The sequence below is a fragment of the Schistocerca gregaria genome, chromosome 7 (genome assembly GCF_023897955.1).
Source record: "Schistocerca gregaria isolate iqSchGreg1 chromosome 7, iqSchGreg1.2, whole genome shotgun sequence".
NCBI lineage: Eukaryota > Metazoa > Arthropoda > Insecta > Orthoptera > Acrididae > Schistocerca > Schistocerca gregaria.
Window position 1 is genome coordinate 373,488,424 of NC_064926.1, and position 72,089 is coordinate 373,560,512.

The following is a 72,089-nucleotide window of genomic DNA, read 5'->3' on the forward strand; positions in this document are numbered from 1 at the left end:
GCTGGAACGGCTGTACGATACGTAAATGCCACCCTCTGAACGATAGTGCAACCATATCGGCAGCATATTGGCGAGGCATTCGTCTTCATGGATCACAACTCGAGCCCCGTTGTGCAGTTCATGTGAATGACTTTCTTCAGGATAGCGATATAGCTCGACTAGAGTGGCCAGCACATTGTCCAGACATGAAACCTACTGAACATGCCTTGGATAGACTGAAACGGGCTTTTTATGGACGACGTAACCCACCAACCACTTTGAGGGAATCGCCGTTGAGGAGTGGGACAATCTGGACCAATAGTGAGCTATGAACTTGTGGATAGTATGCAACGACGAATACAAGCGTTCATCAATTCAAGAGGACGTACTGGCTCTGAGCACTATGGGACTTAACAGCTGTCGTCATCAGTCCCCTAGAACTTAGATCTAGTTAAACCTAACTAACCTAAGGACATCACACGCATCAATGCCCGAGGCAGGATTCGAACCTGCGACGGTAGCGGTCACGCGGTTCCAGACTGAAGCGCCGAGAACCGCACGGCCACACCGTCCGGCAAGAGGGCGTACTACTGGGTATTAGAGGTACCGGTGTATACAGCAGTATGGCCCACCATCTCTGAAGATCTCGCTGTATGGTGGTGGTAGAGCATTCAATGTGTGGTTTTTATGAGCAATAAAAAGTGCTGAAATAATGTTTATGTTGATCTCAAATCCAATTTTCTGTACAGGTTCCGTAGCTCTCGGAACCGAGGTGACGCAAAACGTTTTTTGATATGTGTATATAGATTACTAAAAACACCAAATTTTACAATAAATACAAAAGCTGCAGGAACAAGCGCAAACAATACAAATATAATCAAGAATGCAATCATTTTCTAATATCACAGATAGCTACATGTTGTTAAAATAGCTTAAGTAGTAGTCAAAATTGCATGTAGTAAGATAGAGGAAGCTACCTTCATATTCAAAAAGGTCAATAAGGTAAATGCGAGAATTAAGGAAGAATTATCCTGTTGAATGTTACGTACAAAGCCCTCTCGAATCTTCAACAGCGGAATAAGTTGTAACTGAATATCCTCTTCAATACGTTCGAAGGGGATTTTGAAACGAATGCTCACAATTTTTTGAGAAAAATCCTCACAGTATACGTATGTAATTTAATCATGGTTCTTTGGGTTTAGTGGAACATGAAAAAGATTTCCATGAACGAAATAAGGGGAGCAAAACGGACAAAGATTAGATTACATTTTGGAAATTGTGGTACCAGTGTATTTCTTCTCTTTGCTGGCAAGTAAAATGTAATGTCAACTTAATTTTGAATATAATATTTACCACATTCACGAAGCTACACAGATTCGGCACGTAGTTAACGTATACCTACTGTATTACAGTCGGAGTGGCTGGGGAGGTTATGTAAGAACTACCGTCGGCAGAATATAAATGTATCCCTTATGAAAATGATAGCGAGCAACATAAAACTCTTTGCATTGGAATAACTACATCGTTAGTCACCTTTCATAAAATAACTTGTCGAATTCTGCGACTATCTGTGTGTAGACTTTAGTGACGCACCTAGAGATAAACTCGTGTTGTTATGTGAAACTGATTATCGGTTATGCCTATCCTGTACGTGCCGTCGACTTATCACCGACTTCATCTCCAACATTCTCTTAACCAACAAGTTCTCTGTTTGTCCAGGAGGCTGCTTTCTGACGCTTAATATTTGTTATGTTGTCTTTAGACATTATTACAGAGGAATCTACAATATGACCGCACACACACACACACACACACACACACACACACACACACACTACAGAAAAGTTGACAGGACTCCATCCTCCCTCGGTCATTATGAACTACAGTGATTTAAACTGTTCAGCATCACCAGTAGTATGGATTCCAATTTCACTGGTTTCTTGTTCGTGTTAGCTTCTTAGTCATAATATCTTGCCATATGATAAATTACTTTGGATTTTTATAATGTCCTGATATCCGTAGAACTATCGATCACATCAGTTTGTGGTCAGCGCTCACTCCTAGTTAAAATTGCCAATTTTCCGCTCCAATTGCCCAACACGTCTGCCAACGTAGCCAGAGGAGAGAGACAACCGAACGTGCATTTCGTTTACCACTGTCAGTCCCCTTTGAAATAAATCGTAATAACAAGCAAGAGCCCATTGTAACGAGGAAAGTTGCAAATCAGAGCGACGCTTTATGTAGTGTTGGTTTCTAAACGCAGTGTTTCCTATCACATCGTGTAATTACTGTCGCAGAACAAAAGAACGCAAGCATTCAAAAATGCTATCACTGTTTTTTAATAGAGTCTAGTCTAGAATGGGTATATAATCGAAAGTTCTATTTTTTACAATGCCTCCTCTGTCACTTCTTTTTGAATACCTATCTGTATGTCCGTTTATAGTGTATAATCGAAAGTTGGAAGCCTATTTTTTACAATGCCTCCTCTGTCACTTTTTTTTAAATTCCTATTTGTATTTCCGTTGTAGTGAACAGTTTCGAGACAGTGAATAGTTTTGGTGCCCTTTCCATTAGTAAGAAATTTTATGCGGTTGGAAATTGAGAAACTTATAAGGACACGATCTTTAAATTGGTTTTCATTCAACCGGATACGTACTCAAGCCCGCATGTAGTATTGCAGGTTTATATTCACCCTAAGAAATAACCATGGCTTACAGTAGTAGACAATACGCTGTAATGAAAGGAAAACGAAAAATTAAGTATTAGCGAATACAAAATAAGACTGTACTCCGTTTCTGCAAGAAAAAAAGTGCTAAGTCCATTGTTCAGCGTTTTTTTTTTCTATAAGGACGTAAGACTCAAAATTTCGATAACTGTTCAACAGTGTATCGCATTTCTTCCTCAGCCTACGTAGGAATGGTTAGATGTAGCCCGTCAACTGTCACTCATTGATACAAGCGGTCAAAGTGTTGTAATTCCAGTGTGCAGAAAATATCCGTTAATTCCGTAGAGAAAATGTGATCTAATCGCTAACATCTTTGCGAAGGAGATTTAGAAGTACAACTTCGAAAGGCATTCCACAGGAGATCAAAAAAAAAAAAAAAAAAAAAAAAAGGCTCTGAGCACTATGGGACTTAACATCTGAGGTCATCAGTCCCCTAGAACTTAGAACTACTTAAACCTAACTAACCTAAGGACATCACACACATCCATGATCGAGGCATCATTCGAACCTGCGACCGTAGCGGTCGCGCGGTTCCAGACTGTAACGCCTAGAACCGCTCGACCACTCCTGGATCTACACACCAAGGCAAGAAGAAAAAAAACAAACAAAAGGAAAAAAGGGAAAAAGAGATGCTCTATGAAGGATTTATCCAAGTGGGATGGAAATTGGTATATTTGATGTATGTATAGACAAAAAATGATTATAAATTCACAAAAATTCGATGATTTATTCAAGATGAAGAGCTTCAGAAAGTGAAAAAATCGAAAACACCTTTGTGTCTTTTATGCAAGCAGTTGCTCGGTTTGGCATTGATTGACAGTCTTACTGGATGTCCTCCTGAGGGATACCGTGCCAAATTCTGTCCGATTGGCGCGTTAAATCGTCAAAATCCCCACATGGTTTTAGGCCGGTGCCCATAACGCTCCACAAACCTGGGGAGGCATCTGACGACCTTTCTGGCGAAGGTAGGGCTTTGAAAGTACGAAGACAAGCAGTAGAAACTCTCGCCATGTATGAGCGGGCATCATCTTGCTGAAATGCATGCCCTGGATGGCTTACCGTGAATGGCAACAAAACGGGGTGTGGAATACTGTCGACGAATTGCGGTGCTGTAAGGATACTGCAGATAACAACTACTGACCTCAATCTTAGAAGCTCTTTCTCTTGAATAAATAATCCAAATTGTAATCATTTGTGCCGGCCGGAGAAGCCGAGCGGTTCTAGGCGCTACAGTCCGGAACCGCGCGATTAATACGGTCGCAGGTTCGAATCCTGTCTCGGGCATGGATGTGTGTGCTGTCCTTAGGTTAGTTAGGTTTAAGTAGTTCTAAGTTCTAGGGAACTGATGACCACAGAAGTTCAGTCCAATAGCGCTGAGAGCCATTTGAACCATTTGTAATCATTTGTTTGTCTATAAACGTACATCAAATCTACCGTTATCCGTCCCATTCTGATAATTTCTTCGTGCTGAGTCGTCTTTTTTTTCTGTCTTAGAATGTAACCTATTACCCTGCCCTGTCGATAAAATCGGTATCGATACTTGTGTCGAATAAAGTAAAGTCATAGTGCAGCTTCTCTAGTGTCATAATTTCCTTTTTCAAATACCTGTACTAAATATACGGGAATAAAACAGAGAGAAAACTTTAGCACTGTTTACAAAAGAATTAAATAACCAGTTAGTTGGCTACCTTTTATTTTAGCGAAATGCAGTAATAAATCTTTGCAATTTCAATTGAAAGTTTATAGCAATCCGAGGAATACTCCGCAAATTTTCACATTAAATAGAGGAAATACACATGTTCAAGAATTATTTCCATTTTGATATAATTTGTTGCCAGAACTGAGGAACGAAGTTAGTTACTCCTTCGACAATCCATCCACTTTGGCAAGGAAATAAGGCGTTGCTACCCGTACCCTATTACTATTATTGTAAGCAAATATAAGTAGAAAAAACTTTCTCTTGGGTCCATTTCTAATCTTCTTTCTCTTGCTCCTCTTGTGTCCATTCATCTTTTCTAATCGAGGGATCGAAGTTACTATTCCATATTTTGTACACCAAATAAGTCTGTTGCTGTTTAGTTAACAAGTATCTGGTAGAGTTCAGCTGTGATCTCCTAACCAATCTCTACACCACCTGTTCTAATGAAGTACACTACCGCTGTTCAGTCAGCAAAATACCGCCTTGTCACTTCGGACTCTCCAAGTAGTGCTAGTTCCAGTCACGTGATCTGTTTGAAAGCAGCTGTGTTCGTTTCTGGCCGTGATTTCCGTTTACTGTGACTACCGATTATTTAGTGATGTTTCGTTTATGCTCTCACCGACCATGCGTTAAAAGGGTTCAGGAACAACGACATAACCTATTGTTAATGCACTACACAGAGTCGTTAATACCCGTGTTTGATCAGCTGCTGAGCTGTTCTCTTCTGTCCACATAACATAATGGATTAATGAGACCTCTTTAAAGGCAAAAAAACTTTAAAATTACCTATTTAGAATATTTAATGTCGTCCCTAAATAACGAGAGTGCTTAACCAGGTCCTCTGATGCTCAGGCGATATTTTATGCGTAATGCATGAAAAATTGCCATGTAATGGCGCTATATGTCTCAATTGGCAGACGAAAATTACTCTACCGAGACGCGATGGGCTAATTATGCATTATTATAGGACAATATTAGCTGCGTAAGAATAAATAAAAAATAAAACTGTGTGAATCTGACGGAAGTGTATAAAATGAGAGCCAGGTAAATGGAAAGCATTTAGGATTCTCTGAGTTTACAGTACAGAATCATGTGTACAGTACAACAACGATAACCATATTTGCGCGTTTCAGTTACTGCACCATTCGCCGTTACTGTGAGTATAGTAATCCGACAGAGTGTAGCAGAAACAGACTCATCATATTTCCACTCACGTCAGAATGTAAGGGAAGAAATTTCTGCACTTGGAAGTTCTAGATTTTGTTGTACACTATTTACGTCGGTGATTCTCAGACTGCATTCTCTAGGATTATGCTCCACCTATGAAACATTTGAAACGTCCCCTTTGAACAATTTATACAAGACTGGTCTATGTGAAACGTCCTCTTTGAACAATTATACACGAATGTGCTTAAACTGAAACACAACATTTTTAGCGCAACGCAATCTGACTTTCAAAAATTCCTACGAAAGAATGGCCCTGACTAACAATAACCTATACGTTTCACAAATCACTTACCTCACAAAAATCTTCGTTACTCAAGCTACTGCAATACAGCGAGCGCCACTACTGCCAGCTAAATAAAAGATTCAAACTACTGAAGGCACTAACTACTGATAGGCATAGTTAGCAAATGAAAGATTTTAATAGAGAACAAACAATGTATTTACCTCACTAGTCATAATATATATAGCAGTTCATGACACCAATTCTTACAAATTTCAAAAGTCCGCCATCTCTCTCCCCACGTCCACCACTGCTGGCGGCTCACCTCCAACTGCGCAACGCTACGCGCTGTTAGCATCCAGCTGCTGCTGCCCAACACTACAATGGCAGACAACAATGCAAACCAGCAAAAAAATTTACAAATTGTTTTGGGCAGTGGCCAATACAGGTTTGAAAAATTTTTTCATAATTACAATAACAAAGAAATGAAATGCACACACTTATCGATACAATGTTGGTCATAAGCTAAAATTTTCTCACAGTCCATAAAGACAGTCCTGATCATTCATCAAAGTAAAACTGCAGTGTTTTTCTCAAAGTCTGAGTAGTAAAAGAAAATGCACTTGGAAGTAGTGGATTTCTAAGCAATCTTGAAGAAGTAGTGTTGTCCTTCCAACGGACAGACAGTGCTGACTCTTGACATGCAGACAGTTAATGGGCCACAACAGAGCAAACCCACTGTAGTCCTGGTAGAGATTAGGGTATTGGTGGGCCACCAGAGGTGCAGACCCACTGCAGTCCTTGTAGAAATAATGGTATTGTTGGGTCATCAAAGGTGCAAACCCACTGTAGTCCTTGTAGAGATGGCCAGCAGCCATCTGTTGCAACTGTGCAGGTGCACAATCACCATTGAAGAGGCTTGCAGAGAATACAGCAAGTCCATAAACCACCACTTGTCCACTCACAAAAATTGTTTTTGAAATGTCCTTAGAACCAGCAATGCTGTTATCCAGTCCCTTACTGAATTATTAACACACGTGCAAACACTATCAGTCCCTACTTCTCACATATTGTCCATATACTATGACCAACAGAAAACTGTGCAGTGAAATGTAATTTACAATTTACTTAATTTGATGAACTGGTGTCAAAAACAATTTTATAACATAAGAATACAATAACAAAGGACAAAATATATCATTAAAGAACATAAGAATACAGATAACATTAGCAGTAGTACAGGCTTTACAAAAGAATCGAAATAGCAAATACATCAGTGTTACAAAAATTATGACATAAGTACATACATAAAAGATCAAAATAAGTTTTGAAACATCAACTTCACACATGAGCATTAAAACAAAACACAATAAATAATGTCTGAACATATTTACAAAGAAAATAACATAGTATTTGAAAAATTCTACAACATAAATCTTATTAGCTAAACACATAAAGACAGGAAAAAGACAAATACACAAGGATACATAAACACATAGAGGGATAATACGAAAGGAAAGGGCAGGGTTTGTTTTACTGCAGTATTTTGCATAGAGATCTCCCTTAGTTCATCATTATTCCCAAAAATTCCTATCTAAACCTGCTTTCTGTATTCTGTTCACATCCTCTTTCAAAAATAGTTTTTCTCCACTGTACACTACTTTTTTGGCCAAACCATTTCCTTATAGCTTCTCAATGCTTTTCTTCCAATTCATCATAGTTAGTTTCTTATATAGTCTACCACCTCTTAAGCTAACTTAAATCTACTGAGCTCAGATACTAAACTAAGGGACGAGGCAATGCAGTAACACAAAACAATTAATACAAACAGCAATGATCCAAAAAAATGCAGATTAGCAAAGCAAGCAGCAGTAAATGTAATAACATATATCTAAACATGAAAAAACCCACAAGCAGAAAAAATAGTATACTAAAGACAACAATGCAGATAAGGGAAAGTTATAATCACATCTTAATGTCTATGTAATTAAAGTGGTGCACCACAAAAATTTATTGTAAAAAAATATTACCATGTACTTGAAAAGACAATTCTGTATGCAATTTCTGTGAAGGGAAATGTCTTTTTGTGCTACTTCGTTTTTTTAAGTACATCATAAAGTTATTATTTACTGGATCTGTAGGCATAAAATATTTATATTAGTACATCCATAAAATTTATTTTAACCAATGCTTCAGTGCAGTTAGAAACTAGATATTAAACAAAATGAGTAAATAAATGCATAAAGCAAGCCACATGGCATTTCTCTCAACTAGCAGGACAATAGCCATGAAATGTTTCTCGTCGTTTCATTAGGCATTTTAGTAACTATCATATATTAAGAGCTCCACAGTGTAATCATATGTTTTCAAGTTTGGGCGTGTAGTATTTGCGATGCTTTCAACAAAGGAATCTCAATAGCGAGGATAATGACCTCTTTTTTTTTCTCCACCTGTGCCTCTGACAGGCACACACTAATGGCTTTTTTTTGTCAGGTGGTTGTCCCGCAGCTGGGTGCCCACGACGCATTACATGCAGGTGGTCACTTAACTGTCTTATCGAAATATTTACGACACCAGTTTCCGCTACAGTGGCAGTCTCATATAAAAAAATTCACAGGTCAAGAATTTGCGTTACAAATATGTAGAAACAAAATCCTTTAAATAGAATAGTGTCCAAATAATTTTCGCCAGCATAGTGATACATTCACGCATATACACTCATTTCATAACTCTTAAAGTACAATTCTCGGTTTCCAACATCCTTTTTCACAAATCAGAGTCCCTAACCACTACTCAATATTTCTTACCTTATTACACACATATATATTCGTCGACACTTCTTCAATATTTCATCATAACAGATACGTAGCATAACCAAATAACTCATATAACATCAGCTTAAACATACCTCAGCAGCATAATTCACATCGTCATCGTAATAATAACATCATAACACCACAGTCAAATTCTCAAAATCTCCGTAGCTTCCTCCAATAATTTCAAAACCTAAAAAAAAATTCTCTGCTCATGTCAAAAGTGTCATCTGCCTCAAACGTACTTTAAAAATCATGATCCAATACCAAATACATAATTCAAAGCTCCCATAGCATCACAATGGTTCTGAAAAAATATGAACAGTTCACAAAGTACAGACAAAATACAATTTCATAGGTGTTAAATCATCCAACTGTGTAATTGCGTAAACATATGTCACTGATGATGTAGTAAAAAAAATGTTTATCTCTCAGTTAAATGACCAGATAGCTGTGTAATTAATGTGTTAGAGAAATACGGTACCGATGTGTAAAGTTGTATAAGCAAATACCATATTAGCTAGGGCTCCTTGTGCTTGCCATACACATGGTACACAAAGTAGGAGTGTACCCCCCTGAGGATTAATGTAATTATATCCTCAGGTGTTACAGATTACAGGAATGGAATGAAATGTATCACGAAAAACTTTCTTTTTAATTCAACAATCTTGATTATTTATAAATGGTTTAAGTACCAAATTAATCACTCGAATGCGTGTCCTGTAGTGCTAAATGTGCGTTTTGCTGTAAGATAATTCTGTGGAACTGTCGTAGTTATCGTCCTCTGTAAGCAAAGTTCTGCTGAAGTCAATGTACTTACCTCATCATAAACGAAGGTGAAATGCTTTCCGTATAGATATCGTAGTTATTACGTACCTTACCGTGATCAAGAAAGTACTATAATGTAACGTATTGTTGTGCTACAATAAAGGCTGTCTCATTGTAGCTATACCACAAAAGTTACTACTAAAACATGTTTTACTTTCCAGAATAATACAGAAAAACTGTGCAGATATAAAACAGATACACCGCAAAAGCAACATTGTAAATTGTCAATCATTAGTAGCGTCGTGATAAAATCGTATAGCTGTCACATAAACTAACCACTGTGTCATCTGGTATCTTGCAGAAAGTACTTTAAATCCAGAATGTATTTTCAAGTAAATCAAAATGTTGTATTAAAATCACATTAACAGTATATGTTCTAAGTATGTGAGCCTTATGGTCGTTACGTAATCGTGCAACTAGCAAGCAAGAATGTACACACACAATAACACTGTGTCGTCTGTTCGCTGCAACAATGCATTCGTAATTTCTGTTTAAAAATATTCCCTAGGTTCTAGACTGGATAGTTAACTTCAAAACATTGTTGCATGTTAACAATTTCTTAAGTCTGACAAAGCATACTAGAAATGTGAAGTGAAAAGTTTTGTGGCAAAGACAAAGTTAAAAAGCAGATTATCTTTCAATAAACGGTTTTACACGTGAAATATGGTGCAATCCTTTACTCTTCATAGTACTCAGGGTTTCAACTTGAACACAATTATCATGCGGTAAACGTCGGTAAAGAATACTGAAGTTTTTCTCAAGGTTAGCTTATGTTATTTTTCTCTGAGCCAGCCGGCGCACGCGGCTGCCTGCGTTGCGAGTCATTGTCTGTTTCTTTGTTGGCGCGCGTCGTTATTGGGATTAGGAGACCTAACTTCTACAAATTCCTTTGCCGAGAGGGCCCTGCCCTGTTTGAAGCTCGCCAGTTCTGATGCAATTCAGGTCTGTCGTTACGATCATATCGTCTGTCGTAATTTCTGCAATTTCTTTCTTGTCGGTCACGTAGTGGAGAATTTCTCCCTGAATCGTAACTGCGTGCTGGACCGTTGCGTCTAAAGTTATTCCGTCTCCCTTGATAATAATTATTTTGGTTTCCATATTGTCTGTTTCTCTGATTGTCTCTGTGATAGTCATTACCACGGAGAGGTGATCTTTCCCTGTAATAATTACTACTCTGCCAACGGTTGTCATACGGGTGGTGTCTGTTTTGGTCACGATTTACGTTGTACGAATAGCCTTGTCGTGTATTATTTCTGTCATCGCGGAATTGTGACAGGTGTGACCTGTAATTGTTCTGTTCCTGTTTTCGCGTTCCGCGATTGTCAGTGTCAATTTCCAGTTCTTGTAACAGTCCCTGAAAAGCTTCAATGTCGTCTTTGCATCGTCCTGCTAAAATAATCTGTCGTAAATGTTCAGGTAATTTGATTAAGCAAATGCGGATGAGTTCTGAGGGGCTGTATGGGTTTGAAAGATACTGATTCTTATGTAACGTGTCTTCAAAATATTTGACAAGACTGGAAAATTCAGATTGTTCGAAATGTTTCATCATTATGATGCTATGTTTTACTCGGCCTTGTGTAGCTTGAGACCAGTACGCTGAGAGGAAGGCATGATACAATTCTCCTTCACTATGGCAATCGTGAATGACCGATGGCATTCTTACAGCTGGTTCATTCTCTAAGTAGCCACACATAAATTCTAATCTGTGTTCTAATGACCAGTTGGGAGGAAAACAATGAGAGAATTGATGGAGCCACGCTTGTGGATGAATGTCGTTGCCAGAATTCTTAAACGTTTTGAATTTACGTGCAGTAATGAACAGCTTATAGTCAAAATCATCGTGTCGGCGGGTAGCATATCGGTCATTGTTACGTCGTATCGGCGGTTCCATCTCAAAATTCGGTGCACCTTGCCAATTACTTTCATGATTTCCGAAATGCCCTGTGTTATTATTTTGTGGTTGTTCTGTATTGCTATGTCCCTCTTCCCATACGGGGGCGCGAGTGTCCTCTGAAATATGTAATTCTTGTATTACTTGAGCCAACTGATCTTGTACTTCCCGCATTTCTCTTTTGTACTGTGTGTTGATTTGATTTTGATTCTGTTTGAATTTCCTAATTTGTTCATACTCTTCAGTGTCAGTGAAGGCTACAGGTTTTGTGTCATTCAGATCATCATCTACCTTCGTAGGTAAGTTAGTGAACTGATCTGAAAGTTCGGCTACTTTATCCGACAGTGAAATTATTTCCTCTGTGTGTCTTTCTGAACCAATTTTCAGAGTATCTACAGTGTCCTTTAAGTTCGCTTGAGTTTTTGCAAGTTGCATAACCGAATCGGTAGATGCAACTGAGTCAATTTTAGCTTGCAAGGTCTCATGATTTTCATGAACAATAGTTTGCAGTTCTTTTATGGCTGCTTCGTGATTCTGTAATGCATTTTCATGCCGCGAAAAAATAGGTTGGAAATGCTCACAAATTTGTGTTTTTACGTCATTACAGACTTTTTGACATTTCGATTCGATGTTATGTAACTCATTAGTTAAATCTTCACGTGTTTGTTCAAGTGTGGTGTCTAACTTTTGAAGCTTTTGCTGTGTTTGTCTCTGATTTTGTTCCATTGCTTCTAACTTTTGAAGATTATGTTCCATTGTGTCTAACTTTTGAAGATTCTGTCCCATTTGTTTCTGATTTTGTTCAAACGTTGTGTCTAACTTTTGAAGATTTTGTTCCATTGTGTCTAACTTTTGAAGCTTTTGTCCAATTTGTTGCATTAATTGAAATTACAGTGCACTGGTGTCTGAAACATGATCCTTAGTCCTATTCGGCAATGCATTTGCACCGGCAATATTCGCAGTTTGAAAAACAGAAATTGTGTCTTGACTTATTTAGGAAACGGTGAGGACGCCAAACCTGAGTGTGCAGTATTTCCAATATTGTGTCCTGTCATTTCGGAATCCTGAGGCGAACTGTTGCCGACCGATCGATCGATAACGCTTTCCTGTTCACTAATTGTTTCACTACCTACACCATTATTTGCAACCCGCTCCATTTCCCTATGCACAATTACCAAATTACTACTTTGAACATTAGTTAATTCATTACATGGTGGCGCTAACACACTGCTTTCGTCTTCACTGTCATTTCTCAGTTTACTTTAGAGCCTAGTATTACGTTTTTCACACGCCATTATTGTCACAATATTTCACACGACAACACAAAAAAAGCACAATTTGAAAAGCAAAAATAAGAGAACACATTAACATATCACTGAAAATAATATCTAGTTAATTGCAAGCGCAGCTGCGAAATACTTTGTGCAAAACTACATGCATGCCACAACTGTTTTACTGTACAACAATGAAAGACTGCAACTACAAAGGAAATTCTATGATTACGCGCTAGCAATAAACAAAAGCTACACTAATTACACTAATTACAAGAAAAAAATCAGAAGATTCCAGTGAGGTATCCTCGGCTAAGGGTCGACATATGAAACGTCCCCTTAGAAAAATTATACACGACTGTGCTTAAATTGACACACAATATTTTTAGCGCAACGCAATCTGACTTTCAAAAATTCCTACGAAAGAATGGCCCTGACTAACAATAACCTATACGTTTCACAAATCACTTACCTCACAAAAATCTTCGTTACCCAAGCTACTGCAATACAGCGAGCGCCACTACTGCCAGCTAAATAAAAGATTCAAACTACTGAAGGCACTAACTACTGATAGGCATAGTTAGCAAATGAAAGATTTTAATAGAGAACAAACAATGTATTTACCTCACTAGTCATAATATATATAGCAGTTCATGACACCAATTCTTACAAATTTCAAAAGTCCGCCATCTCTCTCCCCACGTCCACCACTGCTGGCGGCTCACCTCCAACTGCGCAACGCTACGCGCTGTTAGCATCCAGCTGCCGCTGCCCAACACTACAATGGCAGACAACAATGCAAACCAGCCACAGACTGCGCACAGCACAGCCAGTGATTTTTCATACAGAGCGCTACGTGGCGTTACCAATAAGAAAACGTAAACAGCGTAGGATTATGCTCCACCTATGAAACATTATATAGAATTTCAGCTTTGAAATTTTGCCTACGATGGAAGTTCTATCTTTTGCAACTCCAATTTCTTCATACGGCACGGAATTCGTTGATGTCTGTGACTGTGTTCAGATTTTTTTAAAATACGCGCTTTTGTCAAATACGTCTATTTTCCAATCCTTATTGGTACGACGTAATTCAGGAAAATACTACAAATTATCAGGTAACAGACTGCCACTTATACTTATTTATCATACTTATGTGAACTGACGCAAAGTTTTTTTTGTAAATAAACATTTTCACGTTCTTTTACTATGCAACGTATATAATGCTGTCAGCTAAAAGAAATTTATCTTTGTAGACAAATACCCCCATCTCGTGGTCGTGTGGTAGCGTTCTCGCCTCCCGCGCCCGGGTTCCCGGGTTCGATTCCCGGCGGGGTCAGGGATTTTCTCTGCCTCGTGATGGCTGGGTGTTGTGTGATGTCCTTAGGTTAGTTAGGTTTAAGTAGTTCTAAGTTCTAGGGGACTGATGACCACAGCAGTTAAGTCCCATAGTGCTCAGAGCCATTTTTTTGTAGACAACGACAATAAATATCGAAACGTAACTTCACTGTCACAACGTGCAAAAAATGTTTCCGATACTTCACATGAACTCGTTCTTAAGAATTTATGTACAAATAACAGGCACTTGTTGATGGCAGCATGCTGCCCTAAGGCATCATGACGAAGAAAAACATTAAACAATGAATCTGACTGACCCTGATGAAATATAAATCTTCTGCAAGCTTCACGTCCTCTCTATGTAATGCACTGAAGTGCCAAATAAACTGGTACAGGCACGCGTACTCAAATACAGAGATATGTAAACAGGCAGAATACGGTGGAGCGGTCGGCAAATCCTGTATAAGACAACAATTGTGTGGTGCAGTTTTAGATCGGTTACTGCTGCTACACGGGGAGGTTATCAAGAGTTAAGTGAGTTTGAACACGGTCCTATATTCGGTGCACGAGCGATGGGAAATTGCTTCTCCGTGGTAGCGTTGAAGTGTGGATTTTCCGTACGACAATTTCACGAGTGTACGGTGAATATCAGGAATCCGACATCTCTGCGGCCGGAAAAAGGCCCTGCAAGAACGGGACCAACGACGACTGAAGAGAATCGTTCAACGTGAAAGAAGTGTAACCATTCCGCAAATTGCTGCACATTACAATCCTGGGACATCAACGAATATCACCCTGCGAACCTTTGATTTTAACATAATCGAAATGGGCTTTCAGACCCAAGTCCTACTCGTGTACCCTTAATGACTTCACGACACACTGGCCCGTCAACACCGACACTGGACTGTAGATGACTGGAAACATGTTGCCTTGTCGGATGAATCCCTGTTTTCAAAATGTATCGAGTGGATGGATGTACGGGTATGGAGACAATCTCGTGGATACATGGACCCTGCGTGTCAGCAGGGGACTGTTCAAGCTGATGGTCATTCTGTAACCGTGTAGGGCGCGTGCAGTTGGAATGGTATAGGACCCCTGATACGTCTAGATCCGACTCTTGACAGGTACACGTACGTACGCATCCTGTCTAATTAAGTCCGTTTTGCATTCCGACGGACGTGAGTAATTCCAGCAGGCCAATGCAACACCCCAAACTTCCAGAATTGCTACATAGTGGCTTCAGGAACACTCTTCTGAAACACTTGCGTTAGCCACCAAACCCCCCAGACATGAACATTATTGACCTTATCTGGGATGCCTTGCAAAGTACTGTTCAGAGGAGATCTCCATCCCCTCGTACTCTTACGGATTTAGGGACAGCACTGCAGAGTTCATGTTGTCAGTTCCCTCCATCACTACTTCAGAAATTAGTCGAGTCCACGCCACATCGTGTTGCGGCACTTAATTCTGTTTGCGGGGGCACTTACGATGGGACAGGTGTACCACTTTCTTTGGCTATTCATTGAATAATTCCTGTGAGGCTGCGTCGTGACATGTAGTAGAGTAGACATAACCAGTGGCAGGCGACCGTGAGAGCTGAGCACATCTCACAGAAGCCTCGCTCAGCAATACCCCTCTAATATAGGACTGACACTCTTTGTGATGACTTAAGTTCTGACAAAGGTACCCAGTTCGGCACGATGCCTGACCATTGCATGATTTGCCGAAAATAGCAAGAAACCCACTACTGCTCTTACTACCCACCACACTATCGCAGAGGTTTAATTCCCCTTGGCACTACTCATGGCAGTTTTTTCCCTCGCGTTCAAATTGCTACATTTCGTTCGCTTTTCTTCCACTATCTACCTCCTCGATGCGTCCGTATTAGTGGGTAAGCCTACTCAGGCATCACGGCCCCACATCCCGTGAAATTCTCAATTAGTAACTAACAAATACGGAGGTGCCAGTGGACCTTTTGAGATGTTCACCAAGTTGGTGAGCGTGTGGAGAGGCTCCGCCTTTTACACCTTTTAATAAAAAATTACAACTGGAGGTGACAAAAGCGTCAGATAGTAATATACACATTTTATGGCGATAGTATCGGGTACACGAAGTATAAAATGGCATTGCGTTGGTGGAGGTATCGTTTGTTCTCAAGTGACTCATGGGAAAATGTTTCCGACGTGACTGTGGCCGCACGACGGGATATTAACTGACTCTGAACGCGGAATGGTAGTTTCAACAGGACGCATTCAGCATCTCATATCGGAAATCGTTAGGGAATTTAGTATTCCGACCTGCACAGTGTCAAGACTGTGCTGGGAGTACCAAATATCGGACAAGGCAGTGGCCAATGGCCTTCACTTAACGACCGAGAGCATCGGAGTGGGCGTAGTCAGTGCCAACTGACGAGCAACAATGCGTGAAATAACCAAAGAGATCAATGTTGAATGTACGGCGGATGCCTCCGTTTGGCGAAATTTAGCCTTAATGGGCTACGGCAGCAGAAGACCGACGCGAGCGTCTTGCTAACAGCACGACATCGTTTTCCGCACACCTCTCCTGAGCTCATGACCATATCGGTAAGACCCTAGAGTTTGAAGAACCGTGGCCTTGTCAAATGGGTTCCGATTGCAGTTGATGAGAACTGATGGTTCGAATGTGGTGCAGACGCAAACCATCGACCCAAGCTGTAAACGAGGCACTATGAAGCTGGTGTTGGCACTATAATGGTGAAGGCTGCGTTCACATGGAGTGGACTGTTTCCCCAGGTCGAATTGAACGGAAATTTTTACGCTCGGCTACTTGATACCTCTTGTTTCACAAATAACGATCGAATTCTTATGGCTGAAAATGCTCCTTGTCACCGGGTAGGCCGGACGATGTGGCCGAGCGGTTCTAGGTGCTTCAGTCTGGCACCGCGCGACCGCTACGATCGCAGGTTCGAATCCTGCCTCGTGCATGGATGTGTGTGATATCCTTAGGTTAGTTAGGTTCAAGTAGTTCTAAGTTCTATGGGACTGATGACCTCAGATATTAAGTCCCATAGTGCTCAGAGCCATTTGAAACATCACCGGGCCACACTTGTTCGCAGTTGAATTCAACAAAATTCTGGACGATTATAGCGAATGATTTGGCTACACATATCACCCGACATGAAACCTAGTGAATATTTATGGGACATATTCTTGAGGTCACTTCATGCACAAAATTGCGCACCGTAACATTTTCGCAATTGTTGATGGATATACAGGCAGCATTTCTCAGTATTTCTGCATGGGACTTCCAGGGACTTGTTGTGTCCAGGCGATGTTGAATTGCTGCAATTTGCCGAACTACCGCAGCAGGTCCAACACGATACTAGGATATATCCCACGACTTTTTGATCTCCTCGAAGTATAACTAAAACTGCTGCGTCTTTGAGCCGATACCTAATATTGAGTTTCTTGACATATCGACTATGGACATGGACAGAAGCGGAATGGCCAATCGCGCGTTCTTCAAATAAATGTGTCGAGTATTTAGCAAGTGTGTAACATCCTTTTTTTCTGTTTTCTACACTACTTCTCACTTTTTGGAATGGTTAGTTCAAGGGGTGGGTGGAAGACCTCTTTAATGTCACCACTCCGTTATTTCCTGGAGCGATGTACGCCAACTGTCTGCAGGTAATGTTATTCGTTTCAAAGTGAGCGAAAGCTCTCTAAATGTTTGTGACCCGTATAGCTCTAGTCGGATTTGGGTCCCAACCCCGTATACACCTAGCGGGACGTGGCAAACCGCGGAAAAACCACATCCAGGCCGGCCGCAGCGCCAACCGTCCTCCTTTATCTGCCGAACGGATTCGATACGCGGCCATCACAGATCCCCGTCCCGGAAGCTCCGCTTCAATACGCATGACAGGCTACCTGAGTGATTAGTTAACACTGAATAACATCAGTTATTTTAAAGCATATAACTCAGACTGAAAATCCTAGTAGAGGTAGGCAACCATCATGACAAATGTAATAAAAATTGCTTTAAAAAATGATTGCTGATTGGTGAGAAAACTTCGTAGCTTCTTTTGAAGATGTTTTTTCTTTATTTCCACATTGACGGCATGTTTCGGGCTCAGCCCATCGTCTGGTGATATGTCAAAAATAAAATTTGGGATTTCAAACTCTTCCCGTAATACAAACGCAAGTATACATAATTTCTTGGGTCAAAAAAGTACAAAAATAACAAAAAATAGGAGATAGCCAAACAGGAAAACATTTACATGCGATATTCAATTACATAAGCTAATCAGGAAATTGTATACGCCATACGTCAAGAAACGAGTGTGGTATATCAGGTGCAACAACATTGCAGTCGCACAGAGAGAAACCAAATGTAACAGCGCCAGAGCAACAGATAATGCGCCCCGTGGCCGACAGAGGGCACCATGGGCTAGCACAATGCCATGTGGCGGAGCTGCCAGTATCGTAAGAAAATTTAATACAAGTTGCATATCAAGATTAGTACAAATGACAAACCTAAAGCTCAAAGACAGAAACCTGCGTATGATGTGACATCAACTATTACAAATATGAAAATTACATCATGTTAAAAATAAATATAAAATTACGGCGAACGTCTCCGAACATTTGGTGTTATAAACAGTGACCGCAAAGAGCGCACAATGTTTACTTCCAACGGCAATTGAAGGAATTAGACACTCCGTTAGAGCTACTGGTAGCCTTAGGAGAGCCAGCCATGACAAAACACTTCCATCTGGTAAGCAAGATATATGAGACAGGTGAAATACACTCAGTCTTCAAAAAGAATATTACAGTTCTAAATGCAAGGAAAGCAAGTGCTGATTGACAGATGTGAAAACTACCGAACTATCAGTTCAATAAGTCATTACTGAAAAACAGTAACACCTGTCCTTCACAGCAGGATGGAAAAACTGGTATAGGCTGACCTCAGGGAAGATCAGTTTGGATATCGGAGAACAGGCGAGGCAATACTGACCGTACGACTTCTCACAGAAGATAGGTTAAGGATAGGCGAATCTACGTTTATAGCATTTATAGACTTAGAGAAAGCTTTTGACAATGTTGACTGGAATACTTTCTTTGAAATTCTACAGTTGACAGGGGTAAAATACAGGGAGCGAAAGGCTATTAACAGTTTGTATAGAAACCAGATGTCAGTTATAAGAGGCGAAGAGCATTAAAGGGAAGCATTGGCTGAGAAGGGAGTGAGTATAGATTTAAGTGTCAGGAAGTCCTTTCTGAAAGTATTTGTATTTAGTGTAGCTGTGTATGGAAGTGAAACATGGACGATAAACAGTTTAACCAAGAAGACAATAGAAGCTTTTGAAAGTGGACAATAAATAGTTTAACCAAGAAGAGAATAGGAGCTTTTGAAATGTGATGTTACAGAAGAATGCAGGAGATCAGTTGGGTAAATCACGTAACTAATGAGCAGGTACTGAAGAGAATTCGGTAGAAGAGAAATTTGTGGCACAAACTGACTAAAAGGTGGTATTGGTTGGTAGGACGAAGTCTGAGGTATCAACGGATCACGAAGTTAGTAATGGAGGGAAACGTGGGGCCTAAAAATCGTAGAGGGAGACCTAGTGATGACTACATCAAGGAGATTTAGAGGGATGTTGGTTCCAGTAGTTACTCCGAGCAGAAGAGGCTTCCACAGGATAGAGTATCGTGGAGAGCTGCATCAAACCAGTGTCTCGGCTGAAGACCACAACAACCACATTGTTCTATCGTATCAAGTTTTCCTACCCCGTATCTACTGTTGTTTTTCATCTTCCTGATCGTGTATTTTACTGGTTTCGAGCGCTGTTGTTGATATTAGTGAGATCTGTGTCGAATGAAGTGAATGATGGTTTATATTTTCTCTGGTTTCGCACCTTTTAATGAAAATGCCGCGAATGAAGAAATTCTCGCTTAAAACACTAAAACTGAGAGGAAATAAATACGTAAAGGTAAATGAGGTTAGTTCGTCAGAGGAACCTCGAATGTTACACGTAAGGATAATCAGCACCTCAAGAAAGAAACTGCAGTGTCTTCAAGTAGTTTTGCTCCCAGTCAGCTCTTGAAGATGAATAGCCGTTTGTAAATATTGTGGTGAATCTTCGCATGCTATGAGATTTCATTTCCAAAAATACTGTCTGCAGAATATATGGTGGTGACCTCTCCTTGGGAGAGAATGAGTGCCTTCTTAAAGGGATTTTGTCAAACCTGATTTTGAGTAGGACAAATAGTGGTTCAGTTGCTAGAACGACGATGTCATAATAAGCAAATAACAATTTGTTTTACTATAACATAAGGATAGTTTATGTCTCACATCTATCAGTAAAGGGACAGCGGCAGGATACTCCTATGTACATTACTTTTGACATCTCACTTCCCCCTGAAAATGTGACTTACAATAAAATTGTTGTAATTGCATGTCCAGAAGCAGCTGAAGAAGCACTTAGGGAAAGTGATGGCAGTGACACTAGTGATATTTGTACATGTTTTGATGGCAGCTGGCAGAAACATGGCTGTCTAGTACATCTTGCTCACCAGATGGTAGAGTTTTTTCAGGACTGCCCATCCCAAAGCCGTTAGTAGTTCTAATGGAATGTTGTCTACTCCCAGGGCATTGTTTCGCCTCAGATCTTTCAGTGCTCTGACAAACTGTTCATGCAGTATCGTATCTCCCATTTCATCTGCATCTACATCTTCTTCAATTTCCATAATATTGTCTTCAATTACATAGCCCTTGTATAGACCCTATATATACTCCTTCCACCTTTTTGTTTTCCCTTCTTTTCTTAGAACTGGGATTCCATCTGAGCTCTTGACATTCATACAAGTGGCTCTCTTTTCTCCAAAGGTCTCTTTAATTTTCCTGTAGGCAGTATCTATCTTACCCCTCGTGAGATAAGTCTCTACATCCTTACATTTTTCCTCTAGCCATCCCTGCTTAGACATTTTGCACTTCCTTGCGATCTAATTTTTGAGACGGTTGTATTCCTTTTTGCCTGCTTCATACATTGCATTTTTCTATTTTCTCCTTTCATCAATTCAATTCGATATTTATTCTGTTGCCCAAGGATTTCTACTAGCCCTCGTCTTTTTACCTACTTGATCCTCTGCTGCCTTCACTACTTCATTCCTCAGAGCTACTTATTCTTCTTCTACTGTATTTCTTTCACCCATTCCTGTCAACTGTTCGCTTAAGCTCTCTCTGAAACTCTGTACAACCTCTGGTTTAGTCATCTTATGCAGGTCACTTCTCCTTAAATTCCTTTTTTCCAATTTCTTGAGTTTGAATCTACAGTTTAGAACCAATAGATTGTTGTCAGAGTCCACATCTGCCCCTGGAAATGTCTTACAATTTAAAACCTGGTTGCTAAATCTCTGTCTTACCATTATATAATCTATCTGATACCTTCTAGTATCTCCAGGATTCTTCCATGTATACAACCTTCTTGTATTATTCTTGAACCAAATGTTAGCTATGATTAAGTTAGACTTTGTGCACAATTCTACCAGACGGCTTCCTCTTACATTTCTTATCCCCAATCCATATTCTCGTACTTCGTTTCCTTCTCACCGTTTTCCTACTCTCGAATTCTAGACACCCCTGACTGTTAAATTGTCGTCTCCCTTCACTACTTGAATAATTTCTTTTATCTCATCATACAATTCATCAATTTCTTTATCATCTGCAGAGCTAGTTGGCACATAAACTTGTACTACTGTAGTAGGCACGGGCTTCATGTCTGTTTTGGGCTCAATAATGCCTTAACTTTTTTTTGTCATCAGTCTACTGACTGGTTTGATGCGGCCCGCCACGAATTTCTTTCCTGTGTTAACCTCTTCATCTCAGAGTAGCACTTGCAACCTACGTTCTCAATTATTTGCTTGACGTATTCCGATCTCTGTATTCCTCTACAGTTTTTGCCCTCTATAGTTCCCTCTAGTATCATGGAAGCCATTCCCTCATTTCTTAGCAGATGTCCTGTCATCCTGTCCCTTCTCCTTATCAGTGTTTTCACATATTCCTTTCCTCACCGATTCTGCGTAGAACCTCCTCATTCCTTACCTTATCAGTTCACCTAATTTTCAACATTCGTCTATAGCACCAAATCTCAAATTCTTCGATTCTCTTCTGTTCGCGATTTTCCCACAGTCCATGTTTCACTACCATACAATGCTGTACTCAAGACATACATCCTCAGAAATTTCTTCCTCAAATTAAGGCCGGTATTTGATATTAGTAGACTTCTCTTGGCCAGAAATGCCTTTTTTGCCATAGCGAGTCTGCGTTTGATGTCTTCCTTGGACCGTCCGTCATTGGTTATTTTACTGCCTAGGTAGCAGAATCCTTTAACTTCATTGACTTCGTAACGATCAATCCTGATGTTAAGTTTTTCGTTGTTCTCATTTCTACTACTTCTCATTACTTTCGTCTTTCTTCGATTTACTCTCAAACCATACTGTGTACTCATTAGACTGTTCATTCCGTTCAGCAGATCATTTAATTCTTCTTCACTTTCACTCAGGATAGCAATGTTATCAGCGAATCGTATCATTGATATCCTTTCACCTTGTATTTTAATTCCACTCCTGAACCTTTCTTTTATTTCCACCATTCCTTCCTCGATGTACAGATCGAAGAGTAGGGGCGAAAGTCTATAGCCTTTTCTTACACACTTCTTAATACGAGTATTTCCTTCTTGATCGTCCACTCTTATTATTCCCTCTTGGTTATTGTACATATTGTTTATGACCCGTCTCTCCCTATAGCTTACCCCTACTTTTTTCAGAATCTTGAACAGCTTGTACCATTTTATATTGTCGAACGCTTTTTCCAGGTCGACAAATCCTATGAACGTGTATTGATTTTTCTTTAGCCTTGCTTCCATTATTAGCCGTAGCGCCAGAATTGCCTCTCTCGTGCCTTTACTTTTCCTAAAGCCAAACTGATCGTCACCTAGCGCATTATCAATTTTCTTTTCCATTCTTCTGTATATTATTCTTGTAAGCAGCTTCGATGCATGAGGTGTTAAGCTGATTGTGCGATAATTCTCGCACTTGACATTTCTTGCCGTCTTCGGAATTGTGTGGATGATGCTTTTCCGAAAGTCAGATGGTATGTCGCCAGACTCATATATTCTACAAACCAACGTGAAAAGTCGTTTTGTTGCCACTTCCCCTAACGATTTTAGAAATTCTGTTATGATGTTATCTATCTCTTCTGCCTTATTTTACCGTAAGTCCTCCAAAGCTCTTTTAAATTCCGATTCTAATACTGGATCCCCTATCTCTTCTAAATCGACTCCTGTTTCTTCTTCTATCACATCAGACAAATCTTCCCCTCATATAGGGGCTTTCAATGTATTCTTTCCACCTATCCGCTCTCTCCTCTGCATTTAACAGTGGAACTCTTGTTGCACTCTTAATGGTACCACCGTTGCTTTTAATGTCACCAAAGGTTGTTTTCACTTTCTTGTATGCTGAGGCTGTCCTCCCGACAATCATATGTTTTTCGATGTCCTCACATTTTTCCTGCAGCCATTTCGTCTTAGCTTCCCTGCACTTCCTATTTATTTCATTCCTCAGCGACTTGTATTTCTGTATTCCTGATTTTCCCGGAACATGTTTGTACTTCCTCCTTTCATCAATCAACTGAAGTATTTCTTCTGTTACCCATGGTTTCTTCGCAGCTGCCTTGTTTGTACCTATGTTTTCCTTCCCAACTTCTGTGATGGCCCTTTTTAGAGATGTCCATTCCACTTCAACTGTACTGCCTACTGCGCTATTCCTTATTGCTGTATCTATAGAGTTAGAGAACTTAAAACGTATCTCGTCATTCCTTAGAACTTCTGTATCCCACTTCTTTGCGTATTGATTCTTGCTGACTAATGTCTTGAACTTCAGTCTACTCTTCATCACTACTATATTGTGATATGAGTCTATATCTGCTCCTGGGTACGCCTTACAATCCAGTATCTGATTTCGGAATTTCTGTTTGACCATGATGTAATCTAATTGAAATCTTCCCGTATCTCCCGGCCTTTTCCGAGTATACCTCCTCCTCTTGTGATTGTTGAACATGGTTTTTCGTTATTACTAGCTGAAACCTGTTACAGAACTCCATTAGTCTTTCTCCTCTTTTATTCCTTGTCCCAAGCCCATATTCTCCTGTAACCTTTTCTTCTACTTCTTCCCCTACAACTGCATTCCAGTCGCCCATGACTATTAGATTTTCGTCCCCCTTTACATACTGCATTACCCTTTCAATATCCTCATACACTTTCTCTATCATCTTCAGCTTGCGACGTCGGCATATATACCTGAACTATCGTTGTCGGTGTTGGTCTGCTGTCGATTCTGATTAGAACAACCCGGTCACTGAACTGTTCACAGTAACACACCCTCTGCCCTACCTTCTTATTCATAACGAATCCTACATCTGTTATATCATTTTCTACTGCTGTTGCTATTACCCGATACTCATCTGACCAGAAATCCTCGTCTTCCTTCCACTTCACTTCACTGACCCCTACTATATCTAGATTGAGCCTTTGCATTTCCCTTTTCAGATTTTCTAGTTTCCCTACCACGTTCAAGCTTCTGACATTCCCCACCTCGACTCGTAGGACGTTATTCTTTCGTTGATTATTCATTCTTCTTCTCATGGTAACCTCCCCCTTGGCAGTCCCCTCCTGGAGATCCGAATGGGGGACTATTCCGGAATCTTTTGCCAATGGAGAGATGATCATGACACTTCTTCAACTACAGGCCACATGTCCTATGGATACATGTTATGTGTCTTTAATGCAGTGGTTTCCATTGCCTTCTGCAACCTCATGTCGTTGATCATTGCTGATTCTTCCGCCTTTAGGGGCAATTTCCCACCCCTAGGACAAGAGAGTGCCCTGAACCTCTATCCGCTCCTCAACCCTCTTTGACAAGGCCGTTGGCAGAATGAGGCTGACTTCTTATGTCGGAAGTCTTCGGGGGGTGATGCTGATTATTTATCAAAATTCAATCAGTGGCGGGGATCGAACCCGGGACCGAAGACGTTTTGATTATGAATCAAAGACGCTACCCCTAGACCACTATGCTGTTTGTATTAGCTTACCGGCACTCCAATTTTTTTATTCATTATTAAACCTACTCCTGCATTACCCCTATTTGATTTTGTATTTATAATCCTGTATTCACCAGACCAAAAGTCTTGTTCCTCCTGCCACCGAACTTCAGTAATTCCCACTATATCTAACTTTCACTTATCCATTTCCCTTTGTAAATTATCTAACCTACGTGCCCGATTAAGGGATCTGACATTCCACGCTCCGATCAGTAGAACGCCAGATTTCTTTCTCCTTATAACGACGTCCTCTTGAGTAGTCCCCGCCCGGATATTCGAATGGGGGACTATTTTACCTCCGGAATATTTTAAGAAAGAATACGCCATCATCATCTAACCATACCGTATAGCTGCATGCCCTCGGGAAAAATTACGGCTGTAGTTTCCCCTTGCTTTCAGCCATTCGCAGTACCAGCTCAGCAAGGCCATTTTCGTTGGTGTTACAAGGGCATATTAGTCAGTCATCCAGACTGTTGCCCCTGCAAGTACTGAAAAGGCTGCTGCACCTCTTCAGGGACCACTCGTTAGTCTGGCCTCTCAACAGGTACCCCTCCGTGAAATAACGTTGTCAGAATATGGATCAAAATTGCATCCTGTCTCTCCTTGGGTAATCGGCCATGGAAGCGCTGTATATGTACGAAAATTATAGCTCTTCCAAAGTATCTAAATAAAAACCTTTATCCCATAATGAAGCATCTGTATATTGTTTCGAAGTGACGAAGCTGATAATTGCACTGATGTAAATGAGCTCTGTTCCACATATAGGATTCTGAACTCAGATGTAAAACTTGTCGGAATCTCCACACTTAATTTTGTAGATCCCCACCACTGCAAAAATTATCAACAGACAGCTCCTTACTGTGTCGGAGGTGTTTCTCCAACTCATTAATAGCATGAAAACCTACCGTCACATATGTTTTTTAAACTCGTTACTACTCTTCAGAGAGGGTGGGCCAACATAACTTGTACTAGCTTATTCGACTTCTTCATTCTTTACTCTGGTGCCTTATTGAGTCGGTGACAGAACTTTTTCACCAATGTTCCTGATATCATTTTCTTCAAATCTATTTGCAGTCCCTATTCGTATAATAGTGGCTGTTTCCCTGTCGCTCGCCTCTTCGTCAAGTGAAAATTTCTTTAACCTGTGGAACACTGAACCTAAAAATATTTTCTTCTGCGATGGAGGACGATTAGAATTCGCAGCAATAATTACATCTGTTGTTGTCAGCTCACGAAAAACCTCGTATTCTAAACGCTGAATATTCCTGCTTATCTGCAAATCGAAAAAGTTAAGAGAAACATCAAATTCAAATCCATAATAAAATTTCAGTTGTGGTGTAAAGAGATAAAAATTTCTTTTAACCCGAGAGCCTCATTTTTACTCCCGTTAAAGATGACCAATTTATTGTCGACATAAAATTTGTTCAAACTAGCTCATTCTGCTTCGCAAAGAGTTCGCGTTCCCGACTGTTGATAAAAAGACTCACATACAATCCCATAAATGCCTGAGCCCATTTCTAAGCTGCCATTTTGACAAACAATCCGTTCGTTAAAGAAAAAATTACTAAACGAAAGAGATTGGCCAACTAGGTCAATAAGTAGATTCACCAGTGACAAATGTGCCTTGTTATGGAATATAAGATTATTCCGAAACACCTTGATGTTACTGTAACAGTAACATTGGTGTACAAATTAGTCATATCCTAAGAGGTTATCAACCTAGTGAATAAACCTGTAACTGTTTTTTTAAGAAATGCACAGTGTAGAATTTATATAGTTCTTTAATCCTATTTTAGCAGAAGCTCTTGATGAAACTGTTTGTACTTTGACAGGAACTCAACATCAGGTGGGCGGATTTTTCTTTTTTATGTAACTTAATCTGAAACTTTAAAATAGGTATTTAGGATTCTTTATTTGGACACTACTCCCCTCCCCTTTGGTTTCAAACAAAACTTCGGAATTATTGACTACGAATTTCCTCACGGTTGTGAATCGTCATGCCTTAAGGGCAGCAGTGACAGACCGTACACTTACCGCAGCACATGTGACAGGGGTTGTGAGCCCAGGCCTTACGGTCTCGGGTGTGATACGCTACAACTCTCGTTCAACTTTGATATTTATCGAGGAGATGACAGTCACCACTCGGCACGTGCAAAATGTTGTTAGGCCCGTTCTTTTCCCGTTCTTACAACGGAAAGATGATGTGTTGTTTCAACAGGATAATGTTCGCCCACACACTGTCCGTGTAACTCAACGTACTCAGCAAGACAAGCAACAACAGAGTGTTATCCGGATTCGTCTCGAAACGAGCACGTGTGAGACATGTTGGAACGAGAAGTGACTTGTGTGACTCGTCAGCCAACATCTCTTACCTAACTGCGTGAACAGATCGAGTAGGCACGCCATAACGTATCCTAGGATGGTATTCATCCACTGCATGATCCACTGAACGTCGGAGTCAGCGTCGGCATTGCCGTCCGTGCAGGCTGTACCACGTACCAATATGGAAGTTTCGGAATGGATCGATATCTGGTACCTCTGAATGGCATGTGCTATCAGATGTATTCATGTAATCATCTCGTGGACTCCATATGCACTGTTGCAACATAAATTTTGAGTGAACTGGAGACCTCAACAACGGAGTACTAATTTTTTTCCGGCAGTGTAGTTTTTGAAGAACATCTTGGTTGCAATCACTAAACCGGTCGTGTGATGTCAAATAAATAATCTTTTATTGTGACTGGTAGCGGATATTTTTCTACAGCCGATAAAGGAACAGTCATGGAGTTCGACAGTATCCACTATGGGTAAAATTCATTAAAATATCTGTATGTCGATGTTGAGAACTGAGAATTGTGCTGAAGAGTGCCCGCTGAAAACAATAACACGAACCCCTGACAGAATAAAACTGTGGGAAAATCCTCTTGCGAAATGATAAGTAACGCACTTAATGATGATACTGTTTTTACACTGAATATCTGGACTCATCTGGGCAAGAGTATTACTGTGTGTGTAGTACTTAGGGTTTTATTTCGGTTTTTGTAAAATTGAGGACAGTATTGCGAACAGAACTTCAAGTTCTAATTTTGTTGTAATAACTAAAAGCCACTTAATTACATTCAATCTGAACAAATCATACATGTCATCTAAATAAATATAGCGCCTATTATTTGTTGTAGTAGTACCACTTCATTTTTAATTTATGTTTGTGGCAATTGTTGCAATTCCATAATTGATTTTCTTTAATTTGCATCTAAAATCAGTTCCAATAAAGTATCGACGTAGCACACATCGCACCCATTATTCGACTTATCTAGCACCATCTAACTTAAGAATTTGGTAGTGCGCACCTTGTAATGTTATGTTCGCTATATCCTGGAGGTCAAAACTGCATGAAAAACAACAGGCTTTCCATCCTTTGAAACAGTGAAGGAAAAAGTATGGCACGTCAGTAATCTCTCAGAGGAAAAAAATTGACATCGAGTCTTGTAATGGTAGGTGAGAGGAGTATACTGAGGGTGATAATAACTCTACACGTACATCTTTTAAATAAAATATTTTACACCAACAGTCGTTTTAGTCCCACCTCGTACTCTCAAATGCAATGACATAGGAGAATTTATTTGCTTTTTTGTCACTGCCATGAGGGTACTTATTCCCCAATCTGGGACCATATTTGGACCGTGAAAACACAATTGTCGGCATGTAGTGTAGAAAAATATCCACTACCAGTCACAATAAAAGGTTATTTATTAGTCACACGACCGGTTTCAGGCTTGCACCCATCCTCAGGTGTTTATACATACATTTACATCCTTGTGTGCATTGTCGCAATGCAGAACCCATAGTTGCTCTTCCAAAATTCGAGTCTTTCTTTTTTCTTATTTTCTCACAGAGTTAGCAAGAACCTCAAGGTAGCAATGTTGACCAATAGTCAATAATATCCACAATTTCATGAACATCGGAAAAAGCTATCATCATCGCTTTGAATCTTGATTTTTAAATATACTCGTCAGAAACCATGTAACAAACCATGGCTTACTAAGGGTATAAAAATATCTTGTAACCGGAAAAGGGAAATGTATCTGACAGCAAGAAAGAGTAGTGACCCAGAAACTATCAAACATTATAAAAATGACTGTGCTATATTAAGAAAGGTTATTAAAAAATCCAGAAGTATATGTATCATGTCTGAAATCCGCTACTCTCATAATAAAATTTAAACAATTTGGAATATTATTCAAAGAGAAACAGGTCACCCAAGAGTACAGGAAGACAGTTTTACCATCAAAGTGAATGAAAACTTTACAAACAAAAAGTCAGAAGTTGAAAATATTTTTAATAATAATTTTCTAAATGTTGTGGATATAATAGGATCCAAGTGTTCATTAGAAGATGCTAGGCTGCTAATGGAAGAGGCCATACCAATGGAATTTGATACAATTGAAATCTCACCCACTTCTCCCTCTGAAATTACGAAACTAATAAACTTGCTTAAAAGTAAAAACTCACATGGAATTGATGGCATTTCCAGCAAAATACTAAAAGCTTGTCCTCAACAGATAAGTAAGATTCTCAGCCACCTGTGTAATAGCTCTCTGGAACAGGGCATTTTCCCTGATAGACTGAAATATGCTATTGTTATACCTTTGCATAAAAAATGGGATAGATCTGATGTCAACAATTACCATCCTATCTCCCTTGTAACAGCCTTATCCAAAATTTTAGAGAAAGTAATAAGAGTAGCTTCACATTTCTGTAAAAATGAATACTAACCAAATGTCAGTTTGGTTTCCAGAAAGGTTTTTCAACAGAAATTGCTATATATGCTTTTACGAATCAAATTTTGAATGATCTGAATAACCAAACACCATCCATTGCAATTTTTTGTGATCTCTCAAAGGCTTTTGATTGTGTAAATCATTAAGTCCTGCTAGACAAGCTCAAGTACTGTGGAATGAGTGGGACAGTGCACAAATGGTTTAATTCATACCTGACTGAAAGAGTGTAGATAGTTGAAATAAGCAGTTCTCATAATATGCAAAGATCAGCACATTCCTCAAACTGGGGAACTATTAAGAATGGGGTTCCACAAGGGTCAGTCTTGAGTCCTTTGTTGTTCTTAATATATATTAATGACTTGCCATTCTATATTCATGAAGAGGCAAAGTTAGTTCTCTTTGCTGATGATACAAGTATAGAAACCACACCTGACAAATAAGAATTAACTGATGAAATTATCAAAAATGTCTTTTAGAAAATTACTATGTGGTTCCTTGTAAACAGACTCTCACTGAATTTAGGTAAGACACAGTACATTCAGTTCCGTACAGTAAATGGTATGACGCCATTAGTAATATAGACCTTAATCAGAAGCATATAGCTAAGGTAGAATATTCAGAATTTTTAGGTTTGTCCATTGATGAGAGATGAAATTGGAAGAAACACATTGATGATCTGCTGAAATGTTTGAGTTCAGCTACTTATGCAATAATTGTCATTGCAAATTTAAGTGATAAACATCTTAGCGAATTAGCTTACTAGGCCTAATTTCACTCATTGCTTGCATATGGCATCATATTTTGGGGTAATTCATCACTGGGGAATAAAGTATTTATTTCACAAAAGCATGTAATCAGAATAATAGCTGCAGTCCACCCAAGATCATCCTGCAGACATTTATTTAAGGATCTAGGGATATTCACAGTAGCTTCTCAATACACATACTCTTATGAAATTTGTTATTAACTATCAAACCCAATTCAAAAGTAATAGCAGTGTGCATAACTACAATACTAGGAGGAAGGATGATCTTCACTATTCAAGATTAAATCTAACTTTGGCACAGAAAGGGCTTAATTATAGTGGCACTAAAGTCTTTGGTCACTTACCAAATAGTGTCAAAAGTCTGACAGCTAACCAACAAGTATTTAAGAAGAAATTAAAAGAATTTCTGAATGACAACTTGTTCAACTCTACAGAGGAATTTTTAGGTATTAATTAAGGAAATAAAGAAAAAACGAAACAAAAATATAAAAAAGGTGTTATATTAACGTAATTATGTTGTTCAATTAACTTAATTATGTCATGTATTGGAAAATTTGACTCGTTCCACATCATTACGAAATATCGTATTCATGATCCATGGAACTAGTATTAATCTAGTCTAATATAATCTAATCATTCGAATTTTTTTCTCTCTCGCTGAAGTTGGGCTTTTCCACTACATAGATTGGGGCTTACTTTCTGGATATTAAGTGGAAAAACAAGATTTGTCACATTCTAATACTTTTTGCAAGAAATTAGGATGATTTTGAATAGTATTCAAAGTATCGGGTAAATGTATTCACATGCTTCTTTTTGTTCGATCGTGAAATTTTTCCCCATCAGTTTCGCACACACTTCTCTGATTTTAAATTCGTTGTGTGAAGTTCGTCTTAAGCAGTCTTTGTCACTTCCAGCAATCCCTGCAATCGATCCAATATTCTACCGATGGTCATCTCGAATCAGACTACTTTCTTTCTCGATATTTTCATCCGTTTCTGATGAAGGGTGTCCCGAGAATGCGTCATCTTCAGCGTCTTCTAGGCCACCTTGGAAGCGTTTCAACTAGTCAAAATCTCACATACGTGATAGACAGTCCTCGCCATACACTTGTTTTGGTAACAGATAGGATTATGAACCAATTTTTCCAACTTCCGTATCAAACTTCATGAGTAATCGTTGCTCTATTGTTACTCTTATTTTTCCAGCAAAACTAATAGTACCTGTAATAGCAACGAACGCCACGACAATACTGATTTGTCCACAAACACCAGAAATACCGCAATTAACTGAGAAGGATTCACTCTCCGCAGTTATTGGTCGTTCATCTTTGGCACTTACATATTTAGCCTGTGACAGCATCAGTCGTGTTATTGTGTAGCCACATCTCGCATTTGTGCAAATCCCTAATGATTGACTCTAGCGTTCAGCTAGGCTCAAGACAGCAGCATCAAAAGCGAAGACATTATGAGAACGTCTGCAACGTAGCTTGTCATTGCTGATAAAATTAGGAAGTTGCAACTGATTTCCTATAGTCAAGTTAGATCAAAAGTACTCTCTAGGCAGACGAATAAGGAATGGAGAAACTTCAACGGAAGAGCAAAGGTAATTACAGCTGTAAAGAGTGAGACATAGTAAGCAGGAGAAAACTTGGAGCCATACGATTGGGGAGTAGACATTTGTGGTGTTCTAAATTAGGAAAGCGAACTATCCACGAGAATCCAGCCAGTATTCAAGACAAGCACATACAGTTCTCGTTACCACTCGACGACGTTTAACGTTACTTCGACTGCTGGAAATTGTTCACGCTATACGAGGTTCCATAATTAACTCAGTGGTCGATTTCTTGCCGGAGTTGAGTGGTCGTCTCCCGTTATCTTGTTACTGACTGTACTGCATTAAGCGCTAATGGTCTGTTGCCGTGACCCAAAAGCTGTAAAGATAATATCAGGTGCAATAAGAGCGAAGAGGTATTTTACGATCTTCCCGAGTTCCCCGAGACTACCCTATGTATAAAAGTACTGAATAGGTTATCACACTGCTTTTGTCCTCTATCATCTACTGGAAACCTTCTGGACTCATTACTCAACTGGAGAGTCCTTATGTTATACTAATAAAGTAGCAACTAAAAATAATTCATTAAAACTAAAGATAAGTGATTAAAACTTGTATATTACAAAAGAGTCTCTGATCATAATTCTCTTCTTTGGTTTTATGTCTGGCTTCCATGAAAACGATTATGATGAGATAGGTCTACAAGAGACAAAAATCATTTTCAGATTTATTACAAGGGCTATGTCATAAATTCAAAAGGCAATGCAAACTGCATAGAAGCTTTTGAATAAAAGCTTTGTTTCATTCATCTTAATATTATTTTCAGTACAAAAATCAAGAACTTAATTATATAATCTTTCTGGATCGGACGATTACGACAACTTAATATATTATTGCGCTGCTGAAACAAGTTCAGCTTCTTTTGCTCTTCGTATAACTGATAGTGTAGGAAACAAACAAATAAGCCTCCTGAAATATTTTGCAATTTTCCACTCATTAATATCTTATGGAACAATTTTCTGGACCAACTCGCCACCTAGAAAGAAAGTAATGACTGCAAAATAACGAGAAGTAAGAATAATGAAAGTCGTTCGCAGGCGGTCGTCATGTAAGTACCTCTTCAAGAAGTTAGTGTTCTAACTGCCCCATCATTCGCTAACAAAAAAACAATAATCAGGGTTTGAGAGAAACAGTGGTGTCCATTCGTACAACAGTAGAGGAAGCAAGCCTTTTATTACTCAATGCATGATTTGTAAAAAGAGAGGTTCCGGTACTATTACCTTTCGGGGAGGATTTTCAAAATTTAGATTTCTTAAAACGTTACTTTCACCGTGTTCTGGGGATTTAAAAAGTGTTAATACAGCATTTGTACTGTAAAAAATCTCTAATGTGCACTAGCAATATCTCATAACATCATGTATTAATGAAGCTAAACATTATTTCTCAGTTTACAGCTTCTACAAAAATATAACTGCACTGAAGTGGACAACGTAATTTGAATTGTAAGATACTGAAGAAGAAAAAAACTTCAAGTGTTTTAAATTACAGTTTATGCGGCAAGACTACACTGGTCTTGCGGTATGATTCGAAAGGCTACAGGCGACTGTAAGTTTACACACTGACACCAATCCCTTTAACATCTAAGTCTTCCACTTGCCTACCTGGCCATGCATCTGCTGAATTGACTCTGCCCTCTAACAATGGTTGTTGTTGCTAGCCCGCACTGGAGGTTGTCGCTTTTATCAGAATCTTAGATAAAATAGAATACCGAGAAAAATTAATGAAATTGTGGCCCTGGTTACTACAGTAGACAATTATTGATGGGTCAATAATATATCAACATAGGACTAATCTTTATATATGAAGTGATAAAAGTTTATCGATCATAAAATAGGACCAACAACAAAAGTTAAGCGAGATGACAATTAAATCGTAAACTGTTGACAACACAAATAAAAGCAACAGATAATTAGCATTCCACCCGGTGGCGAAGACTAAGGTTTATATGTATAATCTATTTACACTATCAAAACATAGATAACGCTATCTGAATTTATGTAACGCTGAATAGACCTTGACAGATCTATTCTACACAGAAGTTATGCTACGATGGTCCACTTGAGAACAACTGGCGAGACTGTGACTCTGTTTGGCCTGACAAACCGGAATAGCAGTGCTATAGCCCTTTCTCGATGCGTAGTGCTGTCTCAGGTCTCAGAGTCTGCACAGTAGCAAAGTGCAGCACCTGTAATTCGTAATCGCGGGCACAAAACATGTAAAGTCACAGGTTGGCGATCTGTTAGATGGATCGCAGTTACTCTGGGATGGAGTCCTGAGATCTACATAGATTACAGTGTGTGACACCCTCATTCGCCAGTCATAATATGGTCCAATTTGACTCACTTATACGGTAGTGGGCACAAGCGTATCTAACGGCAACAAGGTGGGAAATATGATACGGATAAGATCATTCTCAGGATAGAGAGATGTCCAAGATGAGTGAGGTCTAAACGGTTGGCACAGCTAAGAATTCCCCACTTGCTTCACACTCATGACCAGTCCCTTTCCATCAAAATCAGCAAACTCAAAAACAGCACCCATGCAACTGCCCCCACGGGGGCTTTGTGCCGAATCACAGGGCAGCATGGTTTAGTTTCTGGGTCGACTAAAGTAAATAACACATTTATCACAGAAATCATTATGTGGATGGGCATGTCTGACCAAGGGCCTCGGCTAAACTAAGAGTGTCCCAACATAGATCATTTCGGAGTAGCCATAAACCTTACCTTCCATCCTAATATTCTTCTAAAGGCCTGATGCTTCGCAAAAAACGCGTCAGGTATAGGGATGACACCACATGACAGCTCCAGTGAAGGTGTCTGGCCCAAGGTGACCATGGAAACTTGCAGATTTCTATGTACACCATATCCTTACAGGACGTCGAAATACCCTGGGTGGGTGATTCGCTTCTCTCTTGCGCCCTTTTCCCTGTGATGGCCAGAAACGCATAATAGGTGGATCAAGTTAGGAAGTTTTTTCGCCTCTTTGGCCGAAAGCATTGTCTGCACACTAGTACGAGAAATTCTTGTGACCAGCATTTTGTCCTCAGTAAGTGATTCGAGATACTCCTCTCCCCAATAGCTTCACGGGGCGCCCAAGCCCCAAACGTCCACTGCAAGCTACACTCTTAAATAAAGAAACTACTTGCTTCTTCTAAACTTCAGAAAATACTATGAGAAGAAGAGCTACCACAAAGCTTCCGCATGCCTCAACAAGCCTGTTCATGTTGATAACTTCCTTGCGTCTCACATAAATGATGTCTAGTTTGTAATAATAACATTACAGGAAAACCTTGAATATGAAGGTAAGTGAGAGGGTGACTTGTACGATTTATTATAACTGGGCTAGGTTTGAAATTATTTCAGTATACACCCTGTTGGTGTCTATAGCGGATTGCTATCCAGGATGCAGCCAAAAGTACACGTACCTTGAAGAGTCAAAACGAGTCAGTCATGGGCCATTCCACTTCATAAAAAGTAGTGAAGAAACAGTTTTTGTTAAAAAAAGAGGCTCTGCCGTCTTTCATGATAAGATTTATTTCCACTAGATAACTCTGGAACTGTGTTGGTAGTAGCACTGAAAGTGTACTGCAAGTGTCGCAAGATTTTTTTTTCCAAAATTTATGTTGCACATATCCACCACCGTGCAGTTCGGATATCTTTTAGTCAGAGGCACCGGTATGGAGTGCCAGTGCATACCATCAAACATCGAGCAATTTTATTACTCATTATTAAAACTCTCCGTGGTTCAGAAACAAGTTCAATGTGCTGCAACGAAAATTAATGATAATTGGCCCACGAACATAGAATATTGGACAGGTAGCAGAGCAAGTTTTAAGTGTAACGTAAAGTAATTTCTCCTCTTATAGTCCATTTACGAATTTGTATTTAAAAACTGGAAACCTGAAAATAGACCTCGTTTCTAAGTGTAGTTGCATGAACAGGACAACAAAATGCGAAACTTTATATCTGTTACATTTCCTAGCAATTCTAGCAGTGACTGTCTGCACATCAACAAAGTTGGAGATTTAGCATTAGTGAGAGCGAGGAAAATTCTGCATTTTTTAAATGTTTATTTCCACTGGTCTTATTTGAGCGCCATTTCTTTGTATTTATGATTTTCAATTTTTGATGAAAATCTAATATAACGGGTACATGAATTTTTTGTGAAGAAGCCAGTAAGTCTTATTTAACAATAAGACTGATGTAGTGAAAGCATTCATATCCATGTGGGTAATACGACTTGTTCTTGCCATGTAGCCACTAATGGAAAGATGTTTACGATTTAGATTAAAAACTATCTACCTCTAAACATTGATTGGATGCCTCTCACTCGTCTGAGATATAGAAATAGTTTTGATAATTCTTGTCAAATTTCGTTTCTGGAAAAGTATATATTATCCGCATCGTGAAATCCGTTACATACAAAATTACAATTTTGGAATCTCGGTACCTCCTGGTTAAATTTATGCGAACGCTCATGAACATCATGTAATAAACTATTTATCAAACAATACTCATGTATTCGGCAATTGTTGGACTCCTACGTGTACCTTATTCTCCTTTCGTTTTGGCCATTTCCGAACCATTCTATTTCATCTGCACTTGGTTTTTTCTGTTTCACATTGGCTTTAACAAGTATTTCCGCATTGTTTCCAGTTTCGTCCTCGCTTCAGTCCATGTTTTCCCAGTATTAAGTTTTGACTTTCTTGGAAAGAAAGATACTCTTGGACTTCATTTATGAGAGGAATGCTTTTTTGGATATCCTCCTATAAAGTTTCCGTAAAGAGGATAATAATGGAAAACTATTTTCTTTGATTAAAGTTTGGATTTGTATTTAAGACGGGGAGGATGAAAACGTTATAATTTGCAATCCTGTTACGTAAGTTCAGAGTGCACAATTTGGCTTCAGTTAGACATAAAACTATTCAAATTTAAATCGATTCCTCAACTTTTGGTTTTCATTGAAATTAAAATGAGAACTCTATATAATTTTTATCCAACTATTCCTACCCAGCCTAAAATATACACATCAAAAAAATGTTTCGCATCACCCCGGTTCCCGGAACTCTTGAAGAGGGACGTTGACTGTGGATATTGTATCACAGATACAGTCCGTTTGACTGTTCTAGAAAGTCATTAAACCTGCCCAAAACTGTAAACAACCATGCACGAGCAACACCTTTAGAGGGAGGGAGTCCGACAGCCGATTAGTTACAGTCATTCCACCAGGAAGGAGGTACATGGCTCATGTTGTCTGTAGTTCAACCATGCCTAGACGGTCAATACCGCGGTTCTATCGATTTCGCTTTGTCACTTTGTGCCAAGAAGGGCTCTCAACAATCCAGGCGTCACTGGGTGAACCAAACTGATGTTGTTCGGACATGGAGTTAATACAGAGAGATAGGAACTGTCGATAACATGCCTCGCTCAGGCCGCTCAAGGTCTACTACTGCAGTGGAAGACCGGTACCTACTAATTATAGCTAGAAGGAACCCTGACGGAAGCTCCACCTTGATGAATAATGCTTTTCGCGCAGCCACTGGACGTCGTGTTACGGCTCAAACTGTGCGCAATAGGCTGCATTATGCGCAACTTTACTCCCGACGTCCATGGCAAGGTCCATTTTCGCAAACACGACACCATGCAGCGAGGTGAAGATGGTCCCAACAACATGCCGAATGGACCGCCCAGGATTGGGATCACGATCTCTTCACCGATGAGTGTCGGAAATACCTTCAATCAAACAATCGTAGGAGACGTATTTGAAGACAACCCAGTCAGGCTAAACGCCTTATACACACTGTCCAGCGAGTGCAGCAAGGTGGATTTTCCCTGCCGTTTTAGGGTGGCATTATGTGGGGCAGTCATACGCCGGTGGTGGTCATGGATGGCGCCATAGCAGTTGCACTATATGTGAATGCCATCCTCCGACCGATATTGGAACCTTTTCCGCAGCATAATTGGCGAGGCATTCATCTTCATAGACGACAATTCGCGCCCCCATCGTGCACTTGTTGTGAATGGCTTCTTTCAGGATAACGCCATTACTCGACTAGAGTGGCCAGCGTGTTCTCCAGACATGAACTATATCTAACATGTCTGGGATGGATTGAAAAGGGCTGTTTGAGGACGATGTAACCAAACAACCACTCTGAGGGATCTACACCGAATCGCCTTTGAGGAATGGGACAATCTGGACTCACAGCGCCTTGATGAAGTTGCGGATAATATGCCACGACGATAAAGGTATGCATCAATGAAAGAAGACGTGCTAATGGATATTAGAGGTACCGGTGTGTACAGCTATGTGGACCACCACCTATGAAGGTTTCGCTGCACGGTGGTAAAACATGCAATGTGTGGTTTTCATGAGCAATAAAAAGGGCGGAAATGATGTTTATGTTGATTTCTATCCCAGTTATTATTACAGATTCCAGAACTCTCGGAATGGAGATGCTGCAAAACTTTTTTTGAAGTGTGTATATCGTTAGCAGTACATCAATAATTGATAATGTGCGGGAAACTTAAACTGACACGCTTAGAAAAGATCTGCTCATTCTGCGTTGCATGAAAAGTAAATTTACTTTTAGAATAAGATTTATATGTTAAGTAGACTCGATCTGCAGCTGTTGGCTTCTGAACCACGATTGTTCAACCCTGTAGGACCCATACATCCAATGTGAGTATAAAAAACCGACTTTATCCTATGAGTGGTGTCTGTGATCTTTTCTGCACTTGTATCGAGTTCATGGTTATATCAACTCCTGGATTCACTATTTTCTTTGATCGGGCCTAGGATTTTCCTGAAGCTCTGTGTTTCATTTCTCTATCAGATCTCTTGTATTCTTAACAAAGCGTTTTGCGGCGTAATGTGCCTCAGATAGTACTACTGAGCAGTAGTAAGGTTTTTCGCAGTAACTGATGTTTATTTCTGCTTGTAGGCACTTTTGTGAAGTTAATGTTCTGGTCCCATTGTTTCCACCCGTAAATTAAAGGTCTCGCTTACAGAGAAATTAGGCTGTATCCACCCTTCTAGGTTTTTACACAACTCCATTTGTTATATTTCCCCATCTTCTACCTCTGAAATCCTGGGTGGTGACTACATGTTTCTCGAAGGACAAATCAGTAAAAGTAGCATGGTCATCTACAAAGATTTGGCAGTTGACAGTCAAATTAGTGTTTGTGCGGCCAAGCCTGACTTCTTTCTTTAGTCCTTCTTATTCGTTGCTTTCATGTTCTCAAGTACACATTTGAAATTCAGAGGCGAAAGTTCATCTACTTTAAGGTCTACCGAAAACAACTAAAATCTTTCTCGTAAGCACCACTTTAGAGGTGATGTCAGGAACCGTTTGCGGGATAATACCTGTTACATTCTTACGTAAGCCACATCTGCTAATGATTTCCAGATTTGTTAGTCGGTATATTGAATCAAAATACTTTTTAAAGTCTTCAAATGTCATTATGAGTTCCTTGGTTTTTTATTACCTGTTCGACCCATGATATACTTTTCTTCAACCCATCTCAGCAGTCGAGGGTGGACTTGTTTTTCTGCCAAATCAGAAGCGCTTTCGAAAGAAACTTAAGTTTTATTACGTGATGAGTAATGCGATTATAGTTTTTTATGTCATTTCTGTAATCTTTCCTGCGATGTAGGTACATCAGCGTAAAGGACAAACAAAACGGATGTCCCTCAGTTTCCCAAATGTTGCGAATTATCTTGTTTACTTTATCAATAACTGTATTCCCTGCGTCCTTCCGCCTTCCGACATCTATCGAGTCTTCGCTTGTTGCTTTGTAGTTTTTGAAAAAAGAGTAGCCTGTACAATTTCTTCTCTTGTAAGAGACTTGAGTGGAAGAGTGTGGCATTTTAACAGTTAAAGGTTAATTTTGAGGTCCCAAAATTGAGGAAGAAATCGGAATAATTTGCGAGTATATTATAGTAATTATAGTAGTCAGAACACATGCGCGAAGACTGGTACGATGAAAAGCACAAAATACGACCAGCGCGATTGATCCAAAAAGCTAACAGGCAGAAACAAGTACACTGCGCGATGAGAAATTCAGATCCATTAGTCGACGTCAGCGTAAAAAATTTGTGGTTCGGCCTGTCGCGAGTATCTAATAAACACCTTGGTCATCATTTCTGCCCACACGAGGCAACATAAACGTCGTCCGACTTATCTTCTGTCACTACTCTGCTGTAACCCCCTTTCGTAGCGACACCTTTTAACCTTTAACCGGAGTTCTCGTTGTTATTAGCATTTTTTTGGGTTCTCAGTCTTCTGACTGCTTTGGCGTAGCCTGACACAAATTTCTCTTCTGCAGCAACCTCTTCATTTAAAAATAGTCCTTGCAATTTACGTACTCAAATACTGCCTGGGTGTATTCCAATCACTGTCTTCCCCTACAGGTTTAACCTCAAAATTTCCGCCTAGGACCATGAACGGTAAGCCCTGATGCCTTTACATGTGTCCTATCATCCTGTTCCTTCTCCAGTGTTCTCTAAACATTCCTTTCTTCACAGAATCTGCACAGATCTTTGTCATTTCTTGTAATTATCAGTCCACCTGATTTTCAAGATTCCTCTGAAGCACATCATCTACAATGCTCCGATTTTCTTCTCTTCCGCGTTCCCGTTGTCCATGATTCACTACCACACAGCGCTGTGCGCCAACCGTACACTCTCAGTAGCTTCATCCTCAAATTGACACCTCTGTTTCAGACTTGGTCAGAAATGCTCTCTTCGCCTGTGCAAGTCTCCTTTTTATGTCCTTAACTTCATCTACTTCGTGATCACCAATTTTGATGATCAGTTTCTGCATATTCTTAATTCTACTACTTCCCATTACTTTTTTCTTTTTCCAGTTTACTCTTAATCCAATTTCTATCTTCATAAGACTATGTATTACATTCAAAAGATCATAATTCTTCTTCGGTTTCACCGAGGATAGCAATGTCAATAACGAAACTTATCACTAATAGTATAACACCCCTTTCCTCTCCAGTTGGTAGATAATTAAAGAATTACTGTGTAGTAAATACTTTGATATTAATTTGAGGTAACGCATCAAATCCGAAGTGGAAGTATTTTCCGGAAAAAGTCAGTTTCTGTTGTAATTTGATCGTAATTGTACGATTTGCTTTGCGCAAAGACGAGCAAAGACGATCAGCAGAAATAAAAGACATACAAACTCATACGGAAACTAGTTAAAGAAATTTTAGTCCAAAATTATGAATTAATTTTGATTCTGTTTGGAAATTACTGTAAATGAACGGTCGCCAGCCAACTTTGAGCGAAACGAATTAAATCTCGGACAGAAGAACCTGTAGTTTGGTCTTACTGTACCCCAAAAATTAAAACTCCTGACTTTGTAATTTAATCACGTAGCATGTTGGCATGTATGGGCCATCGTACAGGCACTGAATCCCGTTCATTATCAAAACACCATGATCACCCATAAAAGTTTCAGCCATGGACAAAATCAAACTTGCCACTACTTCATGAAATTAATTACTAGTTCTTTACAATATCAGTAACATAACAACTAAACTGGGTTCCTCACTGTAATGCTAACCGCTATTAAACTGTTTTGCAAGAGGTAAACTTTTCGGAAAGAATAATTTCAGTATTTACATTGACTGTTCTACAATAAGAACTGGTTTCTAAAATGATTACGGTGTTCGCTAATTTGAGGTATTGTTACGTGAATTACTTCTCATACAAAATTGTCTGAAGGTGAAGTATTGTTAAACATACTGCTTTGTCAAATTACTTGTAGATAATCAGCACTTAATTAACAAGTCCTAAAAACTAACTTTTTTTACGTAAATTACATCTCACACAAAAATATCTGAACATGAAATATTGTTAGTTATACAGCTTTGTCTATTTTTCAATAACCAAAACTTAATTAACAAATCCTAAGACACTAAATATTTTGTTCACTTTCATTCAAACTATTAATCAATTCGATGAACTTTTCTCTTTTTATCATTCACTTTCACTTCATTAGTGACACAATCGGTTAATTACGGATAAGGAGAGGATCCTGTCAGATAGTTGTTACAGAGAATTACACACTTTAACACACATTGGTTGCTAAAGTATTTGTTACTGGACGATTCGCAACAAACACTGGCAAGCCTCTTACAATTCGAAATGATAATTTGGTAGGGTCTTACTTCACAGCGGTGCTGTCTTTGCGGCTAGGTCCATTATAACACGACAATCTACAGCCACAGGCTCTTGACCACAATTAACTTCGGCCAGCCAGCGATTTTCTTAAACACTGGTTAACTTCGAGGCCCAGTTACTTCTCCACTTTATGCCTGGCCGGCCGTACGTCGGATCTTGAAGGACATCTGTGGCAAGAAGCAATCAATACCTTCACTGCGCGATAACAACGGCGAAGTCACTGATGACAGTGCCAGGCAGAGTTAATAATCACGGTTTTCCGATATTCCTTCACCAAAGAAGAAGAAGTAAATATCCCTGAATTCCAAACAAGAATAACTGTCAAAAAACATAGAAGGAGATATCCTCGGTGTAACAAAGCAGCTTAAACCACTTAATAAAGGCCTCCGGTCCAGATTGTATACCAGTCATGTTCCTCTCAGAGTAACCTGATTAAACAGCTCAATATTTAGCAATTATATACAATCACTCGCTCAGAGAAAGATCCGTACCTAAAGACAGGAAAATTGCTGAAGTCACACCAATATCCAGAAAGAGCAGTAGAAGTAATCCGCTGAATTACAGGCCTATATCACTAACGTCGATTTGCAGTAGGATTTTGGAACTTATACTTTATTCGAACAATATGAAGTACTTCGAAGAAAACGATTTATTTACACAGAGACAGGACGGATAAAGAAAATATCGATTTTGTGAAACACAACTAGCTCTTTATACTCATAAAGTAATAAGTCCTATAGACAGGGGATGTCAAATTGATTCTATATTTTTAGATTTCCAGAACGCTTTCGACACAGTTCCTCACAAGCGTCTTCTAACCAAACTGCGTGCCAATGGAGTATTGCCTCAGTTGTGCGACTGGATTCGTGATTTCCTGTCAGAAAAGTCACATTTCTTAGTAACAGACAGAAAGTCATCGATTAAGACAGAAGTAGTATCCGGCGTTGTCCAGGGAAGTGTTACAGGCCCTCTATTGTTCCAGATCAACGTTAACGACATAGGAGACAATCTGAGTACCCGTCTAAGATTGTATGCAGATGATGCTGTCATTTACCGTCTTGTTAAGTAATCAGATGATCAAACCGACTTGCAAAATGATTTAGATAAGATATCTGTATGGCGCGGAAAGTGACAGTTGACCCTGAATAAGGAAAAGTGTTAAGTTATTCACATGAGTACTAAAAGAAATCTAAATTTCGATTACGGGATAAGTCGCACAAATCTGAAGGCTGTGAATTCAACTAAATACTTAGGGATTACAATTACAAATAACCTAAATTGGAACGATCACATAGATAATATTGTGGGTAGAGCAAACCAAAGATTGCGGTTCATTGGCAGAACACTTAGAAGGTACAACAGGTCTACTAAAGAGACTGCTTACACCACGCTTGTCCTCCCTATCAAGAAGTATTGCTGTGCGGTGTGGGGTCCGCATCAGGTGTGACGACGAATGACATCGAAGAAGTTCAAAGAAGGGCTGCTCTTTTCGTATTATCGCGAAATAGGGGATATAGTGTCACAGACATGATACGTGAATTGGAGTGGCAATCATAAAAACAGAAGCGTTTTTAGTTGTGACGGAATCTTCTCATGAAATTTCAATCACCAGTTTTCTCCTCCGATTGCGAAAACATTCTGTTGGCACCCACCTACATAAGGAGAAACGATCATAACGATAAAATAAGAGAAATCAGGGGTCGCACAGAAAAATATAAGTGCTCGTTTTTCCCGCGTGCCGTTTGAGAGTGGAATGCTAGAGAGACAGCTTGAAAGTGGTTCTTTGAACCCTTTGCTAGGCACTTTAATCTGAATAGCAGAGTAATCACGTTGATGTAGATGTAGCGTCCTCTCACAGCAGAATTCCTCCTTTGCACCCTACCCGCTCGCTCTCTACTAATCGAATCTTGTTACCACATGACAGCCACAGCCGGTCTGCGCCACGCTTCTGCGACCGGCGACAGTACGACAGTAACAATAACCACTTTGGTTTACATTACGATATTCCGTGACTTGGCCAGTGCGTCTATTACAACCCTTTTCATTCGCTTTCATTAGGTATTATGCACACAAGAGATCATTAAAACATGTTGTTTATGAAGTGGTCTTCAGTCCAGAGACTTGTTTGATGCAGCTCCCCATGCTACTCTGTCCTGTGCAAGATCCTTCATCTCCCACTACCTACTGCAAACTACATCCTTCTGAATCTGCTTAGTGTCTTCATCTCTTTGACTCCCTCTACGATTTTTACCCTCCGTGCTGATCTCCGATCCTAAATTGGTGATCCCTTGATGCCTCAGAATATGTCCTACTCAAGATGTTCCTAAATTTGCTCATCTCTCCAAATCCATTCAATACTTCCTCATTAGCTATGTGATCTACCCATATAACCTTCAGCATTCTTCTGCAGTATCACATTTCGAAAGCTTCTATTCTCTTTTTGTCTAAACTATTTATAGTCCACGTTTCACTTCCATAAATGACTACACTCCATACAAATACTTTCAGAAACGACTTCCTGACACTTAAATCTACGCTCGCTGCTATTTCTCTTCTTCAGAAACGCTTTCCTTGCCATTGCCAGTCTACATTTTATACACTCTCTACTTCGACCATCATCAGTAATTTTTCTCCCCAAATAGCAAAACTCCTTTACTACTTTAAGTGTCTCATTTCATAATCTAATTCCCTCACCATCACCCAACTTAATTCGACTACAATCCATTATCATCGTTTTGCTTTTGTTGATGTTCATCTTATATCCTCCTTTCAAGACACTGTCCACTCCATTCAGCTGCTGTCTGTGACAGAATTACAATACCATCAGCGAACCTGAACGTTTTAATTTCTTCTTCGTGGATTTTAATACCTACTCTTAAATTATCTTTTGTTTCCTTTACTGCTTCCTCAATCTACAGATTGAATAACATCGGGGAGAGGCTACCAACCTGTCTCACTCCCTTCCCTACCATTGTTTCCCTTTCATGCTCCTCGACTTTTATAACTGCCATCTGGTTTCTGTACAATTTGTAAATAGCCTTTCGCTTCCTGTATTTTACGCCTTCCACCTTCAGAATTTGAACCAGATTGTTCCAGTCAACATTGTCAAAAGCTTTCTCTAAGTCTACAAATGTTAGAAACGTAGGTTTGCCTATCCTTGATCTATTTTCTAAGCTACGTCGTAGGTTCTGTATTGCCTCACGTTTCCAACAATTCTACGGAATCCAAACTGAGCTTCCCCGAGGTAGGCTGCTACCAGTTTTTCCATTCGCCTGTAAAGAATTCGCGTTAGTATTCTGCAGCCGCGGCTTATTAAACGGATAGTTATGTAATTTTCACATCTATCAACCCGTGCTTTCTTCGAGATTGGAATTATTATATTCCTCTTGAAGACAGAGAGCATTTCGCCGGTCTCATACATCTTGCTTACCAGATGGTACAGTTTTGTCAGGACTGGCTCTCCCAAGGCCGTCAGTAGTTCCAGTGGAATGTTGTCTACTCCGGGGGGCTTGTTTCAACTCAGGTATTTCAGTGCTCTGTCAAACTATTCACGCAGTATCGTATCTCCCACTTCATCTTCATCTACATCCTCTTTCATTTCCATAATGTTGTACTCAAGTACATCGCCCTTGTATAGTCCCTCTATGTACTGCTTCCACCTTTCTTCATTCCCGTCTTTGTTTAGAACTGGGTTTCCATGTGAGCTCTTGATATTCGTGCAAGTGGTTTTCTTTTCTCCAAAGGTCTCTTTAATTTTCCTGTAGGCAGTATCTATCTTACCCCTAGTGATATACGCCTCTACATCCTTACATTTGTCCTCTAGCCATCCCTGCTGAACTATTTTCCACTTCCTGTCGATCTCATTTTCGAGATATTCATATTTCTTTTTGCCTGCTTCATTTACTGCATTTTTGTATTTTCTCCTTTAATCAACTTAATTCAGTATCTCTTCAGTTACTCAAGGATTTCTATTAGCCCTCGTCTTTTTACCTACTTCATCTTCTGCTGCCTTCACTATTTCATCTCTCAAAGATACCCATTCTTCTTCTGTTGTATTTATTTCCCCCATTCTTGTCAATCGTTTCCTAATGATCTCCCTGAAACTCTCTAAAATCTCTTGTTCTGTCAGTTTATCCAGGTCCCATCTTCTCAAATTCCCACCTTTTTGTAGTTTCTTTAGTTTTAATCTACAGTTCATAACCAATAGATTGTAGTCAGAGTCCACATCTGCCTCTGTCTAACAATTTAAAACCTGGTTCCTAAATCTCTGTCTGACCATAATATAATATATTTGAAACCTGTCAGTATCTCCAGGCTTCTTCCATGTATACAACCTGCTCTTATGATTCTTGAACCAAACTCTGTGCAAATTTCTACCAGGCGGCTTCCTCTTTCATTTCTCGCCCCCATTCCATATTCACCTGCTATATTTGCTTCTCTCCCTTTTCCTACTGTCGAACTCTAGTCGCGCTTGACTATTAAATTTTCGTCTTACTTCACTAACTGAATAATGTCTTTTATCTAATCATACATTTCATCAATCTCTTCATCATCTGTGGAGCTAGTATAAACTTGTACTACTGTGGTAGGCGTGGGTTTCATATCTATCTTGGCCACAATATGCTGTTTATAAGAGCTTATCCGCATTCCTATTTTTTATTCATTATTAAACCTACTCCTGCATTACCCCTTTTTGATTTTGTATTTATTATCATATACACCTGACCAGAAGTCTTGTTTCTCCTGCCACCGAAATTCACTAATTGCCACTATATCTAACTTTAACCTATCCATTTCCCTTTTTAAATTTTCTAACTTACCTGCCTGATTAAAGGATTGATATTCCACGCTCTGACCCATAGAAAGCTAGTTGTCTTTCTCCTGACAAGAACGACCCCGCCTGGAGATCCCAATGGGGAACTATTTGACCTCCGGAACATTTTACTCCAGAGGATGCCATCAACATTTAACCATACAGTAAAGCAGTATGCCATCGGGAAAAATTACGGCTGTAGTTTCAGCCGTTCGCAGTGCCAGCACTGCAAGGCCGTTTTGGTTTATGTTATAAGGGCAGATCAGTCAATCATCCAGAGTGTTGCCCCTGTAACTACTGAAAAGGCTGCTGGCCCTCTTCAGGAAACACACGTTGGTCTGACCTCTCAACAGATACCCCTCCATTGTGGTTGCACCTATGGTACAGCTATCTGTATCGCTGAGGCAAGCAAGCCTCCCCACCAACGGCAAGTTCCATGGTTCATGGAGGGAACAAAATGTATACATCACAATAACATACACAACATTCGTTTACACTTCATTTAAATGTACACAGTTCATAAAGCTGGAAAATCTTATTAGTGGGGGTTTACGTTGTTCTGTTACACATTGATTAATCTATGTTGGCAAATATCGCCTAAGGAAACGTTCAGAACGTAACAACTAGTCTCTAAACCAATCAACTTTCAGTGCCATGGAATTTAAATTTAAATAATTATTTGCCACTGTGCGAAACATGCTACTCATTACTCATTTGAAATATGTTCCCTAGTACTATATAGCTCATCAGAAAAAACCTTTTTACAAAAAGAAATATGACAGAAAATATTCAATTACATAGGAAAGTTTTTAGTACAACTGCTAGCTGTAAAGCACACAATAAGAAAAGAAAACGTCTGTTCACTAACCTATTAACAATTGACATTAATTAAACGACATGAGCTCTCACTGATTAAAAATTATGAAGAAATTTTCACACAGGATTTATAACATGTATGTCCAAATAAAATTTGCAACTCTCATAAACTAAGCGTCACGAGTACTCATTACCCAAAAGTGATCTAAAAATAGTTTTCGACCCAGCATTTACATTTCTTGTGCCCACACAAGAATCAGCTGAATTACTATTCACATTTTTTGACCCACACTATTCACATACACACTTCCTACTCATAAACATTTCTTGTATAAACCTCATTTTCCTGGAAAGAGGAAACAGGTGTACTACCTCGTACACATCAGCTTTCATTTTTGTGTGGGTACCTCCATGTATTCCACGTCCGTAGGCACCTCTTTCATAATATTTTTTTACTTTTTCAGGTAATAATTCAGATTCCTGCGCGTTAATTAGCGTCCATTTTGCAACATTTGTACCAACAAATTAAATAACAAGTCTGAGTTCATCAGAAGTCACCAGTTACATATACTATACATCTCCTTAAACAAATTACACTACAATTTATGTTCTAATTACAAGTTACATAACAAAGAAAAAGCTCATATAATTTTAAAAAAATTTATCTTCATTATTTAAACATGACATCCACAGTGTATGACCATTAATAAAAAATAACTAGTTTATTAGCCCTCAATTAATCACAGTTATTTGCAGGCAGAATAACATTATTTGTCTCTGCTGTGATAGAGCCACCCAATATTGTACCTGATTGAGGATATATCAGAATGCGAGCGTTAGAGTGAGCAATGCTTTCATTTTTGAAACCCCCATTAAAAATAAACTTCATCTTGGAAATATTATTATCTGTGTCAATGGATTTCTTTCGTGTTTCGACGAGGACACTTCACCCGACTATGAATTTTATTGGTTTCAAATTTGCAATCATGCCTTTTAAGTTGTGCTTTAGCACGTTTTCTCTTCTTTTCCCTCAGCATCTCTTTCTTTTGACTGATGTCTAAATCTTGACGCAGGAGGGAATCGATCATCTCCTCTGTTACACTTTCCCACTTAACACCCAACCTGATTTCTCCAGGTGTGATGCCTGTATTCTCGTAAGACAACGAGTTCATGATCATTTCAATATCAGCTACATACTTGCCCCATGTCATACGGTTGTTATGGCAATACGTTCTGAACTATCTACCCAGTTCACGCATGTAGCGTACTGAAGGACTGCTCGATGGATGGTAAGCCAAGATATGATATCTGAGTGCTTACACAACGCAAAGAATACCCTTAAGTTGACTATATTGTTTTCAATGTAATGGAGAGTTCTGACACACTCCGTACAAAGCGCACAACAACGCCCAGAGGGTGATAAACAAGACCTTGCAAACATGTTGCATAATCATCCTGACGTCTTCATTTATCGTCCTGCACCACTGAAGGCTTTATTGACAATTTCCAAGCCAAACCTCACCATATATCATTCCTGCACACTATAGAGAGAAGGTTAAAGCTGAAATTCAAACTATGTTACTACACGGAATCATTAAGCCAGCAGTAAGCTCCTGAAACAGTCTGTTACACTTTGTTAAGAAGAGAGATGAATCGATCTGTTTCGTCTTGGATTCGAGCCAAATTAATATCATTATAGTACTAGAAACTGATAGGCCTCAAGTTATTGAGGAACTCCTCTAAAATTTCTGTGGTGTACATGTCCTGTCTTCAGCTGACTTACAATAAAATATTTGGCAAATTGGAATTCATCCAGAGTGCCGACAATGCACTGCATTCTTGTGTTTCGGTACATGTTACCAATTGTGTATGCTAGCGTTTGGGCTCAACATTTCTACGGCAGCATCTATTCGTGGGCTAAATATTATTCTCCCTGCTTATTTCAAAAACCATATCACAGCTTATTCGATGACATTCTTATAGCAGAAATATCTTGGCAAAACATAATAGAGTTCTAAACTCTCTGCAGCGACTCTTTCCTGACACAGGCATTACTGTAAATTTGGAGAAATCCGCATTTGTAAAACCTAATGTAACACTGTTAGGCCACGCCATTTTATCGGCAGTCATAGAACCAGATCCTGACAAATTGGAATGAATAAGGTTGATCTATTCACCTACTAATAAGTGTGAAGTTCGCAGTTTCCTCGTATTAATCAATTTTTATCTGAGGTTTCTGAACATAATAATTATTACAACTCCAAGATTGTATGCTGTAACGGGCAAAAACACTCTGTGGAAATGGGATGAGAAGGGTGAAATGGAATTACAATGCTTGGAAAAAGCACTGCTTGAAGCTAACATATCTGACAAAGTCAGAACGATACTGCTCAATCACAGAACTTGAGCTATAGGCCATTGTGTGGGCTTTTACGAAATTCCGTTATTTTCTATTTGGTAAAAACACAAAGGTCTGGACAAATATCGCACACTGCAGGTTCTGATGTCTTCAAAACCGACACAAGAGCGCCTAAGACGCTGGGCTCTGTATCTTCAAGAATTTCAAATGACCATTATCCACATTCCTAGTGGGGAGAATGTTAATGCAGAAACACTGTCTCGTACATCCTTTGGACTATCTAGAAACAACAAGCAAGTTCAACATGACAATAATTTCAGTCTTCTTTACATAAAGAAAGTTTTGTTTGGGAATTTCGTTTCGTCCTCACTACAGAACATTGTGAAAGAGCAGGATAAGTACCCAGTATGGAACGACATTAAGGAGAATTGGCAATCCAAGCCAGAAAGAAGAAAACTTATTATCTGTTAGCTTAGACAATTATGAATGTCTTCCTTTAGAAGCCAAAATGACGACAATTGACGTGCCAGTACCCACCGCAAATTAAACTAAGAATGTGAAAATAAGAATGTTAAGTAACATTTATACTGCAGTTAGTATAAGGACGACTTAACTTTTTTCAGATGTAAATATAACAGAGAACATATAATGAACAGTATTCCATAGTGAAGACAACAATGAAAAAGCTAACTATCCCTATTCACTCTACTACAATCCATATCCTGTAGAAAGATGGATACGTTTCATGTGTAGTATAGATCGTGGTGAGTTTTGTGATATTTATGGTGATGACAGGATACTACTAGTAATTCCCAACAAAAGTGCACCTTTGATGACACAAACAACTGTTGAACAGTACAAAATTATTCCATATAGGATAGGATATTGGTATATCTGAACACTTCTTAAATAAGGAGAGAATTCAGAGGCTTCCTTTACCAGGATACAGGTTGGCTGGCAGTTTTTGTAGGAGCTCTTTTCGGTGTGGGGGAGTAGCAACGTATGTGAAAAACGGTATCCCTCTTGAGTCAATTGATGTTTCAAAGTACTGCACTGAACAGGTGTTTGAATGTTGTGCCAGTGTGGTTAAATTTTAGCGGAGCTAAACTTCTTACTGTTGATATTTATAGATCCCCAGACTCCGATTTCACAACATTTTTGCTAAGGCTAGAGGAGGTTCTTGGTTCACTTTATAGGAAATACAAAAAGTTAGTTATATGTGGTGACTTCAGTATTAATTGTATAGGTGATTGTGCAAGGAAAAGGATGCTGGTAGAACTCCTTAATTCACATAATCTTATACAAACCGTATTCTTTCCAACAAGAGTGCATGGGAACAGTAGAAAAACCATAGACAAGATTATTGTTCATTCCTTATTACTAGAAGGGCATTCTGTTAGCAAAAAGGTGACTCGCCTTTCAGATCATGATGCACAAATTTTAACTCTGAAAGATTTTTGTGCTGTATCACGTGTTAAATATAGTCATCAGCTGTTTAGGAAAGCAGATTCAGTTGCTGTAGAGACATTTGTAAATCTCATCAAGGAACAAGAGTGGCAAGATGTTTATAGGGCTGATACAGTAGACGATAAATATAATGCTTTTCTCAAGACTTTTCTCGTGCTCTTTGAAAGTTGCTTTCCGTTAGAACGTTCAAAACAGGGTACTAGCACAAACAGGCAGCCTGGGTGGCTGACTAGAGGGATAAGAATATCTTGTAGAACAAAGTGGCAATTATATCAAAACGTTAGAAACAGTCACAATCTAAATTCAGCAGCCCATTACAAACAGTATTGTAAGGTGCTTAAAAAAGTTATTAGGAAGGCAAAAAGTATGTAGTACACAGATAGAATAGCTAAGTCTCAGGATAAAATTGAAACCATATGGTCACTCATAAAGGAAGTGGCTGGTCTGCACAGACAGGTAGAGGATATAGAACCAGTGCATAGTGGGGAATGCCTGTGTTACTGATAAGTGGCATGTATGTACAGTATTTAATAATCACTTTCTGAATATAGCAGGTGAACTAAATAGAAACCTAGTCCCAACAGGGAATCATATAGCGCTCGTAGAAAAAAGTGTTGTGAGACTGTTACCTGAAATGCTTCTCTATGATACTGACAAGAGGGAGATAGAGTTAATAATTAAATCACTAAAGACCAAGAACTCTCATGGATATGACGGCGTATCTAGCAGAATACTGAACTATTGTTCCATATATGTTTGCCCAGTACTTAGCCATATCAGTAACTTTTCCTTTAGGAGTGGTCGGTTTACTGACCGATGAAAGTACTCAGTAGTGAAGCCACTTTATAAAAAGGGAGACAGGGATAATATTGACAATTATAGACCTATTTCTATGCCATTGGTGTTTGCTAAAGTTATCGAGAAGGTTGTATATACAAGGTCACTGGAGCATTTAAATTCGCATATTTTGCTGTCGAATGTACAGTTTGGCTTTAGAAGTGGCTTAACAACTGAAAATGCTATATTCTCCTTTCTCTGTGAGGTTTTGGACGGATTAAATAAAAGGTTGGGAACGTTAGGTATTTTCTTTGATTTAACGAAGGCTTTTTACTGTGTTGACCACAAAATATTACTGCACAAGTTGGACCTTTATGAAGTAAGGGAGTAGCTTACAATTGGTTCGCCTTTTACTTTAAGAACAGAGAGCAGAAGGTAATTCTCAGCAATATTGAGAGTGGTAGTGATGTTCAGTGCCAATGGGGCACTGTTAAGTGGGGTGTTCCTCAAGGGTCGGTGCTGGGGCCACTGCTGTTTCTTATTTATATAAATGAGATGCCTTCCAGTATTACAGACGATTCAAAAATATTTCTGTTTGCTGATGACACCAGGTTGGTAGTGAAGGATCTTGTGTGTAATATTGAAACATTATCAAATAATGTAGTTCATGAAATCAGTTCGTGGCTTGTGGAAAATAATTTGATGCTAAATCACAGTAATACTCAGTTTTTACAGTTTCTAACTCACAGTTCAATCAGAACTGATATTTTAATCAGACAGAATGGGCATATTATAATCGAGACGGAACAGTTCAAGTTCCTAGGCGTTCGGATAGATAGTAAGGTGTTGTGGAAAGCCCATGTTCAGGATCTTGTTCAGAAACTAAATGCCGCTTTATTTACCATTAGAACAGTATCTGAAATAAGTGACATTTCAACACGGAAAGTAGTCTACTTCGCATATTTTCAAACGCTTATGTCATATGGTATTATTTTTTGAGGTAATTCTTCTGATTCAAAATGGGTATTTTTGGTTCAAAAACAGGCTGTTCGAGCTGTGTGTGGTGTAAGTTCGAAAACCTCTTGTCGACCCCTATTCAATAGTCTGGGAATTTTGACATTACCCCCACAGTATATACTTTCTTTATTGTCGTTTGTTGTTAGCAATATTAGCTTATTCCCAAGAGTTAGCAGCTTTCACTCAGTTAATACTAGGCAGAAATCAAATCTGCTTGTGGAATGCACTTCCTTGACTCTTGTGCAGAAAGTAGTGCAATATTCTGCTGCATCCATTTTCAATAAGCTACCACAAGAACTCAAAAATCTTAGCAGTAGCCCAAACACTTTTAAGTGTAAACTAAAGAGTTTCCTCATGGCTCTCTCCTCCTATTCTGTCGAGGAGCTCCTGGAGGAGTTAAAAAATTAAGCAAATTCCAGTTTTACATTCTTGATTTTCTTTATTTAAGCTAACGACTTGTCGCCTGAATATGTTTCTTATATTTCATTTTATCTGTTTGTACAATCTACTACTGAATATGTTTCTTATATTTCATTTTATCTGTTTCTACAATCGTGTTATAATTTCATGTATTGACTCGTTCCATGACCATGGAGACTTCTCCATAATGTGGTCCCATGGAACAATAAAAAAATACCAGAATGAGATTTTCACTCTGCAACGGAGTGTGCACTGATATGAAACTTCCAGGCAGATTAAAACTGTGTGCCCGACCGAGACTCGAACTCGAAAGCTATGCACGACTCACGCCCTGTACTCACAGCTTTACTTCTGCCAGTTTCCGTCTCCCATCTTGGTCCCGAGTCTCGAGTCTCGGTCAGGCACACAGTTTTAATCTTCCAGGAAGCTTCAATAAAAAATAAATAAAAATAAATTAAGATATTAAGGTTATGTAAGTAAAACTCTGATTTCACTCATTGTTAAGATTTTTAATCAATATGCCCCAAATACTGCCTGTGCACAACAATACTTTTTAGCATTCCTGCATATAGCTGCCTCAAGCATCCTATACTCATATATATACAAAGCATCTATTACGCAATCTAATATTTTTTGTTTCATTTTTGGTCTGATGCTGCAATATGCAAAACATTTCTTTGACAAAATAATCTTTTAAATGATTTTGTGTCTAACACTGTACAATGCAGCTCACTTTGCATGAAGTTTATGTTGTAAAGAAACAATGCCAGTGCAGAATTACTTAATATTCAATTTATACTATCTGTTTATCTTAATAAGCTTCATGAGCAGATATCTCAATTAGTAACTAAACACTTCTCACAATGCCACAAATATGGGTTTTATGTACAATAATTTTAGATTCATGTTAATATATTTGTATCTGATAAGAAACAATTTACAAATTTTCATTCTTATCAACTCCATTTGCACTCACTTACTTGATTATCTTCACTTATGTTTACAGGAATATATAAAATATTTGTGAAGTTGTTATTATACGTATTTTCTGTCCATAGAGTCCCAAATAACTGAGATCTGCCAGGGTACAAACAAATTACAAATGCACATACACACGTGATGTCTGCAACAATGATTTCAATTCCAATGATGGCAACAAACAGGGAAGTCTGTCATAATGACAGATGTCTGCAATAACTACCAGTTCTTGAGTAGCAATCAGCGACCAATGCTGAAATTCGCCTCCAAGAGCCACAATTACACAGTGCTGCTTCAGTGAAAGGACACTGACGATTCCAGCCGCTGTGTCACCAAATGCAAGGTTTCAGTGATATAGACACTGTATACAACACTACATGAATCTACTACACTCCACGTTTCTACTTTGAGGTGTTAGTGTAATATACATTTGTAAATAGGCTGTTTAGATTTTTTTATTGGTAACGCCACCGCCATGTAGCGCTTTGTATGAAAATCACTGGCTGTGCCGTGTGCAGTCTGTGGCTGGTTTGCGTTGTTGTCTGCCATTGTAGTGTTGGGCAGCGGCAGCTGGATGCTAACAGCGTGAAGCGTTGCTCAGTTGGAGGTGAGCCACCAGCAGTGGTGGATGTGGGGAGAGAGATGGAGGAGTTTTGAAATTTGTAAGAATGGATGTCATGAACATATATATATATATATATATATATATATATATATATATATATATATATATATATATATATATAATGACTATTAAGGTAAATACATTGTTTGTTCTTTATTAAAATCTTTCATTTGCTAACTATGACTATCAGTAGTTAGTGACTTTCATAGTTAGAATTTTTTATTTAGCTGGCAGTAGTGGCGCTCACTGTATTGCAGTAGATTTTGGTGAGGTAAGTGATTTGTGAAAGGTATAGGTTAATGTTAGTCAGGGCCATTCTTTTGTAGGGATTTTTGAAAGTCAGATTGCGTTGCGCTAAAAATATTGTGTATCAGTTTAAGCACAGCCTTGTACAATTTTTCTAAGAGGACGTTTCATATGGCGACCCTGCCAGGATACATCACTGGAATCTTCTGTATTTTTTCTTGTAGTTAGTGTAATTAGTGTAGCTTTTGTTTATTGGTAGAACATAATTATAGAGAGAATTTCCTTTGTAGTTGTAGTTTTTCATTGTTGTACAGTAAAACAGTTGTGGCATGCATGTAGATTTGCAGAAAGTATTTCACAGCTGCGCTTGCAATTAACGAGATATTATTTTCAGTGCTACGTTAATGTGTTTTCGTATTTTGCTCTTCAAATTGTGGTTTTCGTGTGAAATGATGTGACAATAATGGCGTGTGAAAAACGTAATACTAGGCTCCAAAGTAAACTGAGAAATGACAGTGAAGACAATAGCAGTGTGTTAGTGCCATCGAGTAATGAATTAACTAATGTTCAAAGTAGTAATTTGGTAATTGTACATAGGGAAATGGAGCGGGCTGCAAATAATGGTGTAGGCAGTGAAACAATTAGTGAACAGGGAAGCATTATCGATCGATCGGTCTGCAACAGCTCGTCTCAGGATTCCGAAATGATATAGCACAATCTTGCAAACACTTTAGATTCAGGTTTTGCGCCCTCACCGTTTTCTCAAATAAATCAAGACACATTTTCTGCTTTTCAAAATGCGAATACTGCCGGAACAAATGCACTGCCGAATAGCACTGAGGAACATGTTTCAGACTGCAGTGCACTGTTATTAGAGTTGATGCAACAAATGGGACAAAGGCTACAAAAGTTAGACACAACGCTTGAACAAAATCAGAAACAAATGGGACAAAATCTTCAAAAGTTAAACACAATGGAACAAAATCTTCAAAAGTTAGACATAGTGGAACAAAATCAGAGACAAACACAGCAAAAGCTTCAAAAGTTAGACACAATGGAACAAAATCTTCTGAAGTTAGACACCACACTTGAACAAACACGTGAAGATTTAACTACTAAGTTACATAACATTGAACCGAAATGTCAAAAAATCTGTAATGACGAAAAAACACAAATTTGTGAGCATTTTCAACCTATTTTTTCGCTGCATGAAAATGCATTACAGAATCACGAAGGAGCCATAAAAGAACTACAAACCACTGTTTGTGAAAATCACGACACCTTGCAAGCATCCACCGATTCGGTTACGCAACTTGCAAGAACTCAGGAAAACTTAAAGGACACAATAGATTCGATTTCAACACAAATGGACACTCTAGAAACTTGGTTCAGAAAAACACACTGAGGAAATGTGTTCACTATCGGAGAAAGTAGCCGAACTTTCGTATCAGTTCACTAATTTATCTGCATAGATAGTCGATGATCTGAATGACACAAGACCTGTAGCCATCACTGACAGAGAAGAGTATGAACAAATTAAGAAATTCAAACTAAATCAGAAAAAAATTAATACGCAATACAAAAGAGAAATCCGGGAAGTACAAGATCATTTGACGAACGTAATACAAAAATTACATATTTCAGAGGACACTCGCGCTCCAACACAGGAAGAGGAACTTAGAAATACGGAAAAGTCACTAAATAATAAAACAGGGCATTTCGGAAATCATAAAACAAATTGGCAAAGTGTACCGAATTTTGAGATGGAACCGCCGACACGACGTAACAATGATCGATATCCTATTCGCCGACACGATGATTTTGTCTATAAGCTGTTCATTACTGCACGTAAATTCAAAACATTTAAGAATTCTGGCAACGACATTCATCCACAAGCTTGACTCCATCAATTCTCTCATTGTTTTCCTCCCACCTTGTCATTGGAGCACAGGTTAGAATTTATGTGTGGCTACTTGGAGAATGAACCAGCTGTAAGAATGCGATCGGTCATTCACGATTGCCACAGTAAAGGAGAATTTCATCATGCCTTCCTCTCAGCATATTGGTCTCAAACTACACATGACCGAATAAAACATAGCATCATAATGATGAAACATTTAAAAACAATCTGAATTTTCCAGTCTTGTAAAATACTTTGAAGACATGTTGCACAAGAATCAGTACCTGTCAAACCCATACAGCCCCTCAGAACTCATCCGCATTTGCTTAACTAAATTACCTGAACATTTACGACATATTATTTTGGCAGGACGTTGCAAAGACGACATTGAAGCTTTTCAGGGACTGTTACAAGAACTGGAAATTGACATTGACAATAGCGGAACGTGGAAACAGGAGCACAACAATTACGGGTCACACCTGTCACAATTCCGCGATGACAGAAATAATACACGACAAGGCTATTCGTACAACGTAAATCGTGACCAAAACAAACACCAACCGAATGACAACCGTTGGCAAAGTAGTAATAATTACAGGGAAAGATCCCCTCCCTGCGGCAATGACTATCACAGAGACAATCAGAGAAACAGAGAATATGGAAACCAAAATAAATATAATCAGGGGAGACAGAATAACTTTAGACGCAACGGTCCAGCGCGCAGTTACGATTCAAGGAGGAATTCTCCACCACGTGACCGACAAGAAAGAAACAATGGAAATCTACCGACATGACGACAGACGATATGATCGTAACGACAGACCTGAACTGCAGCAGAACAGGAGGGATTCAAAAAGAGCAGGGCCCTCTCGACAAGGTGAATTTGTAGAAGTTAGGTCTCCAAATCCCAATCACGATCCACGCCAACAAAGACACAAAAGGCAATGACTCATACCCCTGGCAGCCAGAAAACGTACTTATGAAACTGACGACGCAGCTGCCATCGCTAGTAATTACGTAAAAATGGAAGACATTAGGGACATCTTACTCCAGGAACACGACGTAAAACGTAACAACATTGCATATCCTGTGATTCACATTACTGTAAATGACGTAAAATTTACGGCAGTACTTGACTCAGACAGTCCCATTTCAGTAATTAGTGAAACAGCTTTTAGCAATTGCAACAAATCGAACGATTGCCCCACACTTCCGTAACGCAAGATTAAATTACAAGGTGCAGTCATTGGAAAATATGTAGATGTACGCCAACAAACCAACTTAGAATTATTTTGTAAAACCCACAGCTTCTCTATGAACTTTCTTATTGTTCCATTATTGTCGACGGAAATTATATTGGGAGTAGACTTCTTGAATGAATACATAGCAATCTTAAACTTTCACAATGCTGCAATAAGTTTAGAGAAAGAAGGTAAGTCAATAACTTTGAAATTTTGGCTCTCAAACCATGACGAGGAAATTAATCGGCTTTACCTTCTGTTAGACAACAGTTCGGAATTTTCTACGGAACTAGACACTAACAGTCGCTCTACAAGTACTGACAGGGATGATATCGATGGCATATTTGAAACTAATGAGTTAATTCAGAATAAAATTCAAACAATTGAGAACTGTAATGACACTGATAGGCAGGACCCTTTTGAGATTTTACAACCACATTCCACAGTTTTTACTCACAAAACAGGAACAATCAAGGGATTTCAATACCAATTTCGTGTTCGTGAGCACACTAAATTTTGTGTTAGACCATACGTAATGCCAGCACTTTATAGGGACCGTGTTAGAACAGAAATAAAATCTATGCTTCACGAGGGCATTATTGAGCCTGCAGTAAGCTCATACAACAACCCATTACATGTTGTTGAGTCGAAAAATGGATCGATCAGGCTTGTCTTAGATTCGAGACAAATCAATACTATCATTATTCCTGAAACAGACAGGTCGCAAACGTTGGAAGAACTTCTTCAAAATTTTAGTGGTGTAAAAGTGTTGTCTTCCATTGATCTCAGATCCAGCTTTTATCAGATCGAACTTCATCCAGAATGTAGAAAATACACAGCTTTCCTTTGTTTCGGCGTTTGTTATCAGTTTCTGAAACTTCCTTTTGGCTTGAACATTTCTTCGGCGACATTCATTCGCGGGCTAAATTCCATATTACCTGAGTTCTTAAAACGTCACATCACCTTATATGTGGACGATATTCTGATAGCAGAGGCCTCATGGGAACAACATAATCGCATCCTCAACAACGTGTTACATATTTTTGCAGAATCTGGAATTACAGTTAACTTGGAAAAGTCTGAATTCGGTAGGACAAAGGTGAAGTTTTTGGGACATATTATTTCTTCTGAAGGCATTCAGCCGGATACTGAAAAGTTAGAAGCAGTCAGAGCCATTTCAGTTCCATCCACAAAAAACAAGTCCGGAGTTTTCTATGTCTCGTAATTTTTACCGTCGTTTTCTGAATATGCAAATTCTAGTTACACCAAAACTTTGTTCTCTCACTGGAAAAAATACTAATTGGAACTGGGACGAACAAGCACAGTTGGAATTCAATTCTTTGAAAGAACCACTACTTAACGCGCCAATACTAGCTCATCCAGATCTGTCATAAGATTTCTGCCTTAGCACGGATTCTTCTAAAATCGGTCTTGGTGCCCATTTATTTCAAGAAGCCATAGAAAGTGACACTACCGTTCAGAAAACCATTGATTTTGCTTGCCGAGTGCTAACAAAATTTGAAAAAACCTGCTCCATTACTGAATTAGAAGCTTTAGCTATCGTTTGGGCATTTAACAAATTCCGTTTCTTTCTTTATGGTAAGCACGTAAAAGTATAAAGTGATCATCGTGCATTACAATTTCTTATGTTTTCAAAATTAAATCATGACAGGTTAAAACATTGGCCATTGTTTCTGCAAGAATTCCACTTCACAATAGTCTACATTCCCGGCAAGGAGAACATTGTTGCGGACGCACTGTCACGCGCACCGGCTGGGCTTGAGAAACGTAACACAGAAAGCTACCTCGAGAATAATTTCAGTATTCTTTACATTCAGAAAGTCGCCTTTCAAAACTTCATCGCCACATCTTTAAAGGACATTGCTCATGAACAAGATAAATATCCGATTTGGAAAGACATCAAAAGTAAATGGCATGAAAAGACACACACACAGATTCGGCATTATTATCTGGTTAGAAACAATATACCGTTCAAACGACGCACTGTTGATGACAAGCTATGGGTACTTTGCATTTCAGACGATTTCGTGAATAAGCTCATTTGGTACATTCATTTCAGCTATGCACATTTTGGTCCGCGAAAATGTTATCATATTCTTCGAACGACTTGTTATTTTAACAATATGGAAAAGAGAATTCGAAGAGTCTTGTCTATTTGTAAACCATCTACTGTCTCGCATCGTGCTCCATTGTTTCCTATAATTATTTCTAAATTAAAAGAATTTGCTGCTATTGATCTCTTGGGACCGCTTGTCAGAACATCTAATGGATTTTCGTACGTTCTAGTCGCTGTTGAACTTACTTCAAAATTTGTTTCTTTCACTCCGCTACATAAAGCCACTGGACGGTCTGTATCCAACGCCTTTGTTAAAAATTTCTTACGTGAAGTTGTACACGTTAGTAAAGTCATTTCAGATAACGGACCGCAATTCAGATCTGCTGTTTGGTCATGCATGTTTCCTAACCATAAAATCAAATCTGTTTTTATTTCATTGTACTCACTACATTGTAGTCCGTCTAAACGGATTATGAAAGAAATCAATAAGCTTTGCAGACTTTATTGTCACAGAAAGCATCAGCATTGGGACAGATATTTACACTAATTTCAAAACGTACTGAATGAAATGCCTCTTGATTCCATTGCTTTACCACCTGTTCTTGTATGGAAGAATAAAGAACCACCGAACAGAACCAGAGAGCTTGTACCTTTTCCGAATACACGTAAACTTTGTCACAAAGACATAATTTATTTGGCTATTAAAAATATAAATTCTGCTGCAGACAAAAGGAGAAAATTACACGGTAAAGCAAATGCAAAGAAGTTATATATGGGTCAGAAAGTTCTCATTAAAGCTCATTCATTGTCACATAAGAAGAAACACTTGAGTCACAAATTCCTTCTAGTTTACAATGGACCTTACAGAATCTGACATATACCACATGATAATTTCGAGTAAAGGTTTACACCACATTTCACATGTAAAACCGTTTATTGAAAGATAATCTGCTTAATAACTTTGTCTTTGTAATAAAACATTTCACTTCCCATTTCTAGTATGCTTTGTCACACTGAGAAACTGTTAACATGCAACAATGTCTTGAAGTTAACTATCCAGTCTAGAACCTAGAGAACATTTTTAGACAGAAATTACGAATGCATTGTTATAGTGAACAGACGACACAGTGTTGTTATTTGTACATTCTTGCTTGTTAGTTGCACGATTACGTAACGACTATAAGGCTGACATACTTAGAGCATATACTGTTAATGAGATGTTACTGCAACATTTTGGTTTACTTGAAAAGACATTCTTTATTTAAAGTACTTTCTGTGAGATTACCGATGACTACGTATTTCGTTTCTTTGATAGCTTCGCGATTATATCACGACGCTACTAATGTGTGACACAATTAACATTGTGCTTTTGCGGTGTATCTGTTTTATATCTGCACAGTTTTTCTGAATTCTTCTGGAAAGGAAAACATGTTTTAGTAGTAACTTTGTGGTATAGCTACAATGAGACAGCATTTTCTGTAGCACAACAATAGGTTACAGTACAGTACTTACTTCTTCACAGCAATAAGCGTAGTAACTTCGATATCTATACGCAAAGCATTTCACTTTTGTTTATCATGAGGTAAGTACATTGACTTCTGCAGAACTTAGCTTTCGGAGGACGATAACTACGACACTTCCACAGAGATTATCTTACAAGACCCACAGTTTAGCGCTACAGTACACATCTTTGAATAATTAATTTTGTACTTAAGACATTTATTTTTAAAGATATTTGAAGTACAATAATACAAAGGTTTTCCATGATACATTTCATTCCATTGCTGTAATCTGTAACACCTGAGGATATAATTACATTGAGATGACTTCAGACTTATGAAACTGTATTTTGTCTGTACTTTGTGAATTGTTCATATTTTTTCGGAACCATTGTGATACTATGAGAGCTTTGAATGACATATTTGGTATGAGATCATGATTTTTAAAGTATGTTTGAGATAGATGACACTTTTGACATGAGCTGAGAATTTTTTATTAAGTTTTGAAATTATTGCAGAAAGCTATGACGTTTTTGAGATTTGGCGGAGTTTTTATGATGTTATTATAATGATGACAATGTGTATTGTGCTGTGGAGGTATGTTTATGATCAATAAGCTGATGCTATATGAGGAATTTGATTATGCGACGTATTTGTTATGATGAAATATTGAAGAAGTGACGACGAATATGTATATGTGTAATAAGGAAAGGAATAAGGAGTAGTGGTTACAGACTCTGGTTTGTGAAAAAGGATGTTGGAAACCGCGAATCGTACTTTAAGAGTGATGAAATGTGTGTATTTGTGTGAATGTATCACTATGCAGGTGAAAATTTTTTGGGCACTGTTATAGTTAAAGGATTTTGTTCCTACATATTTGTAACGCAAATTCTTGACCTGTGAAATTTTTTTATATGAAACTGTCACTGTAGCGGAAACTGGTGTTGTAAATATTTTGGTAAGACAGTTAAGTCACCACCTGCACGTAATGCATCGTGGGCACCCAGCTGCGCAACAGCCACCTGACAAAAGAAAGCCATTAGGTAGAAAAAAAGAGGCCATTATCCTCGCTATTGACATTCCTTTGTAGAAAGCATCGCAAAAACGACACGCTCATTACTTGGAAAGATACGTTCTTACATCTGCACATCTGATAATGACATGCGTCTTTCTACGAGAGTTGAGAGAATTGGTACTAACTTATGATATGTCACATGACTATTGAATGATATTTTTACGCTTTGCCTTTCATTTTTGCTTATTTCATTTGAAATCTGGTTTCCAGCTGTGTTGCAGTATTGGTTTTATAAAATAAAATAAAATGCATTTGCTAATGTGAACACTTTCTGTCAACATATTTATTAAATAGTCATTTTATGATCCACGTTCTTCAAAAAAGGAGCACTTGGAAAGGAAAGAACAATAAGAAGGGATTAATTACACTTAATACATACTTAATTTTCTTTTCAACTACTTGGTAATATCTTTTGTAGAATTAGTTTTGTGGTGCACCACTTTAATGACATAGACATTAAGATGTGAATAGACATGTCCCTTATCTGCATTGTTGTTTTTACTGTAATATTTTTTCTGCTTGAGCTATGTCATGTTTAGATATAAGTTATTGCATCTGCTGCTGCTGTTTGCCAGGCAGAGTGCTACTGAATTTGACTTTGTATTACTCTGTTAAGCCAATTTTACTACGGATTTATTATTTCTTGTTTGCTGTGCATTGCCTTATATTAGTTATAATATTGCTGCTTGCTTTGACAACTTCCATTTTTTTTATTGCTGTTTGCATTAATTGTTTTGTGCTGCTGGATTGCCTCGTCCCTTAGTTTAGCATCTGAGCTCAGTGGATGTAAGTTAGCTTAAGAGAGGGTAGACTATATAAGAGAATGAGTTGCGTTGAATTGGAAGAAATGTATTGAGAAGTTTTATGAAAAAAGTACAGAAAGCAGGTATAGATAGCACCTTTTCAAATAATGAAGAACGAAGGGAGATCTGCAAGAAGTAAAGAAAGTTTTGTTGGCAAGATACTGCAGTAAAACAAATCCTGTCCTTTCCCTTTCTGTTATTCGCTATGTGTTTGTGTACTCTTGTATATTTGTGTTTTTCCTGTCATTATGTGTTTAGCCAATGAGAGTTATGTTGTAGAATTTTTCTAGTAATATGTTATTTAGCTTGTAAAGATGCTTAGACATTATTTATTCTGTTTTATTGCAATGCTCATGTGTGAAGCTGATGTTTCAAAAGTTATTCTGATCTTTTATGTATGTACTTATGTCATAATTCTTGTAACACTGATGCATATGTTTATTTCCATTCTTTTGTAAAGCCTGTATTACTACAAATGTTATCTGTATTGTTATGTTCTTTAATGATGTATTTTGTACCTTTGTTATTGTATTCTCATGTTATAAAATTGTAATTGACACCAGTCATCAAATTAAGTAACTTGTAAATTACATTTCACTGCACACATTTCTGTTGGTCATAGTATATGAACAATATGTGAGAAGTAGGGACTGTTAGTGTTTGTGCATGTGTTGATAATTCAGCTAGTGCATGGATAACAGCATTGCTGGTTCTAAGGACAATTCCAAAAACTTTGTGCGTGCACAAATGGTGTTTTATGGACTTATTATATTCTCCGCAAGACTCTTCGAGGGTGATTGTGCACCTGCACAGCCACAACAGATGGCTGCTGCCCGTCTCAACATGGACTACAGTGGGTATGCATCTTTGATAGCCCAACAATACCATAATCTCTACCAGGACTACAGTGGGCCTGCTCTGTGATGACTTACCTACAAATGTTCTTCAAAATATCGACTGACTCTGCTGTGGGTTTGCTCTGTTGTGTCCCATTAACTGTCTGCATATCAAGAGTGAGCACTGTCTTTCCATTGGACGGACAACAATACTTCTTCAAGACTGCATGGAAATCCACTACTTCCGTGTGCATGTTCTCTTATTGCTCAGTCTTTGACAAAAACACTGCTATTTTACTGTGATGAATGATCAGGACTGTCTTTATGGACTGTGAGAAAATTTTAGCTTTTGATCAACATTGTATTGATAAGTGTGTGCATTTCTTTGTTATTGTAATTATAATTATGAAATTTTTTTTTCAAATCTGTATTGGCCAGTGCCAAAACAATTTGGAAAATTTTTTGTGGGGAGCATGGGGGCTATGTAAGTAGGCTGTTTAGGTTTTTTTGTTGGTAACGCCGCCGCCACATAGCGCTCTGTATGAAAATCACTGGCTGTGCCGTGTGCAGTCTGTGGCTGGTTTGGATTGTGGTCTGCCATTGTAGTGTTGGGCAGTGGCAGCTGGATGCTAACAGCGCATAGCGTTGCGCAGTTGGAGGTGGGGAGAGAGATGGCGGAGTTTTTAAAGTTGTAAGAATGGATGTCATGAACTGATATATATATATATATATATATATATATATATATATATATATATATATATATATATATATAATGACTATTAAGGTAAATACATTGTTTGTTCTCTATTAAAATCTTTCATTTGCTAACTGTGCCTATCAGTAGTTAGTGACTTCCGTAGTTTGAATCTTTTATTTAGCTGGCAGTAGTGGCGCTCGTTGTATTGCAGTAGATTTTGGTGAGGTAAGTGATTTGTGAAAGGTATAGGTTAATGTTAGTCAGGGCCATTCTTTTGTAGGGATTTTTGAAAGTCAGATTGCGTTGCGCTAGAAATATTGTGTATCAGTATAAGTACAGTCTTGCACAATTTTTCTAAGGGGACATTTCACATTAAATACACCTCTACACACAATTTTCTATGTTGCTTCTCCTCTCATATTCATACAAGTGTGCAAAGTGCAAAACAATACAAAACTCCCTGTGCAGAGAACATTCACTTTTTACAAAACTATAACACTCTGCATGATACTACCTGGCAGGTTGAAAGTGTGTGTCGGACCGAGACTCGAACTCGGCCCCTTTTCCCTTCACGGGCAAGTGCCCTACCATCCGAGCTACCCAAGCTCGACTGATGTCCCGTCCTCACAGCTTCAATTCTCCCAGTACCTGGTCCTTTCTTCCTTGAGTGCTCGTTTGAACGGTGCGCTGAAGAGCATCTGTGAAGTTTGGAAGATAGGAGACGAGGTACCGACAGAACTGAAGCTTTGAGAACTGGACGTTAGTCGTGCTCCGGTAGCTCAGATGGCGTCGGCACGGTAGCTCAGCGTGTTCGGTCAGTGGGTTAGCTACCCTTTGTAATAAAAAAAAAACTTGGGAAACGGATCAACGAATAAACGTCATCGGATCTCCACCCTGAATAAATTCAACAAACCATAGAGAACGAAATGAAATTAAAGAAAAAAATAAGTCGTAGCGCACGGCCGCGAGAGGCAAAGGTCCCGAGTTCCAGTCTCAGCCAGGCACACAGTTTCATGTCAGCTTACACTCCGCTGCAGAGTGAAAGTCTCATTCTGCCAACACACTTCATGTTTTCTTATCATCTTTCTAAACTTTACAGGTTGAAATTTTTCATATATTAAAGTGTGCCTAATTACTTATTTTAAAAGGCTCCCAAAACGGTCACAAGATAATTGAGCCAGTAATGAACAATCCTTCTAACATTAATAGAATCTCTACATCTTTATGTATTTCGTTTAAATGTTTGAACAGTTTTAGTAAACAAGAAATGCTTCACTACATTGTTTGTAATAACAATATTTACTGTCTAACCTATATGTTTATATATAAGTATGTCTCATAATAGAGCAGTTTTTGCTCCATTTGTCCTATTTATGCATATGCCCCGTTCAGATTCTTAAAAATGTGTCAGAACTCTCCATTACATTGAAGCAATATAGTCAACTTAACACTATTCTTTTCACTGTGTAAGCACTCAGATATCGATAGTAACAATCTGAAGGCGAAACACAGGAGTGCAATTCCAAGCATTCACGTGAAACGAGGTCTGTCTGTGAGAGTGGAAGTAGTAGTGTCGGTCGAGAACTCGGAGACAGAGGACATGTCGCGCTAACCTCACGTCGGAGATGGCAGTCTATTATTGGTTATATGTTATGATGAGTCTGAAGTTTTAAATGGACTTAATGGATGAAATCCCTTCTCACAAGTTACTCAATAGTTAACAGGACCCATACAAACTCCTTTTTATTAAATTAACTCCTACTTACAACAAGATTTAGCCGCTGCTGCAGCATGCTCCTGCGAATAGCTGTAAACCACATGCAAAAAGGCACTCATTTAAAGATGTGAGAGCGAAAGTTAGGGCCAAAACAAAGACACTGACACACTACAAAGTGTTATGCACCCAAATGCAGTATATTCCATAGTACAAGCTAGATTCTGTATCACTTGTAAATTCTGATTCTAAAACCCAGTCAGATAACTTAGGTATTCATTGTTACAAGTTCCCACAGTTTTACATATTCAAATACGCAGTCAGATAGGATATCATAATGTTAGTTTTAAGTTTTTCACAAAACCATATGTTGAGGGATTAAATAACAGTTAAACAGACACTCATACAACTCGCACACAGTGTTATGCAAGTTAGATTCCGTTTACTGATAGCTCAGGTTGCTTATCGGGTCCATTTTCACAACGAACGTAGACAATTAGTGTTGTAGATACGTTACATATTAGTTGCACATACGTTACATTGTTTAAATCACCACAATATAACTACATCTTCTTTCTCCGAGACTCTCGTATTTTGTCAGAGTTCTACTAGCGAAAGCAATGCAGCGACACTCTTTGCTTTCCAATTGTTCTTGAAATACGTGCACCTCAATACCGTAATCGCACTAGTCGGTTCCCATGTGAAATGAAACTGTCAAATCGGGGTGATGTAATACTATGTCTTCTACGAGTTCATCCTTTAGTTTATCAAACGCTATTTGACATTTCTCTGTCCAAAGAAACTCACTATTTTTCTTTAACAAACCGCACAACTCTGGGTAGTTAAAAACTTGCTCTTCTACACATTTGCGATAAAAATTACAGAGACCAAAGAAAGCCTGGAAATGTTTTTTGGTTCATGGGTGTGGACTGTTTCTTATCGGCTCTACTCTTCGCAGGTCTTTAGTTATCCCTGAAGTTGTTATGGTATGGGTTACAGCTTCTACTTAATTTTTCACTAATTCACATTTCTTTAACTTCAGTGACATTCCCCTGTGTCTCAGTGCTTCAACAACTTCTGTTAATAGTTCAGACTCCTCATCCCATGATGACGTTGCCATTAACAAATCGTCACTATAGATGGTAATTATTGTGCCAAGTTCTTTCCCCAATACACTTCAAGCCGTCAGAAGACCACCGACATTGACATGTTCAATCCGAAAGGCATGACTTTATACTGACAGCATTTCCCATCAAACAGAAATGCTGTCAGTTTTCGCGATTCTTTTTAAGGGCTGTCTGCCAATGCCAGCGGCCAGATTGAGGTCTGTCATATACCGCACACGATGAATCTTTTTTCATAACATCGCCTAAACACGCAGGACGATAAGTCTCACATTTCACAAACCTGTTATCTCTTTTTTATTCACCAAAACCAAGTGATTGTTACATTGGCTATTAGAAGGTTCCATAACGACCCACTCTGTTACATTGGCTATTAGAACGTTCTCTACCGACCCACTCCTCCATGCAATTTATTTCTGTTTGTACCGCTTCTCTCCTAGCTATTGGTACTTGATAAACTGTTCCAAAAGATGGATCATGGGTATCATCTCAATTTTATACTCAAAATCACGTACACGACTAGGTTTATCAGAAAATACCTCTTCTTAGTAAAAATATCATACAGCTCCTCCTTTCCGTAGGAAACTATGCTTGACACATTCTCCATTACTGTTACAAAATCATCATCGGAAAGTAATACGTTTACGTTCCTAACATGGTAACACTCGGACCCTTCCCTTAACCCTTCGTTCATAGGTAATGGTGTCGTGATCACTGACTCCGTGATCGACATCATCAAAACACAGGCCGGCCGTTGTCGCTGTGCGGTTCTAGACGCTTCAGTTTGGAACCGCGTGATCGCTACGGTCGCAGGTTCGAATCCTGCCTCGGGCATGGATGTGTGTGATGTCCTTAGGTTGGTTAGGTTTAAGTAGTTCTAAGTTCTAGGGGACTGATGACCACAGATGTTAAGTCCCATAGTGCTCAGAGCCATTTGAATCATCATCAAAACCCACCATTAATTTGTTTTCTCCTACAGCACATACCATCGTTCTTCTGTCACAATTAATGATTACCTTATTCTTTATGATCCAGTCCACGACCATAATTATTTTTGTGCTCAACTGAAAAACGACTAGAAAACCACATTGAAACTCAACATCCCTAACATAAAATTGCCTCCAAATTTGAGCCTTAATCGGTTTACTACAGGCACAAGTTGCATCTACTACTTTCACTCCCGTGCCAGGCATTTCGACTACATCCGCTACTGTTTTAATTCTCTCGTAAAACGACTGCCTTAGACTATCAATTAACTCCTGAGTTTCCATTCCGCATACAGCATTAGGTATCATAATTTCATCACATCGCTTCGATCGTTACACATCCTTCCCCTTTACTTCCAAATCACTCCACAAGACGTAATTCCGTCTACATAACTTAACTGGGGGTTTCTTCCACCTTCCTCTGTTACCTACTTCATTCAGAGACAAAAATTACCTTAATTCATCCGTGCTCAACTGATCGGACAGTTCACTTACATTTTAATCATCACCTTCGCGAATCACATCTGCTTTGGCTTCGTATACCCTACAACGATCTATTTCGCTCAATATTTTTATTCTGCTGTCGTAAGATACACAATTAGGCTGCATATCAACAGTCTCCGGTTGCTCGATCGAATACGCCGAATTCGGCTAAATCGGGAACGGCGTCTCCCAAAGATTTACTCATCTGCAGTTCACGTGCCCCCTCATCTCCACTATATTCAATAATCTCATCAGTATTGCCCATTATATTCTTATTAACTTCATTTGCTACGAGCAGCGTCTCCATCAGATCGCACGTCCCCATCGTTACACACACTTCACAATTGTTATCATCCTCCACACTCGACTTCGTTTTCCACGAAAACGTACTTTCCTGTCTCATTCCCACTCCTCTATCCCATCACACATTCCACCTTATTGCCTCAGCCATTCCCTATCATCGCTCGCTGTTCGGACTTCAGTAACAACAACAACACGCGTCTTCACGATCGGACACTGCTCTTTTATCGCCGCCGTGTACACCTTCTACGCGGCATACACGCTGTCGCTTCGACATCGCAAATAATTTCATTTGCTATCGCTTCAGATTTGTCTTGCTCACGAAGTTCATTGGTCTTGCATTGTTTCCTAAACACCTAACTTCTTATGTGTGCCCGCCCACCTTCACTCGCTTTGTTGCCACCACCGCTGTTATACTGTATCCTTTGATGGGGCCGTGTACCGAAACCTGCCCCAGTTTGCCCCTTTACTGTTGCGAACTGACGTTTTCCGAGCAGTAATTTTCGCAAAATCGGCCGTAAAGTCTACTTCTTCCGCGACCGCCACCTCTTCCTCCTCTCCTATCTCTGTATCCGTGAGCCCATCTCACGTCGTAATCATTGTGATGGTTTTTGTTTTGGCTGCTATTGAAATTGTTTCTGTTCTGGTTACTATTGTATCCGCCGTGGAACGTTTGTCACAATCGCAGTGCGGAGCATCAGTGTCACCTACTCTCTTCAGAAAGAATGTTTTATTGTTTTGGCCGTAAGATAGCTACGGACATTCCACAGTAATTTTCCGCAAAATACCCTTAACACACTCTTTTGTGACAGCTGACCGTTCATGTACTCCAATTTTTTAAATAGCTCTTCACAATACAGTTTCATATTTGTCTCTTTACTAGGTCGATAAGGAGAAACTTGCATAAATTCCTGCAAAACCTCGCCCTGTTTATCAAAAGACCAGTGTTCTTCTTCAAATTTGCTGAAAATTTGCTCCAAAGTTCGGCAGTCCTCTACGGCATGCACTACCCACCTATGTGCGTCCCCTACTGCCTTCGTCCTCTCTGTTCTAATCCGATCCTCTTCAGACAATGCTGAAGGGATTATCTTTCTGCATGCGTCCATGAAAATGACTGTGCATATCTCTCCCTTTGGTTTGAAATTTTAAATTTCGAAGCTTACATGACTGGGATATTCCCTCCTTAACGTGAACGTAGTAGCCAAATTCTTTACACTATTGTAGACTTTTTACCTGCTCTTTGTTTTTATTAGTTTCAGATCTAAAACTTTCTTCTTCCTTTGGTTTTGAACTCCACAACTTCGTGATATACCTCAGCTTCTAACGAATGAGTTTTGTCCTGACCATCAGTAGTAAT